Below are 70,602 nucleotides of genomic sequence, written 5' to 3'. Positions count from 1 at the left end.
CTTTTCTCATCAAAAATGGGGTCAAAGCTGGTCTGTTCTATTACTTTTAGAGAGAACTTTTATGTGTTATATTCTTCCCCAAACTGCTAGTGGCTTCATAGCCATAACCTCTTCAATTATTTCTGCACGCATTTCACCATGTTCAGAAATTATTTACAACCTAAAGGTATAAGGATCACAAATGTCTCTACCTCAGAGCTGCAGAAACTCGATACTTTTAAATGCCCTTGGATATGAACAGCGCTGTGCAGTGGGCACTGGATGTTATTATAGTAGCATTTACTCGGCTAGGGTGCCCTGCTGAACGCTGAGGGGCATGCTAAGAAATATTCTGGTCCCTTAGAAAAGGGAGTGGAAGGTGAGTCATGATGTGGCATGGTTTTCCAGGCCACAGGGAGGAAAGCTGCATGAACTCCATGTCTCTGTGAGCCTGGCTGAGGCTGTTTGCACTGGCAGTAAATTCAGAGTTTCCAGTGAGCGAAGAGCACACGTGCAAGGGAGCAGGGCGTCGAGGTGCCAAAGTTAGTGTCAGGTAATCTGGCTCTGGAGTCAGCAGCAATGTAGGCACCACACCCAAGCACTGTGCAGGAGGGAACAGCCTTGGCTGAATGTACATGGTCACAGCGGGATACAGTCCTTGTCCCTGGGGTCTGTGCTGCTGCACAGCAAGGGCACGAGGTGCAGGAATGTGTAAGGAAGGGACACACTCATCCTGAGCCACCCTGCACGGAGTGGGCACGTTCTGGGTGTCCTTGGGTACCTCTGGCCATGTACATGCTCCCGTGTGCCAGAGCCTCTCAAATAGCTCCTGAGAGCTGCACAGCCACCCCCGCGCTCCTGCACTAAGACAAGACAGCTGCAACTGATCTCTCTTCCCCTTTGCCACCTACTTCAGCCAGGCACGGCTGGCAAGGGTTTCGCTTTCCTTAAAATTCCCAAATGTCTTCTGCCCTGAATGAACACGACCCATGCAGAGCCTGATTAGACCGTCTACCGCCCGCAGCATTTCAATGTGATTGACTTAGACCCTGAGGGCTTTAAACCTGCTCTTCCTGACCTGGATTAGAGCTGCTAAAATATGGGCACAACAGATGTCTCTCCTGTCCCACAGGTGCCAATCTGCCCCTTAGGTGCCCCTAAATGCATAGCCCTTGCTGCTGCTTAGCAGGGCACTCTGCAAGGTCCCTGCAGACACTGGCCCCATCCAGGAGAATGCCAGGTGTTTGCTTGTTTAAAACGTGGTTGCCTCACGCAGTATTGCAATAATTTGCCTCTAAGAGGCAAACATCTAAACTGAACATAAGCCATAAATTGCAGCTGGGAGACAGAAATCCACAGCAATGTGAATTTTTCTGGGACTTTCTGTGAGACTGTCGCATCAGCTTGAAAAAGTTCAAATAAAGCAAGTTCCCATCTGTACCCTGCAAAAGCAAAAGCAGCTCAGCTTTGCCTCATTCTAGGCAAAAGTAATCAAGCATTTTGGGCAGAGGTCACTTCTAATCCCTCAGTGGGAAACTGTGCCTCCTGTCTCTTTGTACCATTTGGAATGTTTTAACACAACAGGGACTGTAATTTAGGCCCAGCACAGCGGAAGGATAGTGACCACCTGATGAAGGCTACTGAAGCCTCACTGGGACCTTCTGGACAGAAACTTTTCATTGCCTCTCCTCTGGGCCACTGCACAAGCAGAGCATGCAAAGGACCCAAGCACAGCCTTGTCTGGGCTGCCTTGGAGTGCAGGAGGTGAATTTTATCAGGATGCTGGTGAAGTTGGCCGCTTCTGTCTCAGAGCTCTGTGAATGTCTGATGAAGGTCAGAGTATTCTCCCTGATGGTTATCCATGCTGCTCGTCAGATGTAACAAGAGATGTGTGAAAGCACAGGCTCTGTTCTGCTCAACAGGCTAAAGTGAGAGCAGGGAAGGTATTGTGGCAGATATTTCCTCCCATCTGGAAGCTCTGAGAGTGCACTCTGTATGGAGAGCTCACTTTCCATATGGAAAGGTCAAACGAACTTCACACTTACTAAATTTTATTAGCCAATTTTTGATGTCCTTCCTGATGGCTCTACCACATGGTTAGCTTGAGCTCTTCATCCTTCATTAACAGTGATAATGATGATCATTTTTACGCCTAGCTCCCAGTGCCTATAAAAAAGCCTTGACCATGTGGGTGACTGAGGGCTGCTCAGCCTGCACTACCTATGCTTTTGTGCAGACATGGTGCCTTTATTACCCTGCAGGATAAAGCACTCTGAAATAACTCACTGCTTAGACAGCTCACCCTGCAAATTTGGCAAGAATATTTAGCACTAAACAAGTCTGGGTAAAATAAACCCAAAGAGAAAGAGGTTTTCCAAGAGAAAACCAATAATTATGCATTTGTACTGACTTAGCTGAAACTTGCCTTGGGAGCATTCTGCAATCAGTCTGTCACCAAAATGTGCTGTATTTTGAAAGGGATATTTTGTACTTACTGTATGATTTTAGCAAAATCCCATAGCTGCACTGCAACTTTGCCATGGCAAGGTGAAATTTGTGCTGTGTTCTGGTATTTAGTTTGGTTTTCAGCATCAGCTCTCATTAAAAACTTACCTGTGATTTAATAGTAGAATTTGACCATGACCAATGGATGCTCCAGACCAGTATGTCTATCTACACTGTTTTTAACAAATCTGATTAATTGTCAATTTTAAATATTTGGGATTGGCCACAAAATTAACTTCTAATCAAGAGCCGAGAATTTAACATGTACATTGTCTGAGGTGGTGCTGTGATTATTGACAGCATCACAAACTTTGGCTTGCTTTTTCCACACTTCCATATTGTTTTATGGAATAAAACTTTGGCCTGCTTTTCCACACTTTCCCCTTTAATATTATTTTAAACCAATATTGATCAAAATGGAAGTAGCCCCAACAGTCGGACTACAAGAGCAATTAGCTAACAACTCGTGCATCCTCTAGAAAACATCAATAATTCAGGGCTTTTATTGTGACTTTCTGAATTAAGGTTTTTTCTAATGCCCTGACTTTGCTAGTAACCTTTGAAGTTCAGGGCTATGCTGAAAACATCTGTTGATCTTTATACAGTGCCTCTATAAATAGCTAGTGCAGCTATTGCATCCCCGCCTCAACACTTGGGTGACAAAACCACATTAACGTGACCAAACAAAATTGTCTGTGGACAATACCAGATTCTTAAGGCAAAAAAGTTTCGTATGTCTCACTTATTATTACTATTATTATTCGTGTCTTCTACTGAGATATATTTTGGTCCTGTCCAGCACAAAGGAGATAATGGGGATTCTTGCTATGGTACACTGCATTTAAAATTAGACTGAGCAGAGCTGCTAAAATGCTGCCTTATCAATACAAATCAAACACAGTACAGTGCCCTGCTCTTTTGTTTAGAAACTTAGGCCAGGTAATGTCCAGCTGGGTGGAAATCTCCATCTGGTGCCTGGTGAAAGTGCTGGAGCAGCCAGTGCTGCAGGTTATTCAGCAGGTGGAGCGAGCACTCAGCTGTGATTTCATGCTGGTGTAAATCTGGAGATGGGCTGTAAAACCAAGAGAACAGCTGTTCCTCTGGTCAAAATGAGAGAAGGTTCACATTCAGGGGCACCTGATCAATGGAAAGTACCCAGATACGAGCCCAGGATATAGTTTTATTTCTCTAGTTTGTAAATACAAAAAAATCACATAACCTTTTTTGTTAAAAGGACGTTGCGTTTTACTTCTGTAAATTATACTAATTTGCCAGGAAACATTCTGTGCAAAAAGAACAGCAAGGTTATACAATTCCAGAAAACTTTGGGCTCAATGATCATTGTGGGTTCCTTGCAATTCAGAATTTTCCATGAATCTGTGAATCAGAGCATTATAAAGAATAGTTCTGCTGACTTTTCTGATTGCTAATGGAGGAGGGGGATGGTGTCCTCCCAAAATTAAGCCACAGTTTTGGCTTCAGTCACAGGTTTTATCACCTTCTGACAAGCACGATAGGAAAAGCTATTTTTTGAACTTTTAATTATTTCCTTTTTGAGATATTCTTTTAACACAGGTACATTTTTAATATGTTCTTACTAAGTATTGTTTTTACCACTTCTAGTACTTGACTTTATAAGCATGATATATGAAAGTAAGATCTGGGCAGAATGCGATAAAGGACATGCATATCTTCGCCTCTTGCAGCAGCATACTGTGGCAGTACTGAATATTCAGCTTCCCAACCATTTCCTGAGTAACCAACCTTAGGAACCAAACTACTTCATTAAAAACAAGAATGTCATGACTCTCTTCCACACTGGTACCCAGAGAGCTCTCTGTGAAGGCCCAGTGTGGCTCATCTTCAGCGGGCATTAATGCATGTGGGGGCAGAAAGGTTTTGTACATGTGCCTCTGCCTTGTCTGTTTGGCTTTTTGCCAGCTGCAAATCCGTGTGCTGTGGGGTGGCAAAGCTGCCTAACAGACGAAGGCAGCTGCCAGGAGAGCTGCTGCTGATCTCCCAGCTCCTTCTCCCGTAACCTTGGATGACCATCATTTCTGGGTAAAGGGAGAGAACATGAACCTGTGGATTAGGAGCTGATAAGTCGTGCCTTTGCCCCAAACATACGTGATCAGTCCTGTCACGCCCGGTAAGCAATGGCCTCGGCCGCGTAACTTGAGAGTCTGGCCACGTACAGTAGAGATCAGCTTGGGTCTGCTCGGCTCAGTCCACGGGCTGTGCTCTCTCCATCGCTGCACAGCTCTTCTCAGGTTGCCATCATATCCCTGCAACTGCTTTTGGCTGTATCTGGTGGCTAAAACAACTGTACAGCCGCAACAGGATATGTGTTAAGTAAGGCTTTGTTGTCAAGTGATGCTGGATTTTTGCCCAACCGCTTTAAGTGCCCATCCTCTTCAACATATCTACAGGAGGATAGGCATGGAGGTTTCAGCAGAGAGCAGTGATTTGTCCAAAAAGATCAACATGTGCTTCCTTTCATCAGTCAGGGATAAAAAAAACATTAGACTGTGTTCTCTGCTTGCTTTATATACTCAATTCATGTGACCTACTGCATGGAAAGTTGGGTGGCTTGAACTGCTGCTGCACCAGAATAAGACCTTAAAGGACTCCTCTTTTTCCAGCATGGAGAGGAGCATGCCCTAGTTGAATGCATTTCAACCAGGGCTCAGGAGTTCATTCAAGCTAAAAATATCCCTGCAGTGCAGTCAAGGTATCAGGCATGAAGCTTATATTTAACTACATTTTTTCCATACAGACCCACTCGTATGGGTTTATACCATTCAATAAAACAGCACAAGACACAAAGTAGATTTCATTTGCTTTCTCTTTAACCACATAGGCTCAGCCAGATCACAGATCCCAGCTTGGATAGAGCTATCCATCTGGCAGATCTTTTCATTGAGACCCACAGTACACATAATTTTGTATACAATACATGCCTTTATACACCAAAGTGTCTCATGTGAAGTAAAAAGCTAATTACTGCCTGCTAATGAGAGACCAGTTGGGACTTTAGGTGGGTTGAACTCTCCCTTTGCCGGTTGTTCTTAAAGTTTTGGTGAAAAGTTATACTCTGGAAGCCTTTTCTCCTTTCTGGGCTAAGTCTTGGCAGGACATAGGAATAGAAATATGTAAAGGGATAAAACTCAGCTAAAGTTGTAGTCTTCCTGTCTTCTAAAGTACAGAGTAGCAGGTGTAAAATAGCTTTTGTGGGAAAAAATAAATCTAGGCTCACTCTTCTTTTAAAATTATTTTTAATCTCTTTCCCACCACAAATGCTAAAGCAAACAAAATCTCTCTGACAAGGAGCACATTCTCAGATTTGGCCCTTGAAGGGTCTTCCCTGTTGAGAAGGGACTGTGTTGTGATGATGAGGGGAAAATGTTCACATAAAGATATGCAGAGATGAGATGCTCCAACTTAAGTGCTCTGCTTTTGCGGGTGACCAAATGGCCAGCACCCCAGCTAGCCAATTTAAAGCATCTCAAGAATCTCTGTGCTGGTGCTGCCCTGCTAGTTGTTACTTGTGTCACTGCCTAGCAACCTTTTGTGCCATCTAGGCTTGTACTGGTAGTAAGAGATAACAATTACCAGAGTGTGGCCAAATACAATTTCCCACTTCACTAACTGAACACTTCAGACCTGTCTGATACTTTGGGTTAAGTTCAGCAAATGGTTCATAAGAGGAGAAAAAGTTGTTAAGTGTTCAAATTTTCTGAAACAGGGAGGGTTTTTTTGCTTTCTTTTCGCAAACTCGATGCACAGAGAAGTTTGGAAACCATTCAGAGACAGGAAGGGGAAGGCTTTCTTTCTTATTTCCCTCAGCCTCGAGAGTTATCCAAAGCAGAATCCGATCCATGCTCAGCTCCATGATCCCCCAGCCATGATGTGCTGGTGCAGGGGGAGGGATAAGAAGCCACTTGGCAACTGCAAGAGCCTCTGAGCAGAAGAGGCTTCTTTGGAGGAGGAATGCTGCCCCATGGGGGTTGGTTTGGCTCTGGGCTCTGGGGCTGAGGGGAGAGGGGTGACCTGCAGCATCCAGCTGGGCTCTACGGGGAGCCCATCGCCCCAGAGGGTCTGCACACCAGCCCTCATTGCTGAGCAGCTACAGACTTGAGTCACAAAGGGGACAAATACTTCAGTATTTTGGCAGAATGAACTCCACAGCAGCCAGTATTTGCCCAAAATTCACCCTTCCTCATTACCAGGATGATCAATTTATTAATGGAGAGGCTCCCCAAAGGCGACACTTGAGGAGGAGGTTGGTGCATGCTGCAGAGAGGAGGATTCCCAGGAGGGCGTCGGGGGAGATGTGGTCAGTGTCTGCCCAGCCTGGGGATGTAAGTCACAGGGATTTCAGAGGGCTCATCGCTTCCTGGGAAGCACTCAACACCTCCCAGGATCAGGCCTGTGCAGAGCACCCTACTAAACCCCACACCCCTGGGTGCCGAGGCACCATCTGTGCTCTCAAAATGCTGTGGCAAAGGTAAGTAGCAGACCTGGCGAGAGAGCCTCAGCCTCCTTGTAGAAAAGAGAATACACCATTTTTGTGCTTAAAGTATTCTTATTTTTCTCATTTTTTAAAAAATATTCCTATTTTTCACTGTTGATTAAAGGAATTGTGGGAAACACTGAAGGGTGCACTGTGTGCAAATATCTAGCACAGCTATAGACAGCTAATGTATGTTTTGTGTACTTTTAGATAATATGCTATACCATATCTACAGCTACATTTTGATTGAGAGATATTGTATATTTTGAGGCCAAACTTGAAACTGCAGTTTAATGAAAATTGCATTAAGCTTCAACATGACAAGGACTGCTCAGGTGATGAAGGATGTGTCCAGGTGCTCACAGTGTTCTAGAGGGTGAATTAGCTCATCGCACAAGGTAAAAAAAATAAGCCAACAAATCCAGACTTGGTGTTGATCCTGCTTTTTGGAGAAACAGTATTAAGATGAGAGAGATTTTTATATTGCAAATTAAAAAGTACTTTTGCTCTGGTTAGATACTTAGTAAGTAAGGCTTACTCTCTTAGGGTGCACATGCACCTCTGTCAAATGTATATATTTGACTACAAGCTCTTCTGGACAGACTGTCCTCCTGTTCTATGGAGAAATGCAGTTTCTCTAAGTTAAAACTGTGTTAAAGTTCCTGTAGAAACTCCTACTATTTCTGTTTCTGAGGCTAGCTATTAAGAGTTGATGTTTTATGTATTTTTTGCATTGGACAAGCATGGGCATTAAAGTTTTTGTAACTTTCAGTAACATATTCTGCAGAAAAATATGTAAAACCTTTGGAGGGTAAAATTACAGAATAATACCTCACATAAATAACCTTTTCTTACCTCACTTGTCAGCTGAATGTGGGGAGCTACTTACATATTTTCATCCCTGTGAGATCTGGAAGGATCAAGGACAAAATAAAAAAAAAAAAATTAAAAAAGTAGTCCAATTTAAATAAATCCCTAGCTCTAGTATTACTTAGCTTCTGCCAAGCTATCATTTTCCAGCCTCATAAAACTGTCATGTCATTAGCATTTTGGGATGGTCTCCTTATAAACCTGACCTTTACAATGGATTTTACACGTGGATTTAAAAATCTTATTCTTGCTCTGCTCTGCAGTTGCCTCACGTACTGACTAAAAGGTTTTGTCAGATGGAAGCTGGCTGGGTTTATAACTCCCCATTACGCAGCCAGCCCCTCACCTGCAGTTCTTTAATTTGTAAGCCAAGGCAGCCGGTGGAGAAGCACACACAAAAGCGTGGACGTGACCTTAATTCCCGGCAGGCTCGCTGCATGCGGATCATAATGGTGTTTATTGAGCTGCCCTATATTTAGCCCCTCCATCCCAAGGGAGCTTCGCTCCAGGGGCTGCTTGATCCCCCTTGTCCCTGCCAGGGGTGGGAGGCACTTGAGCTGCCTTCTGCTGTAAGCCCAGTGAGAAATGCCTGGGCACGGCCGCGCGCTCCCAGCTCCGTGACCAAACATAGCCCCGTGGCAGGAGCGCTGCACAACCCGCGGGGATCGCCTTCCACGGGGCCCTCCCGACATTATTTATTGAACACTGGGAGCAAATTAATCCAAATCCCTCGCTGGCTGCTCTCCAAAGCATGGCAATTTCATCTTACATTCTCGGAGCAGATTTGCAATTCACTGCTGGAGCGCACATTCATCTGTAGGAGCTCTTCTTTGTCAACAAATTGTTTCCAGAGTTCAGAACCTCTGTGCCAAGCAGTTAATTGCATCAAGTAATGGTATTATCCCATACAAAATCCAGATGGACTGCTTGCATTTTTAATTCTAAAGTAAGTGGGGAAAAAAATTGGTACCACTTTATGTTTTCATATGATGGCCCCTGGCCAGTTAAAAGACAGATTTTTTTTTTAAGATTAAAATAGTAAAACTAGAATAATAAATTTAACAAAATCTAGTCATAAAAATAAGAAATTAACAAACCATGAAAAAATTAAGAAAGACACCTAGAGTATAAATAAGATGTATTTTAAAATATAAACCAAAACATCATAAAAATATAATCCACATTGCTTCAAGAGATAATGCCTTGTTTTCTCATGTCCAAATGCCCTGAACTTTGCAGGCAGGTTTTTAGCCTGAACTTTTCAGCTGAAATCTATCTCTATAATCAGTTTTGTGTAGTTTTAATGAATAGTCATAAATCATCTCTCTTTCCCCCACCAGCTTGGCTGATAACAACTCAAGGAAAGGTCACGGTTTCGGGTTTTTTGGCAATCATCTCCACAGTTCCAATAATCAGATACATCTGCAGTTCTCTGGTTACCCAATAATACTGTACAAAGAATAGGGTCACTGAGGAAAGGTCATTTCCAAAGCAGGTCCATGATTGGAGATTTGAACAGACCCAGCCACCTGGGAGAGTTGCTCCTATGGAAAGGAACTTTGAGAGACCTGGGGGAAGGAGCAGCAAAGTTGAAATCAGTCAGTGTCACTTCAGTTCCTGGAGATATGTGGGCTTAAACTTGCACTCTGTCGGCAAAGAGAGAGAAACATAAAGAACAGATAAATAACAATGTGATGTTGATGGGATTTGTTCTTGGCGAGGTCTTCTAAAATGGGGCAATGGGCTTTGCAGAGAGAGCGGAAATGGTGTTTGCCTTTCCCAGGGAGGGATTCTCTTCTGTTAGCCAGGTAGAGAAGCACTGTGATGGTGAAATTATAGGTGAAAAAAGCTTGCTTGGATTGTGCTTGAAGGTCAGTTACAAATACTGCATCGTTTGTGTTAGCAGTGAACTTATGGGGGTCAACACCATTGTGTTTGTTCAGTATTTTCATTAGTATCTGGCAGAAGAATGGAAAGCAGGCTCAGGATAGGGCCCAAGCTGAAGGACACAGTCATGCCAACACAAAAACAGTGGATGTTACTCTGGGATGCATGAGCAAGACACAAAATTATTCTTCTCACTGTGGGGGAGGCTCCACCTGGTATCTGGTAGGCACCACTTCTCACTGAACCTACAGATGGGCTGAAGGACATCCGAAGAGCAGTGATGGGAGATGCAGCTGGTATGTCCCATGGGTAAAGATAAAGTGACCCTAGGCCTAGTGAAAGGTGGAGATTGAAAGAAGCACACTGATCACCCTTAGTTATGAAAAAACCCCTTAGCACAGAGTGAGAGTCATCTTCTTCCTCCACCTGTGGCAGAAAGAATGGATAGACAGCAAGGAGAAGCCAGATAGACCTGAGGACCATTTTTCTGATGGTATATGGATAATCAGGTACCAGAGAATTGGCCTGGGGAAGCCATGAAGCCTCTGCAAGCAGAAGTTTGTCAGTGCAGGCTGGACAGGCACCTGCCAGGATGTTTGTGAAAGCAATAAAGTGTTTATAATTAGTCTTATTCAACAGATTCCCACAGTTTGCATGTGCTATTGCTGTCTGCATGTAATAGCCACCAGAACATTCTCATGTCACTGACATTGTAGACACAGTTTAATCTGTCATGCACAAAATTCAGCAAGTATTTGATTTATTTTGTCTGAGGAGCAGACACCCCATATAAATACATGAACACATGTTTAGACTTTATTTGCAGCACAACTGAAAAGCAAGGCTGAAATCTAAACTCGTTCTGGGATTATGTTCCTGCCTGTTTGTTTTGGCATAAGATTTTGGGGTCTGGAAGAGAAGGATGGGTAGCAAGGGGGAGGATCTGTTTTAAAAACATATGTAAGGCACCCAGCAGGAGCTGCTGGTAGCAAGGCCAGAGGGAGCTGTGGGAGGATGGGGGTTGATGTTCCACCAGCCCTTCAGCCCCTGCTGCTGGCAGGGGCTCACTTACATGGGAATGCACTGCACAGCCTAAGGCAGTGGCCAGAACTCAGTCCTCTCTCATCCTAGGAGGAAAAGCAGCCTCCCATTTGGAGAGCCACACCAAGGTCCTGGAATCATGCAAGCTCAAGCACTCAGGTTAGGTCTTGAAATCCACCCAGCTCTGGGGTTTCTTTGGAAAGGTCTGACACTGAGAGGGAGAGGTCTGCCAGGAAGGAGTGCACATTTGGTTTCCATTTGCAGGTTGAGTGTTAAGAAAAGCCCCTCAATCTCTTCAACAGGCTCGGATGGAAAAGGAAAGAAAGATCCCCTTGACTAGCATAGTCTCTGTGAGAGAAAGGATTGAGCCATCCAGGTGTTGGTTTTCACTTAGTGTTTTGCTTAGTACTTTTTCAGTCAGATCCTTGCTAAATGCTGTAAGAAACACCATTTTAGTGCAAGCTACAAAAATCTCATTTTATTTTCACTTGGTTTTGCTAATAATCTTCCATACCAACACGCATGTGTGGGTATTGTATTTCCTTTCAGTATATCTGGTAGCACTTGGAGATCTATAATGTGTGCTGGCCTTCACTGTTTATTGCTAAGCCACAATTCCACCTCTTCCATTCCAAAGTGGAGTTTGCTCCCTCCGTGGGTACTAGTCCTGAGAGAAAATCAGGGTGCTGTTTTCAGTTTTCCCTTCTCCACACACACACACAGAAATACATCTAAATTCCAGTAATGTATTTTTTTTTTGCTTTGATTTCAAAGATTACCACAGACCTCACTTTGATAATGTGCAATGTTACCAGAAAACAACCGAGAAAAAAATTCAATCCAGCAGTATGCAAATACTACTCAAGAGAATAATCAGCCAAAAATGAAAGCTTCTCCCTATGACTCTATCATTCTTCATCTCTCTCTGAACCTATAGTGAGTGTCTTTTGCTGTGTGTACACAATTCAACAGAACCCTTGTGCTTGTTCCTTATTGTTTTGTGAAAGACATCACTTTCCGTGCAAGAAGCATAACCTCTTCTGCAGATCATCTTAATTACTGGAACAGTGTTTGTCTTCTCCATGAAAATAACAATTTGATTTTTCTTCTGTATGAATCTGATTTTTATAATTCCCTTGTGATCACTTAACATTGTAATAACTAAAATATGTAAAGTGGTATTAACGTTTCCTAAGGTTAAATTAACAGATTAATATTTTACCTTTCCCTAGTCAGAGAAATCTCAGCTAAATACTCCCCCACCAGTTGTTCACTTCCCTGTCTGTCTCAGTTAAAGGGAAAAAAAACCCTATGCCTTCTTCTGTATGGTCTCCTATGTAACTGCATAGTTAAGAGTCTCCCTCATTCTTCATCTCTTGATTCTGCTTTTAAGTGCCTCTTCTCAATTCCCTTTTAAATCCTACTTCCCTGCTACTTCCATGAGTAATGCATTTTAAGGTGCAGAGCTAATTCAGCCTATCTACATTTTCCCTATCACCTTTACCTCTATGAGCAAAGGACAGAATGTGGTTAAAGAGTGTATGTTGTTATTTTTACCAGAAAGAGTGTAAAAGTGGAGTACCTACTGTGTTACAAAAGGCATTAAACACACAGGTTTTCTGTGATTGTCAGGACAGGTCCAGTAACACTTCATGACAAATTTGGATGCAGAAATCTTAGACTTTGATACCTTTAGTGAGCGAGAGAGATTTAAAGGTGGAAACCACAAGAGAGTAATTGATGCTAATGCGTGCCTCAGCTGAGTATTGCTAGAATCATATGGATGACATGTTAGTTACTTATATCCCACATTATCAACAAAATCACATTGATCTGATTATTAATCAGTGGAGATGTCATGCCAGCACAGAGCAAGAAATGCTATTTGCAAGAAGATGTGATGGAGCTGCAGTTTTCCTGTGTACTTTTGACTGTGACCAAGCAGTCTAACACTTTTCTTGCTGTAGAGTTTTTCTGGCAACTGTAATAGATACAGAAAAAAGCATAACCCCCAAATCATCTACCCCTTTGCAAAGCTGTTGAAGCACTCTGATCCTTTGTGAGGCAGTCCTGGGGAGCCAGCACCCAGTCCAAGCTGTGCACCCAAGCTTTGGATGCGATGCATGGAGGCTATTAGACACCTCCAAAACAGGCTTTACAAAAGCTGACACTATGGTAGCTAAGAGGAAAGGCTGGAGAGAAGGCATTAAGCCTAAACCCCATGGAATTTACGCTTTGCTCGAGGCCAGACTCGCAGCAAAGCATCTCTGAGGAGCTGGCACAGCATCAGAGCAGAAATCTGTGCTACAAAAAAGAGAGGAGGAAATCCTTCTCATTTTCCCCCACTCTTCTAACACCATGCAATGATTAGGGCACTTAAGCTGGGTGTCAGAGTCTCACTTTTTACAAATGACATTAGGATTTTGTGGCTCCATACCCTGTGGCAATGTCTTAGTGCCATGGGAAATACCCTGATCTGACAGCCTAAGGCATGCAGGCCTCCAGGACCAGCCCTGACTGAAAGTGGAGAGGAACAGGTGTGGATTTTATGTATGTATTTTTGTCACCAGGGCATAAATTCCCTGTGCTGGAGACATAAGTATGTTATAAACATACATGTAGGAGTGCTCCATTGTGGTTTCTGCCTCAGCTGGGAGAGTCATTGTCCGGGTTTGTAAGATTGAGTAGATTAAGTTCAAGATACCGCCAAAGGAAAAGGGCAGAAAAAAAACATCTCAGGACCATAGCTAGGAGCTGGACTGTGAAAATAGATAAATAAAGAGTCAAGTTTCGATGCTCATTGTGGTGGGGATCTTGTCTGAGGATCTTGGCAGGAATACACGAACAACTGTTACTCAAAAAAATAACACCACTTTCAATTGTGCAGGTTTGGGGAGCAAAGATCTGATTAATTGTGTACTCTTAATGCAGGAAAACCAAACAGTAGAGGGGAGAGTTAAGTGTGAGACCCTGGTAACCTGAGACCCTGGTTAAGGAGATCACAGTGTGGGGCACTGAGAACTTGGGGTGGAGACCTTGCTTGAGAGGAGGCATCTGGTAGAAGGCAGAGCAGAAGGCCAGGCTGCTACAGCTGCCAGCAGCCACCCAAGTACAATGAATGATCAGGGTTTAAAATGCATTCCTTGGCATCCCAGGCATTTGGAAAGGACTGTATTTAAGGATCTACTCTTAGCCCATCATCAACTAAAACTAAGATGTGTCTTAATAATGTGCTAAAATATTGTCTTTCTCTGGTTATGTCATGATTTTATTGTGCTGCTTGGGACAGGGGAGGCAAGCTGTAAAATGTGTGGATGGGACACAAAACCCAGTGAAGTTGTTTGGGGATGAGGATGCCTCTTACCACAGCTCTGTGGAGAACTGCAGTCGCTGTGTGCACCAGGGGAGTTGAAGCTACTTAAACCAGGGCTAAGACAGGTGAGGAAGCCTAGTACCCATAAAACCTGGTGCCCGTCTTTTCATTAACAGCACACTGGAGGCAGGACAGACTCACTAAGGATGGAAATCAGTTATCCCTGCTGCCTGGGGAGAGCCTCACTGCACGTGACCTGACTTACTCCAAACCCTCCAGGTTTGGAGGATGTGTCTTTCTGTTAAAATATCACGTGGTGCTTCAGTAATATTTTCTATCCTGTCAATCTACAGCCTAAGAAACAGCCATGTATCTATGTAGAGGACTAAAAGCTGGAGTCACCTCACTTGTTTTCCTCCAGGCAGCAGAGACCCTTATCTGAAACAGGCTATGAACCTGCCCTTGCTGCAGGGAGCCTCACAAGAGTCCACTTGGGTTCAGTGAAAAAGGCAGGTCATTTTTCTTGAGGCAGTAGGAAGAGTGGGAGGATGGCAGCAGAGCCACCTGGCTACAAGGTGGGATGAGGAGCTGGGAGCACTGAAAAATCCTTGTTTTGACATGGACAGTGCTGGGAAGACTTCTGGGATGGTTCAGTTTTGCATCTTGGCTCCTCTGGTCCTGTGGCATCCCTGGCATGGCTGCACACCATGCCAGTGCATGTGGCTGTAAGGTCCTGGATCCTGGTGATCACTTCGGTGATTTCCACAACTTTCCTGCACCTCAGTTCAGTGTTACCAGCCCAATGCCAGCTTGCTCACCTTAGTGTTCTCTAAATTTGGGATGTTGTTTTTTTAAGCTGGGAATTTAGGATGTTACCTGCATTCTGTACCTGTGGGCTGCTTCTCAACATTGCTCTCTTTCCTTTGTTTCTCCTTCTCAGTGTTTAACAGCTTGCCTTTTCAAAACTTCCATGGTGCTGGACTGATTTTTGGTTTGTCATCTTGGGGTCCGCTCAGTGAAGCTCTCAGCCACCAAAGGTCAGGCACGCCACAGAAATGCCTATTAATAGGTCTCAGGTGCTGGTTGTGTCTAAACCGGCATTTCTTGGAAAGAGAAAGATTTCTTGGAGACCGGTGGCTCTCTGAACTACTGTAAAGGCGCAGTGCCAGGCTGCCATCCATAGGGTGTCCCTATGCAACCACACCTCCTGCAAATGGGGCCACGGGGTGCAGGGGGACAGTTTAGGGAAGAAGATAGCTGCTTGGCCGCTGCTGCGTGCAGAACGACGGCGCACTCGCTGTTGACACGCTGCGCGCTCCGCCGGTGCCCTGGCACTCGTCTCCTGCAGCCGGTGCCGCCGGCTCCCTGGGGAGCTGGGCAGTGCCAGCATCTTTGTAGGCTCTCCCCTTCCAAGGGGTGTCCGGGGGCCTTTATTCCGGCAAACACAGATGTTTAAAATAGGATTTCAGCCGGCCTAAGTGACGCCGGCTCTATGTATAGTCCGCGCCTGGAGCCGTGCAAGTGAAGACTATCTCGGAAAATCCGTAGGACCTGGGCCCGTCCCGGGATGTGCAGGGCCAGCTCCCCCGCGGTGGCCGGACCGGCTGCCCTGTGCCGCGGGGGCTGCGGGGGGAGCCGAGCCCGGCCCGACCCCTCCGCCCCCCGGCGGCGATGCCCGCCCGGGCCGGGAGCCGGCGCGCCTGGCGGAGGAGGGGACGAGAGAGGAGGGGAGGGCAAGGAGGGGAGGGAGGGCAGGGCGTGGGCGGCCGCTGTCCCCCCGTCCCCGCCGGCACGTGCCTGCCCGCCCCCGCGGGCCACTGCCGCGCCCCGACGGCCCCGGCATGGACGCGCCCGGCCAGCGGCCCGCCGGCCCCCGAGCCGGCCCGGAGGGCGCGGATGCGGAGCGGGACCCGAGCACAAACCCGAGCCCGAACCCCGGCCCGGAGGCGCCCATCGAGGAGGAGAGGGAGGCGGCGTACGTGGAGATCCGCGGCTCGCCGCAGGGGCCGGAGGAGAGCCGCCAGAAGCCCGAGCTGGCCCCGGCCGGCGGCGCGGAGGGAGCGTCCGGTCCCGCACCGGACAGCGGAGCCTGTGGGACCGGGGATGGCGACTCGGCGAACGGTGGACCCCCGGGAGAAAAAGCGGAGCCAGCATCCTTGGACCACGGGCGGGATCGCCCTCCTTCCCCGGCGGCGGCGGAATGCGGCGCTGACACCGGCCCCGGCTCCGTGGGAGCGGCGCGGAGCGGCGGGACGCCGGAGGCGGGGGGCTGCCCGGAGTCCTCCTCCTCCTCCTGCCCTTCGCCCGTGATCAAGGCGGACGACTTTCCCGCAATGGGCGACCCGGTGTCGACGGAGGGCAAAACCTCCTCGTCGTCCTTCGGCTACGAGAGCGAAGTGGAGGATGAGGTCGCGGGGCGCAAGGCGACTCCCCCCGGCGCCCCCCCGGGCACCCCTCCCGGCGGCGGCCGCGACGAGGCGCACTATATCAGCACGCAGGAGATCCAGCTCAGCGAGGTGGACCACGACATGGACTTCGACGCGGGGCTGGCCGCCCGCTGGGACTTCGAGGATAACAACGTGATCTACTCCTTCGTTGACTACGCCTCCTTCGGGAGCGACGAGACCCCGGGAGACACGCTGACGGAGGAGGAGGAGAATAGCTGCTACCTTAGCACGACCACCAGCGACCCCAACAACCAGACGGACAGCATCGACAACACCAGCAGCACCGAGATCGTCAGCCTTACCTCCGAACACGACACCCCCGGCGGGGACAAGCGCGCCAGCTCGGGGGAAAGCCGGTCCAAGCAGCCCGGCCGCCCCGGCGGGAGCCCGGGCGCCCAGCTTCTCCTATCAATCAAAGCCGCTTCCCGGGCTATAAATGAGTCTAGCAACGTGCACGGAAAGCAAAACACTGTTTACGCTGCCAAGCATGAAGGCGACATGAGTCTCCGTGTCGCCGCGGCTCCCGACCGCAGTGCGAGTTTAAAACAGGATGCGGTCCGCGACCACGCGAAAAAGTTCATCGCGGTGCCGGCGCGGCTGCAGACGCGGTGCGGGGCCGCCAGGGCAGGGGAGCACTCGAGCGGCGCCTCCAGCGCCGTCAGCGAGCTGGACGATGCCGACAAAGAGGTGCGAAACCTTACGGCCAGGGCTTTCCGCAGCCTGGCGTACCCCTATTTCGACACCCTGCGCCCCGGCTCCCGCGCCTCCTCCGCCTCCCTGTCCGACAATGCCCTGGGCATCAACCGCTGGTCCACCTACCTGGACCTCAAGTGCGGCAGCCTGGGGCCGAGAGCCGAGCCCAGCCTGCTGCACTCCGGCCGCTCGCAGACCAAAGCCCTCGAGTTCGTGGTCAGCAAGCTCGACGGGGAGATCGCCCACGTGGAAACGCCGCGGCGGCTGCGGGCGGGCTCCCGGGTGGTGACCCTGCTGGACCTCGGCGATGCCGCCGAGGCCGGGGAGCCGCCGGCGGCGGAGGGCGGCGGGAAGGGGTCCAGCAAGAAGTCCAGGTTCGCCTCCAGCCTCCTCAAAAACGTCATCTCCAAGAAGATGCAGTTGGAGCACGAGTTCAAGATGGAGCGGGGCGAGATCACCGACACCTCCTACACCGGGCCGGGCGCGGGCCGGGAGCCTGAACCCACCGGCGGCAGCGCCGGCCGGGAGCGGCATCGGGAGGCTGGCGTGCAGCGGCAGAACTCCCGGCACTCGGAGGGCGGCTCGGACTGCACCGCGGCGCCGGCGGAGGATGCGGGCGAGGGCGGCGGGGGCCGCTCCCCGGCCTCCAAGGCGTCGACGCCCCGCGAGGGGAACCGCAGCCTGGACCGGGCGGTGTCGGAGGAGCTGTGCGAAGTGAAGCGCAGCGCCTCGGAGGCCATCAAGGCCACCTTCCTCCGCAGCCAGAACAGCGCCTTCAGGTCCTGGAAGGAGCGGGAGGCGGAAAAGAAGGAGGAGAGGGCGCCCGTCGGTAAGCTGAAACTTTCTCCCAAGAACGACTGGCGAGCCGACCTGGGCGAGATCTCTGCCGGCAAGTCTACCAAGATGTCCCGCCTGTTCGTCCCCGCCATTCAGCACACCCCTCGGGAGAAGGATCCCGGCAAAAGGGCGACCAAGTGCTCCGCCGCGGCCGCCGCCGTGTCCTCGGCCGCCGCCGCCTCCTCGCCCCCCGCCGCCAAGCCCAAAGCCCCCGAGATCAAGATCAGCCTGGGCAGCCTGCAGCAGCCCCGGGACGCCGCTTTCAGCATCGCCCAGCTGCTGACGCCGCAGATCGCAGGCCGACCGCCGGAGGAGGGCAGGGGGCAGCCGCTCAAGCCTCTCAAGGCCGGCGACGGCCCCGACAAAGTGCCACAGTTCCTGGTGCGCGACGTGAGGGACAGCAAGTACAGAGCCCAGGGAATCCTCCACCAGGTGCGGGACGTGCGGAAGCTCATCAAAAGCTCCTACAGCGCTGACTCGGGAGATAACAGCAGCGACAAGGGCAGCGGCGCCTCCGAGCAAGGCGGCCCGGAGCAGAAGCCCCGGCAGCAGCTGGTCATCGCCGGTGTCCCCCGGTCGCTCTCCCCCGTGGTCATCACCTGCCAGGCGGTCGGTCACACCGGCACCAAGCCCACCGAGGCGGGGGCCAAGGCGGCGGGCAGGGCGCCCGCCTGCCCCCCGGAGGGCACGGTGCTGGTGCACCGCACCTCGGGCAGGCTGCCAGTAGCCACCATCGCCCCCAACAAGAGCGATGCTCGCCAGCCGGCTGTGCTCAAGATCGTTTCCAAATCCTCCGCGCCCTGGCGGCACCAGCCGCCGCCGCCGCCGCCCCCCGAGAGGGGCCGGGGACCGGAGGAGGACCCGAGGGAGGAGAGCAAGGCAGCGCCGGTGCAGAACGCGCTGGAGAAGCTGACGGCGGCGGTGCGGAGCATGGAGGAGCTCTACAGCTTCAACAAGCGCGAGTGGAAGCGCAAGAGCGACCCTCTGCCCATCACCGACAGCCACGTCCTCTCCCTTATCGCCAGCCAGGAGCGGGGCGCCGGCTCCCGACCCGCCGCCGCCGCCGCTGCCGCTCCGCCCCCGCCGCCGGACAAGGCGGAGGAGCCGTCGGGCAAGGGCCCGAGCAGCGAGCGGCTGCCCCGCCGCCCCTCCAACAGCGCCGCCGACAAGGTCTCGGCCAAGGCGGCCGCCTTCGAGAGCCTGGCCCGGCAGCGGCAGCGCGGCCCGCCGCCGCCCCGCGCCGCGCCCCGCCGCCCGCCGAGGGTCCGCCCGCCGCCCTGTACCGCCCGCCGCTGCCCTTCGCCGCCCTGCCCGGCGCCGCGCCGCCGCCGCTGCTCTGCTTCTCGCCCTCCGTGCCCGCCGCGGCCACAGCGACCGAGCCCTTCCCGCAGACGCAGCGCAAGGTGCTGCTGGACGTGAGCACCGGGCAGTACTACCTGGTGGACACGCCTGTGCAGCAGCCCCTCAAGCGGCGCCTCTTCGACCCCGAGACCGGGCAGTACGTGGAGGTGCCGGTGCCCCAGCAGCCGGCCGTGGCTCCCGTCCCGCTGCCTCTCTCGCCCCTTGCTCTCAACGCCGGTGCCTATGGCACCACGTACATGCTCTACCCCGGGCTCCTGCCCGCCGCCACCGTGCTGCCCGCCGGCGCCCTGCAGCGCCCGCTGTCCCACTCGGGCAGCGACGGCAGCGCCCCGGCAGAGCCGGGCAGCCCCGCCGCGCCAGAGGCAGCTTTTGCCGAGAGCCCCTACTACGTGGCTACCAGCAAGGGCCCGCCGCCGCCGCGGCACGGGGCAGCCGAGGCCAAGCCGGTCATCAGCATCACGGCGCCGGCCACCGGCCCGCGGATCGTCGCGCCGCCCTCCTTCGACGGCACCACCATGCGCTTCGTGGTGGAGCACCGGTGAAGAGCGCGGGTGAGTGCGTGTGTGCTGCCTGTGGGGCCCGGCAGTCACCCGTGATGGGTCAGGGCAGAGCGGGTTAATGCGCAAATGACGGCAGCGCCGCGGCTTCTCCTCAGGGGAGAAAGGGTCCACGGGGGCCCTCACTAGGGTGTAAAATACAGAAAGGTTAGGCACACCCCTCCGTGCAGTTCAGTAGTCCTTGGAGCTTCTTTTTTTGGCAGTTTCAGAGAAGCACACCGTAGCCACTCATCACACAACCTGTATTTGTGCAACCCCATGGCTGGGGCACCTCCCATTGCTCCCGGGAATGGCAGTGTGGTTGGGCATCTCTAGATTCATATCTGGACTCATCTTGCAAGCCATGAAAGAGCCCCTTCACCTTGGCATCACATCTTCCTCTTGTCTCACCTCTCACCTCTTCCTCCCAAGGGGAGGTGAGCACCTCTCTCTTTCCCCTGTACCTGTTTCTCCCCAACCTCAAGAAGAGCGGGAGAGGGGTCTGATGGAAGCAAACCCTTATTTTGGGTCCTTCTTGTTAGTGGGGTGAGGGAGCAGGATGCATGGAGCAGTCCCAGGTGCGCTCTCTGGGAGCCGTGGGGCTGCTGGCAGGGGCAGAGGTGCCCACAGCTGCCTGTGCTGTGCTGTGCTGCAGGAGGGCTCCCCGGGGCTCTGCTGCAAAGCACAGTTTTACACTGCACCTCTGAGCTTGTAGTGCCAGAGTCCTGACAGTGTCCAGCTACCTGGGGCTGTACCCAGGGCCAGCCTCCAAACTCAGGGGTGTGCATGCAGGGACACTGAGCTGTCCTTTCAGCGTGCACTGAAACTGGTGTGGTGCAGTATGTCCTGTGCAAAATAACCAAGGAACATTTCATGTTAAAAGACCTAAAATATTGCAGAAGTGCCTTCAGGACTGATGTCACTGCTCCTTCTGCCTCTTGCATTAGAATGCATGGCTCATCTTTATCACGTGCAGTATTAGGTAGAGCTGCCAAATCTTTTGTGGCTTACCAAGAATTCACAGAGTTGGTTTTTTGGTGTGTATGAAAAGGCAGAGAGAAAGAGTGGAAGAGTGGCAACAGCCAGAAGTTTGGGTTTGTCACCAGTTTGTGCTGAGCTTTGCCCCGTTGCATGCTTGAGGGTAAATTTTGTCTTCCAGCACTTGCGTTATTTATTTTGCTTTAATTTTTTTTGTTTGCATCACCTACTACACAGTAGATTATTTGTGGAATGAAACCTTATCAATGTGATTTATACACTTACTTCTCTGTTTGTAATTATTTTATCTTGAAAGTTCCTTTCTTTTATCCTGGCTGTGGATGAAGTTGTTTTCATGGCCCTTATGGGTCACTCAGGACAGGCAACGTGCCAGTTTAACTTGAGCTCTGCTGTGCTGCTTGAGTTCATCTTGCCAGTAAAGTCAGAGAACCTAGATGAAATGGCAGAAAGTAGTTAATTATTTTCCCTTTGGTCTGGAGGCTGAATTGAAATGGCTTGCAGAAGGGATTTGTTAGATTTCAGATGAGAGATTTGACATTTTTTTAAAGGTGGGGTATATAGTAGATGCATTTGTAACACTAAACAAAAACCTCCAGCTTTTCTTGTGTCTTTTTCACTCTTTAAAAGTGAAAAACATATTTCCTGGTGTGCCCTGTCCCTCAGTTCCCAAAGGATTGTCCTGTTATCATGTACTTAGCTTGCCTTCAGTGCCTGGTGAGGCAGGTGATGCTCTCACCAAATTGCTCTTTCTCACAGGTGGAGTTAAAACAGCAGCCCTGCTTTGTTGTGCTGTGTCAGAGCTCTACCATGGCAGAGCTGTGTGAAAGCTGCCCCAAAAGACTGGTGGTGCATGCTCAGTGCAGAAGGTCATTCAGCAGGGTGCAGACTTGAGTTTCATTTGCCATCCTTTCAGCCTTGGATCATGCCAAGGCATTTGCTGTCTCATACAGACAGGGATGTCTGGGCTGTCCCAGACCTGCTGAGGGAGGTGTCCTGCTGCTGGACAATGGATGCACTTTTTTCCCTCGACCTGTTCTGACAGTCTTAAAAGAAATAATTTTAACTGCATGGTGCAGGATGTGTTTAACTTGTCATTAGACTTTAGTTATTCCTGTATCTTATCTCTCTGTGGAAAATGAGTTATATGCCAGAAGGGCATCACATCTGTAGCCTTCTTCTTCCTGTTATTTTCATTCACCTACATGACTTTCGTGTCCCTGTGGATAATTTTTCCTCTTCTTCTCTCTTTTATTATCTGTTTTATCTTTTGTTTTCCATTCTTTTCCACTATCTGTTGGCATTCCATTCCTGATGAAAAGCATTTGTTTCCTCAGTGTTTTTCCCCTAACAAGAACAGCAGTAAAATTTCATGTGAATCTCAGGGTGAACTGTTGCGGACATTTTTTAATTCCAGTTAATTGCTTTCACACCAGACCAGGGTTTTTTGATTGCAGCAATGCTGTGCAGATGCTAAAATGGATTTTAAAGCAGCCAGATTTCATCCTTTGAGTGTGAGAGTTGGATAACGTACTGTCCTTTCAGGTCCCTTTTTTTGCTAGGCAAAATGAGCTGAATGGATGCTCTTTTTCTCCACTCCTGAATTCCTTTCTGCACTGCACATACTCTCTTCTTCATTTCTTTGCCCAATTTCTTTCACATCTTCATTCACAAACTGTATCACTGTGTAAAGGACTGCTCCATCTTGGTCTCTGTCACCTGTGGGGGGTCAGTGTGACTTGAAGTTTTGCTGATGGTGTGATGCCTGTGGTGGATTGACACCGAATCCCCTGCACATCTGCTGCTCTTCCACCTCTTCCCTTTGTATCTTGTGCTCTTTTCTGCATAATCATTGGGATGAAATGGATCCCATCAGTTTGTGTTCCGACAAAATCCAAGCCGCCATTTCTGAACTATTCTTAAGTTTTTGATATGCAGAAAATAGTGGAAAATAGGTGCATATTTCTGAGCAATATCTTATGGTTGCTTCTCTCCCTCCTCTTCTTCACTCCCAGTAAATGGGGAGCTTTAGCAACATCATCCTTGGCTGCTGCACTTCTTCCTTGAAGCTAATTTTCAGTTCAAATAAACTTGCATCCAAGCCTAGACAGAAGCAGCCTGTAGAGAGTGAACTGCCTGACAGGAGCTCATTCCCAGTAGGAGTGAATGAAAATGTGTCTTTAACTTTTGTTTCTCTTCCCATATTTTACTCTCTGGAGTTTCTGCCTCTTGTTAGGTAAATAAATGAGAAAAGAAAAGGTAGCAAAGTAGAAAGCAACTGTAGTAAACTGTACTGCCAATATTGGAAAGGTATTTTTTTATTGTTCTGTTTAAACCATGAGCATAAACACCTTACAGGTACAGGAATACATAAGCAAATATACTTATCAGTTGTGTTTTCTTCTTAACTGCTATCACATAATCTATGCTTTCCTTTGAAAATTAATTTTGTGTGGATAGTATATAAAAATAGTTTTAAAGCCTCATAAATTGGTATTTTTACACTTTGTTTTAGTTGTTCCCTGTTCATGAGGATGTATGTTCCTCATTACTAAGTCAAGAAGTCAGCTTACAGCATAATATGCAGCACATAGGACTTACTTATGCTGATGCCTTTGCTGAGAATTTAGTAAAGAATTTATCCAGTTTTAGTGGGAAGTACTGGAATATTCCAAGAACCAAACAGGCTCTAACACTTGATCTAGTAAATCAGTCTACAAATGGATATAGGTGTGGCCTTGTGCTCGAAACTGTGGCTACTTAGGAAACATTTCAGTCATGCTGAGCCTTGGTACCAGTAAAAGTTCCTGGTGGCCTTAATGACTCCTCCTGCCCAGAGTGATTTCCTGAGCCAGTATTTAAGAGTTAACTGCACAAATCTTAGAGCACGTGGGTGTGGGTTGTTTCCCTTTTCCTGATGTGTTCCATGCTGGATGCTGTACTGGTGAGGAGAGCGCCCAGGTCTTGAACAGCGCGGGTGGATCGCTGAGATCCCGCATAGGTCACGTTGGCCTCTCTCCACCTGTGTCCCTGGGGCTCCCCAGGACCTGTCTGCTGGGAGCCTGGGGTTGGGAGGCACAGCACATTCCACACCTTGAGCAGCAAGGATGGGATCTGCTCTAAACACCAGGGCTGCCCAGCAACTGGCTCGGTTTGCAAACCTGGGTGCCCTTGGCTGATGGCTGGCAGTAGCGTAGGAAATGAGGAGCAGGAACAGTGTGACGACAAAGGAGGTATTTATGAACTTCTCCAGAGGAGTAAACATTGTTCAGATTCTTGTGGCAGTGCTCTAACAATCTATATTAATGATGCTTTTCTGGTTTTGTTTTTTTTTCCACAGGGATAAGGAAGAAGAATTGTGCTTCTTTAATTTGAAATACACTTGGTAACTCTTCAACATTAATCCTAAAAACTGCTTCTACAGTTTTCTCAATTTTTTTGCTTCATCATACAAAACAAGCATGTAAGTTTCTTGTTTTCTCCTAAATGCCCCCCTGTTTTGGAGTATGCCTACATTTAATTATGTGAGCAGCACTAAATTACTGCATTATTCTGTGCAAAGTTCTTTTTGTACTGAAGCCGATCTGCAGGCTTTAGGCATTGCCTCTGTGCTGGTAGCTAATGGTAGTGATGCCACTACAGCTGTTTGTAAAATGCAGGGTGTAAATGCAGCAGTGTTTCAGTGTGGATCACCACACAGCTTCATTCAGGTCCCTGGAATGTGTTGTGATGATCCAGTGCAGCCCTGCAGCTCTTCAAAAATGAAATTAAGCCCTCAGTTCTCTCCTATTGCAGTAAATGAGGGTCTTCCATACAGGTTTTAGTCACAATTTGCAATCAGATGGGTTTTTGTACTCTCTGCTTCTCACTTGGAATTGCAAAGGAAGAGAGCTGTAGTGTTAAATTTATCCTTAGTGTTTATTTTTGCTATGGTTCAAAACAAACTGTGTAAGTGTCAGAAAACACATTTGATTGCTTTCATTTTTTGTTTGCTCCTCTGTACTGTGTTGAATATCACAAGTTGCCTTAATTAGGACAGAGTTTAAATACTGGGAAACCAGAAATTGAATGTAATATTTTAAAATCCTGGTTCTAAAGGTGAGAAAAGCATTTTTTTTCTTTTAAGACCGCAGTCTGTTCTTCCTTAAATTGCAACATTGTTGAAAACATAATCCTAGTCACTGCCCTGTGAGATTCATTTTTAAATGTTACAGCCTCAATACTAAGGAGTTGTTTCTTTAGCTGTTTGACAGGTTCATCTGAGGGCTAAAATTACAATTTTCTAAGAAAATACTTACCTTTTGAACAAAAAATATGCAATACGATTACTGACAGTGCAGTGATTTATATGTCCAACTCTGCTCAAACTGATTGTTTTGTTACCAGCAACTAGTTTGTCTCAGCCAAAGAGAATTGTTATTATGACAGTAAAACTGAAGTTCAATAGTCTGTTCCCTGCCCAAAATTTTGGTTTTGGGAAGCAAAGAAATGTGAGACCAAACCTAAATGATATAACATAAAGCTATCTTGAGGTAACAGATTAGAATTTTGAAGTCTAAATGCAAACCCCAAAAGTCTTTATTTAAGCATTTGCCCACAGGCAGGATTTTTCTCCACCTGTTCTCAAGGCTTCCTGCAGTTAGGAAAGTTTCCCATTTTTAAAATAAGCCCTGGGTTTTCATTTTCCTGAGTAACTCACGAGGTACAGAAAACTCAGGTAGAACTGTCTTTAAGCAAGTGTGTGAGATTGTATCTCAATGCAATTTATTTGTTTACAGGCACAAATTGTAATTGCCCTCAGGATGAAATGCACTGCAAGTGTGCAGATAGCGAGTGATTTCTCATGTACCTTCTCACTCATTTTCACCCTTGTGGAAATCCAGTGACTATTCCAGCCCTTTCTGAAGAGCTTGGTGTGCCCAGCTAGAGCACAGCTCGTGTGAGGCTCATCCCTGTGCTCCTCAGCGGTACAGCCTGCATCACAAGCTCTAACTGCCCCCTGGGATGGGGCTGACTGCCTCTTAGAGGAGAGGAATGCTTCTCCACCTTTCTCCTGACTGATAGGTGTTGTGATTAGAGCATCCGTGTTAGACAGAACCGTACTTGGGACTGCAGGACAGTGCAGGTACCAGAGTGGATGGCTCCCTGTGACATACACGTTCAGTATAATACTAGCATCCCTGTTCCACAGTGTTCCTGTCCTACCTTTTCCTATATCGGTGCTCGGAGCGGAGTTTCCCGTTGCAGTTTACAAGATATAGGTTTGCACACACAACCTCAGGTTTACAGTTTCACCCGGTGTACTTGAAAGGAAAAAAAAAAAAAGCATAGAAAACAACTGCCCAGGATTTGAACATGTGTTTGTTGGAGGTAAATTTTGCAGGGTTTTATTTTTCACTGCCTGTGGAGATGAAAGCAATGAAATGAGGGAATACCAACAGCTATTTATTTTCTCAGGGGCGTTTACTTCAGTGAAATGTGTCAATCCTAATGTCAAACAGTGTTTACTTGATTTTGTCTCTTACTAAAAAGACTTCTTGTTTGCATCAAGGGGTCAGTTTTGCAAGGTGCTTCGCTTCGCTAACCCAGCAAAGCCTTCACATGCATCTCCAACTTCAGACACTTAAGCAGACTCCTGGGGACTTCAGTGGAAGGATTTTTTCCTCCACCCATCTATGCAAAGCTTTGCTGAACTCATCCCAGAGTGCCGAATGCCTTGCAGACCTGAGCACCAGGTTCTTCTCTTTGCAGAACCCGATCTCTGGGCTTGAGTCAAGCCGGACCCAGCAGATAATGCCACAAAAGGTCACCAGAAAAAAGCTCTGGTAATATGGTGCTCCTCCCTGTATACCCAGCGGTGAATTTCTCCAGTGCATGGGGTGATGTGTAACCACATATCTTGGATTAGAGTCAAACCCTCCATGTCAGGGCTCACAAGCTGCTAGTATTATATGTTTCACGGTGCAGTCATAGTATGTTACAGCTGAAATTCACCCCATGTGCAAAGCAGGGCAAAATCCTGTGCACCACTCAAGTTCCCTCCCGCTCCTGCTCTCAGGCTTTTGAGGGCTGCACCAGCCTACTGTCCATGCATTTTAGGTCAGGATTCAGTTAAAAGTTTGAGGGAGACTGGAGTGATGCACCAGAATGTTGTTCTGGTCTTTTGCAACAGGGTTGGTTTCACTCAGTATCAAATTCAGCTCTTGGTGAATCAACTGGTGAATGATTTGAAATGTATTTATGGGTTGTGTGGGGTGTTTTCCCCCCTTGTCTGTACTCAGTGCTACCTTGATTCTTTAGTGTTGATGGCCAAAGTGTCATTCCTTATGCTTATATATTGCCATTAACTTGTGGCTACCTGAGAACACATACTTCAAAAATGCTTGTGCTTTTTTTCACCTATTTCTTTTTTTTTTTGTATTTCTTCTTTTTTCCCCCCTCCCCGCCCCTTTATTTTTCCTCTCATTTTTAAAGGGGTGGTCAGTTTTCAGTGTAAAGCTATTTAAAAGTGCAAATGTGAAGTAAGGATAATGATTGTTAAGAGGATGTGGGTGGTATGTCTGATGAGAGAGGGGTGGGCTGTAAGGCAAGGGGAAAACGCCGTGAACGCATCGTGTTGATGACTGTTGCCTGTGGAGGAAGAATTAAGAAACAGAAGATGTCTAACTGGAGAGAAATGGACTCTTTGAGCTGCTCTCAATGGAGACAACACTGTGGCAAGTGTGTAGCTGAAACCCAGAGTGATCCCACTGCAGGGTGCCGCGGGCCTGGGATTGAAGGACGCGGCGTCGCTCTGGGAATTGCAGTGGGAGCACTTCGGGGCGTCACAGCCACGTGAGAACAGAGCGTCTGGAACTGCCAAGTACCAAAGTTTGTAACTGAATGAGTTGGCATTTGTATTATGTTGGGGTTTGTTTTTGTTTTTGTTTTTTCTCTTGAATGTTATGATAAATAAAATGTATTTTTCAGTAAAAGACACACTGCAAGTAAGCCTGCAGTCCTGCTTGGTTGTATATTTGCAAAGTTACCTTGGCTGTTGTGCAGAACAAGTGAAAACAGAGGCACTACTTGGTTTAACATGTAAACAGCAACAGGAGAAAGGATTACACCAGAGAGCACATCAAAAACCCTGCACTCAGAGTCTCCCTGAGTTTGTCCCCACACTGAAAATCTCTTTCTGGCCTGATCTCTCTTTATTCTTTCCTCTTATGACAAAGGGAAGTTGGCATTGCTTATTTTCTTACCCAAGTATAATTTAAGAAAGAACTCCCCAGTTTCATTGAACTGTCTTTGACTGGTGAATGGGTTTGGGTATCCAAAGAACTGCATCTTTGTCTGTTGTAATGTGTTCAGAGAGAGCAGTTGGTGGGGTGAATAACTTTTTTATGCCCACTCTCTATGTTATCTTCACTGCCTAACATTGCAATACAAGCAAAGATAAGATGAGTTTATTAGTGGATAGCATTGTTGCTTGAACAATTACTGGGAAAAAGTCTTTTGCTGCTTTAGTGTGTTTCTTCTGTCTTCATGGAGATTGAAAAGGTTTCTGTTGTTAAGTCCAAGTGTTTAAAAAAGCATGAGTTAAACACCAAAAAAATCCCCAAACAGACTTGAAAACAAAAGTATTACTTTTGCAGTTTAAAAGAACACTTTTGCTTAAAGGAAAACTGAAGCAAGTTGGGTTACCAGGAGATAAAGGGTGACCAAAACAGACAAAAAATAATAGTGGGTGTGTAGAGCAGAGAGAAAGACCTTGGATCACTTTATTAAAATCAGAGAGGTCTGAAATTGCAAAGGGACCTGCAGCTGTGAACTGGAAAATTTGGGAACTCTTCTTTTCTTGAAGGAGAACTCCTGGAGCCTGATTTCAGTGGAGCTCTGTTGTAAGATTTTCACAGCACTGCTGGTTTCTCACAATAGATGGAAAATTGAAGCTGAAACCTCCACAAAAGAGAGGTGAAAAGCAAATAAATTGAGAGACATGAACTTGAACCTTTCCTTAAGAAGCCCAGTAATGCAATCAGTGTTTGTCCAGCCACAAAGTGCCTCACACCACACAAATCCACTGAAATTAAAGTATGAGGATTTTTTATGATACTTTAAATAAACTGAAAAGTGGAATATGTCTGGGATTTTCAAGGATTGTTGGAGAAAATCTTGTAAGTTTCTACATAGCCGTTAAAATATCACTGGTAGGAGTGATGGTAAAAGTGCAACTGTATTGTGAAAAGGAGTAGGAACAAAGTAAAAATGAGAAGCAGATAATTCCCTGATTAAAACTTAGTCAGATCTAAACAAGCGATCCAAACATAGAACATAATTAAAAAAAAAAAAAAAAAAAAAAAAAAACCAAAAAAACACCACCCCAACCAAAAAAAAGGCACCTAGGCCTTTATTATTAAAATTGCTGACCCCTAGGCTTGTTGCTATTGAGAACTTGTAATCTTCCTGCCAAACCCAAACTCTATCCCTATATATATGAATATTTTTTAAGAGTAGATGAAAAACACTAAAAATTAGCAATCCTGGAAACCTGTAGGGGAAAGTTTCCAAGTCTCTATTGCTCTATTGCAAGTGGCTTGATTTTTGGATTTACCTGGATTATCATTGCACTATTCCTTCTGTGGTTTCCAATTAGAAAGGACCAAGCATTTGTTTGCTTCTCTGAACTTCATGTTTTAATTATTGTTTAATTGCTACTGCTGCTGGTTACTTAAAAGTAGATGTAATACCATTATTAAATACATATTTTACATCTTGATTAACCCCCACTGATTGGATTAACAGAGCATTTGCTTTGTTTGTAACCCTAAATGTGTTTTCCCTTCAAATGCAGGCTTGAGCAATGTATTAATTTCACCTTATTTTTAGAAGTTTGTTACTTTTGTTGTTTCTGTAGCTATGGAGCCCAAGTAAGGAAGCCATGGCCTTCCATTACCCAGCTGCTGGACTAAACCTCTCCTGGAATCCCCATTATGTCCAGCTGTTGGGGTCAGATGGCTTCAGAAGCATCTGCTGCCATGCCAGGGGGTATCCATGAAGACATGTATCCCTCCTGAAGGAGCAGTGTGGGTCTCAGGGGCTTGTTAAAGGGTTTAAGCTGTGGGAGGTCCAACTGCCCTTACAGGCTGGTTCTTCCATTTGACACAACTGAGAAGGGGTAAGCCTTGCTGGTAAGGTGTAAGGATTGCTGGCACCAGACAAAGATGTTACAGATATAAATTGCATTATCTAGAACCTTTTTATTCTGATTTTGGGTTGTAAATTGATAGGCAAGCCTGGCAGAGTGGGGCTGAGGTGTCGTCTGTTGATATCTTGACTCTTTCCAAGTAAATGAGTGTTGGCAGATATTTCATTATCCACCTTCTGTGTTTAGGGTGTCAGGTCACCTCAGGAGGAAACTGCCTCTTGCTGGCATGTGAGTAAGTATCTCTACTTTTATTTTTGTTTTGTGTGACACAAAGAGCAAGTATTAATAACAAATGAAAAGCTTGTCTTCAGCTTGTTCCTGAAGCAGCAGTGGAGGCATCAGAGTGTCTGCAGCAGGGAGCAGACTGTGAGTGGATGCTGAGGGCAGTACTGACCCTGAGGAGCAGTGCCTGGGTCTTTCCTCTGGGCAGAGGGCTGGGGCAGGCACCTCCAGCCCACGGTGCATCCTCATCTGAGCAGGAGGTCTCCTGATTAGAGGGAGCCTGGGATGTGAGTGCCAGTTTAAGTTATTGCTTCATATTGTGAAGGTGAGTAAAATGGTTCCTCTTACCCCAATCAACAGCATTCCTTCCCCAATGAGACGCTTTCCCTACCCAGAAATAACAGACAATAAGACTGGAAACAATTTCTTCACACTGTATTTTTAACCTGTTTTATTTAGGCTTTGACTAGAAATGTGCCAGCATTTTCAGGAAAGACAACAAGTAGACCATTTCATCCCACTGACAGTTTGATTTTTGCAGATTTCTGCACTCTTGGTTTTTTACAACACAAAAGAGTTTGGATTTTTTTCTTAATCTTGTAATCAATTTTTTTCATGACAATTTATGAGTTTTTCCTGCCTGCTTTTAGGTTTGGGTTTTTTTAAAATAATCAATTCTTCTTGGCTTTTTATTTTGCTTTTTTTTTTTTTTTAAAAAAAAAATTTTTTTTTTTTTTTGTCAACAGCATTTGCCCACCTTGTTCTATAAGAATTAAATCAGATGGATCAGAGGTCAGCTGAGCTGGGATGGGGTATATTCTTTTTTAATCTGTAATGCTGATGTAAAACTTTTTTTTTTTTTTTTCCCACAGATCCTATGAAGACACTGCTTGAAGTGTCTAAGTAATTTTAATCAGAGGACTTCTCTGAGTAGTGATTATAATTTGCATTGAAATACAAGCCTACCTTACCTAGAAGAAAATGTTCTGGCCCAGCACAAGCTTTGCCAGACTGTGCATGCAAAATCTATTTCTTTCAAGATCCTTTCCTTCTTCATAGTTCAGAATTGCCTTACTGCATTCTCATTTTTTGAAATGCCCCTGCCTTGATTACACACAGGGACACAAATTTTTAGGAGGCAGCCTTGATGAGCTGCCAGTATTGGCTTAACTCTGCTCCTGCTTCTGGTAGCTACAGAAATTACACCATTGATTTCAATGAGAACAGAATTAAGGCAACTGTAAGTTCTTTCTGGAAACATAACCCCACACTGTTAATCAATTGTATTTAACTACAGCAGTTAATAAAAAAAAACTCCAAAAGATAAATAATAATAATCAAGTTCTGCCTGCTTAAAAAAAAACCCACAAAATCCTTTAAAATCATGTCAAATAACACCTGCTTTTTTGTAAACAGGCAATACTGAGTAAGCAGGAATTCATGGTCCTATCTGGATGTTAATTGTACTTGGATATTTGAATGGGGTTAGGTCATAGGCCTAAAACACCCAAATACTTTAAAATACCTTTATAAATAATCATTCTTTATACATCATAATTGTTCTTCCCACACATCAAAAACACAGACTTCTGTATTCCCCAAGAAAAAAAAAATGAAGGGTTACTTTTGCTTTTGGCCACAAGAATGTGAAAATGAAGAACAAGCACCACCCTTACGGGAGTGCACGAAATGCTACCAAATTGGTCTTTATTTGCCTTAGGGCTTTTTTTTTACAAAAGTTTTAAATATAGTTTGATATGTAAACACTGTGCACGCACTGAGAGCTTGATCCCGGCCCGTTGAAATCAATGGCAAATTTCCCATTAAGTGCAGCAGTGCAAGGTCAAGCTCCACGTTGGTAAGGTGTGTGCAGGCCTAAGTCATTGAGGGACTCAGGAAAGCAGGAGCCCAGGTGCTGCTTTCAAAACCAGCTGCCAGCAGAGTCAGACTTTGAGCCGAACACCTTCTTGCACATGTTGGAGTTTTCCTGGTGGAGAGGGTATTCATTCCCTGCCAGCGTGGCTGCCTTCTCCCTCCTGGCGGTGTAGCGCCTGCCGGAGGGCAGGCTCTCGTACCTGGTCATGTGAGTCCTGCAAAGACACCGCAGCGCGCTCTGGCATCAGCAGCTCTGCGCAGAGCTTGCACCCCGTTACAAACACCTTGCGCACAGCCTGGCGGCCCTTCCCCAGTGAGCAGATGTTCTAGTAGCTGCAGAATAGCAGACATTGTTTTCGTAGGATTTCCTGAAGGTTCTCAAAGTCCTTAAATCCTCTCAGGTTTTTAACCATCTCTTGGAAGAGAAAATCCTGGATGGAAATCTGGCACAGGCTCTACAAATGTTATCTTCCTTAGGTCTTAGCAAATAGGGATTAGGAGAGAGCAGTATGCCCAATGAAGCCAATTTAATTACTATTATTTGGCTACTGGAGAGCATCTTTTAAACCTTACTACACAGTTGCTTAGTTTTCAGGAAAACCGGTGCCTTAATAAAGTATGATGGAACACAATGGCTGCAGGAGTACCAGACCAGGTACTTTTGTTGACATGAGTAAATAGCAGATGATGAAGAGAACTTTCCACTTCAGCTCATGTATGGCTTTGCACTTCCTTTCTCCAAAGTATAATAGAGAACTACTGCTGGCAAAGCCTGAGATCACCATCAATCAATACTGATTGCACACGAGGGCACTACTGTCCTGCCACTTAAGTTAGCTCACTTGCAAAATCAAATTAAAAAATTGAACTGAAGTGCACATTCAGGGCTGATCAGTTGTGATCTTCAGAAAGGTTATTTCTGAATCTGAGGGGTGAGGGACGGGGAGGAATGGGTTAGCAGAGAGGTCAGTGTGTGTAACAGCCTGCACTGCACCTCATCGTGTTAGGCTGGAATTTGGCCTCAGTGGTTAATCTCGTGTCTGTGAAAACCAAAAGTTCCAGCACCTGGCTGGAAAGACACTTCAGAAAGTGTGTGCTCTTAGTTCTTACCTGAATGGAGAGTCCACTCTATCCATCTGCATGCAGACCAAAAATGGGTACTGTGAAAACTGCACCGTGGAGATGAAGTCTAAAGCTGTTTCTGTTTCCAAAGTGGTATCCATACCAGTTTTTACAAAGAAGGAATCCACCTCGGTGTTACCAGCTATAAACATGGCTACCCTACCAAAAAAAAAAAAAAAATAGGCATTACAATTGTTTCAAAACACATTAAAAAAAGAGGAAATTGAATTACAAACAGTCCTAGCATACATGCATAAAAACTGCCCTCAAATGAGCCTGTTCTTCACGTAAAGGTACATAAATTCACAGGAGACCAGTGGGAACTGGTATTATCCAGGTGGAAAGGAAAAGAGAAGTACAGACATTCTCCCATGCACATAACTATTTAATTATACTTATTTAATTGCTAAATTCTAACTCATCTACTAGGTCTTTTATATTTAAATTTGTCTCATTGGTGCTACCTTGGCTCAGAAGCCTGAGCTGTCTAAGCTCCAGCGTGTGCTGGGGGTATCTCACCGGTTCTTGACGTTGGTTTTGGATTCCCGGTACCACAGGCTGAACTCCATCCCTCCAGAGATGTCGATGGCCAGTCCACCCATGAACTCTGCACTGGCTGTGGGCCCAGACTGCAGCTGGACTTCCTGGAGACACAGGAAAGCACAGGTTACTGACTGCAGACCTCAGAGGTCTCCTCATTCCCTTTGGTCCTGCACTCACAGCACTTGCCATTTTGCAGGAACAAAAAGGAATAGAGGGATTTTCCGAAAGGATGGACAAAACATCCTGGTGCACCTCCCTCCCTCAAAAATGGGATGAAGCTACAGCAAGGCATCTTGCACCCTTCCCCTCTCCCTTGTGTGCCAGCTGGCATGATTTCTGCATGGAGTGTCACTGCAGGGAATATCATGTCTCCAAGAGGTACCACGCAAGCCCCACGGAGGCTGTGACGGCACTCCTGCTCAATCAGATTGAAGTCCTTGCTGGAAGCCCAGCACAGTGCAGTGCAGTGTGCCCAGCACCCCTGAGCAGACCTGCCCTGGCACAGTAGGATGCTGCCGCTTGTGCAGTGGCTCCAAACCCACCATATGACAGGAATTATGTCTTCAGGGGCTGGGTGGCCAAACACATCAGCTAAAGCGCCTTAATTCGCATTAAATGCATTTCCTGTCAAATATCAAATGTGCTCATGGCTTCAGGAAACCTGTAAGGCTGGACTGGAAACACATCCATAAAGTCAATTTCGGAAGTGGTAATACAGCTCAGGGTCATGGCAGTTCATTCCTTTTAAGGTTTGACACACAGCCAAGATTTCAAGGTTCACCCAGCTTGGCAATTTAGCTCTCTTTATATAGCTGTCCTGCTTCCCTAAGAACTAGTGGATTAATTCACCATTTAAAAAAAAAATATTCATTTGGGAAAAGTTTATTTTGGTCATGTGCCTCACATACAGGACACCTTCTCCAGTCTCACAGATGGTTTTCTTTCTCCTCTCAGGTTTCTGTGCCTGTGGTACCCTCAGCACCTGTAATGTTGCAGGCCTTTATAAGACACATGGGAATGTGAATTTCCTGCCCATTTTTGATGTCCAGGCACCCTAGAAGTCTCTATTCTCCTCTTAGCTATTCAGTAGTCCAGTGGCTCCAACTAATGCTGTCCCAAGATTTCAGAAAGAAGCAAGCAGAGAGTCAGTCTAGCTTCCTAATCCCTATAGCAAGGAGCAACATCAGGGAAGGTTTTTGTTCAGAATATTAAAGTTATCTGGCTGTAATAGAAGACTCGGATAATTATGGTAGCTGTACATGGTTACTTCACCTTTTAAGGTAAGTTAATTATCCTTGAAATTATTTCCTTGACAGAACCAGCTTGGTAGAGCCACCTTGGCAGTCAGTTGCTGCTAAAGTGGGCTTGAGATTTAAAGAATGCAGTGGGCTGGCTGTGGCTTATAAATCCAATGTGACCCCAGCAAGTGTGGTCATATGATGCTCTGATTTCTTATTTTCATCCAAGTTAAAATCATGGATTGAAATAAAAATCTTTCTGAAATCAAAGGGAGTTTTTATACTGACTGCAATGGGGCATAAAATACTTCCCTTGTTGGTCTGTTTAGGTGTGGACATAAAGCTTGTTTTACTTTATTTTACTTTGCTTTTAATTGGGACTGGATTGGTGGGCAGCTGCTAATGAGTGAGGAGGTAACAGTATACATGCTGGCAGAGATATGTACACACAACCAGAGGAGCAGATATTTTTAGGTGTATTGTCAAATAGCACCCAAGAATATTAAAGTAGGCTGGGTTTACAAAGGCTGCATGGTTCAAGACTTAAATGCTACCTAGAATTAAGCTGTATTTGTCACTGCAACCAGCAGAGACGTTAAGGGGCACTGGTCTTGTGTTTTAGTAGCTCATCTATTTCCTTATTTATAGCTCAGCCCTGTCCCTCGTCTCATGTGCAAATCCAATCCAGGCTGATGGGAGGTGTAAATCACAGGGACCCAGCCTCCTAAGGAGAAGTATTTTCCTTTGCTTTCCTATTTTAAGCTTTGTGTCTCATATGCAGAGGAAAACGTGACCCAAAAGATCAGAATCAGTCATTTGTTACTGTTTAAAATGCTGAAGTGTGCCATGTTTCAATAAGAAAGTGTCTTTATGTACTGCACTGCAATGCAACCTTATTGTAATGCAATGCAGAGATGGCTGCAACAAGCACTTCTCTGGGAACTGGCTACCTTCCACTGGGGTCTGGCTTTCAAGAGGCTTCTCTGACCTATCAATACAGTATTTAATTTCTCTGAGCTTCTGGCAGGTGTGTTGCCTAGGAGAACTATTAACACTGCTGAACTTTACTGCAGGTGACTTAGGAGTCTCGAAAACAGTTTTATGAGAGCTGTTTATTTTATAGCAGGAATACAACTTCTGGTTATTCTTAGCCCTCAAACAACACTGTGGCCACATGGAAGTGCCAAAACCATGTTGATGTGCTGTTGAGGTGGAGTGTAGCTATAAGACCACTCTGAGACAGATGGGCTGTGCTTAAAAGGCAGCCCAGCCTGAAGCCGTGTTCTACAGTGCTTTAAACCATTCCTGCCCTTGTGGGGTGTGGAGGTAAGACACTGCTGCCAAGGCTTCCAAAAAGGCAGTGACTGACTGAAATCACTGCACCCTGATATTGTTAAAAATGGCACACAGTCCCAGCCCTGGCTGCCCCAGACTTTTGAGAGGTTCTCCAAAGGAGAATTTGCTGGCGGACAGAGCTCTAGGGGTGCCCAGCCAGCTGATTCAGCCAGAGTATGTCTGGAGCTTCGTGCATGCACAGCAGTTGGAAATATTTAGTTCTCTAAATGCTCCCTATGCTCAGGACTAGACATGATTATCTTTCTCACCTCTGCGGTCTGTTTGTTAAATAGGTCACCGTAAAGTTTTTGCCCATAATCTGCGTGTGAACTGTAAAGCACTGTTGGAATGAGCTTTAGTTAGCCAATTTGGGCACTACTTGGGAAGCCCTCTGGACTTAAAATACCATTAGAAGGAGCTGAGCTGGGTTCTGGATGGGGAAACCTGTTATGTGCAGAGGGTGTTTCTGTGTAATTTTGAGCACAGTGGATTGTCTCATCATATACTTGTGGCATTTTCTTTTGCCAAGAATTAAGTGGGAAAAGCCAAAAGTAAAGTTTGAGACTGCAGATGTTTTGTGAGCTGAGTACAGCTGTTAAATCCACAGGTTCTAAGGAGATCCCAGCTTGGGAAGAGCAAAAATATCAAACCAAGTGCTGACCCTGCACTTTGAGAGAGATGTCTAGATTCTTAGTCCTCCATTAACACATTATGTAGCCAGCTATATTTATATGTGAATCTATTTAAGCACAAAATTAGCAAATCATTTGGGGTGACAGTTGCATAAAAACTGTGTAATCCTCATTTTAATTTCTTGTTTTGCCTAGAAACAAACAGTTGAAATTTGGACCTCTTATCATTGTTCTTCGAAGGATAGTTATCTGATTCATTCACCTGACAATTATTACCTAACTGGACACAAGGTCCCTGGACAACTTGTGAAGAGGAAAACTTAGGTGGTCACATGGGACAATACTGTATTACAAGAAACTGTGGGAGGGGAGGTCATAGCTGAGTGCAATATGAGTTTTCAACAGGAAACTCAGCTGGATTTGCTTTTGTTAAGTTTCTGCTTTATTTTCTAAAATATCTGTTCTCACCTTTGTCCTAGGTTGCTTTTCATGTAATTTCATTCCGGTTTTTAATAACCATGACTTTTCTATTGCTCTCCAAGTAAAGGTAACCTTTGTGACACTGGTCAGGCTTATCAGCATTGAGAATAAAGAAAATAAGCTGTCCTACAATAGCAGTGTGGGGGGGGAACCATCTGTGCTTAAGAGACAGAAAAAGAAGCAAATAGTGTGCTGTTAGTACCTGTAAGAAATCTGTGAGGAGGACAAGTCCTTTCACCACATTCATGGGATCTCCAGTTGCTGAGAGCATTTTAGACATTAAATCACCATACCCTTGGAAAAATGTCACTGGCCTGAGCTGGAAATCGAACAGAATGGCTGACATGCCAGCAAAGGAGTCCAGGTTTTCCTCGCCTTCATCAGGAGTTGCAGCTATTATGGACTCCAGACCCTGAGCTTCGAGAACCACCTACGAAGGAACAGTGATAAAGAATCAATGAAAAAATCCTGCCTGACTCAGACTATTAACAACACCACATATTTTCTTAATGTCTAAATAACTAATTCTAATTTGTTAGTTGTCGTGGAAAAGGTATGAGGTTAAGACTTAATGGAACTAGGAAGTGCATCTGGAAAAATGGAAAATAAAATAATCTCCCGCCATGTTTTTGCCCTTTGGGTGCTGAGCAGAATTTATCCACATGCAGATCACAATCCTGAGACTAGTTTCCTTTCAAACACATTTTCCTTTATTTCTTATATAACTATATAGGAAATATATATTCCTATATATAACTTTACTTCTTATATTTCCTATATAACTATTTTTCAGGGAGAGCTGGGAGGAAAAGCCAGAGATGTTCCACTGTACAATTTTTTGTCCTGCATAAATTTAGGAGAATTACAATACTGAAGGTTCTTGCCAATGTTAAGAAAAGTGTAAAACACAGACATGAAAATCTCTTTGATTGGTACATTTGACCTGCCCCTTGAAATTCCATTTTGTGACAACCTTAACTGGCACCTGATTTTACAAACTCACAAAGCTTTCATTGATTACATCAGATAAACAGTATAGGCTTTATACAGACACAGACCACAATGTATGATGAAGGACAAAACACTTGTTTTGTTGTTTTCTTTATGGCAAACATATGCCACATTGTGGGATTTTCCCCTGTTATTGGTTTTCCCCTGTTACTGGCTTCTTCTCTGCCCAGTGCAGCAAACCTTATGGTCTTAAGCATTAGCTGAATTCACTTAGAAGCTGTAAGAAAAGGACCACATACTGGCTAAGTTATTATGCACACTGTGGCAGTTACCTGGATGGCATGAAGATCAGTGCTTCTGTCAAAAACACGGATGTTCATGTTACTTCTCCGTAAAATGCCAGAGCCAGAGTAGAGGATGTCAAGGCTGTATGTGGACGACACATCAGGACCACCTTAATTAAAAAAGAAAGAAGGTACCTGTGACTACACTAGTGGATTAATGAAATGTTTGGGAATACACAGAGGGTTCAAAGGCAGTTTCATGGTTACATACGTGTGATATATCCAGTGTAGGCAGAGGAAGAGCCCATCTTGGAGAAACGATCGTAGTTATGGGAACGCATGTCCTTCAGAACTTGCCGAACTGTTTTGCTGTGGGATTTCAAAACAAACAAACAAAACCACTGAGATACAAAAATGTTACAGTACTACATGTATTACTTTTTGGTAGAAAGATAAAATTTGAGAGAGGGTGAATTTCCCAGTAGGAAAGAGGGTCTTCAAAACCTTTACCTTTTCCCACTAAAAATCTGCCCTAACCCAGAGTTTTTCAATTTTAGGTACTCCCTGCAGGCATAACAAGAAAGGCGAAGGTCTTACTTGAAAATTAATGGTTTTAAGAAGAAGATATATATTGATTACTTTCATTCTCACACTGTGATGTTTGAAATTTTTACACATCACTAGTTCTGAAAATATAAAAGCAAGGGACCAACTGAGAGAAGTAAGATCAACAGAAGACATTTTTCACAGTAATGCAAGCCCAATTATTTTTTGTACTTGTGAAAATGTGAATACCTATTAAAATAATTACATTGAAATTAAGGGATTTATTCTGAAATAACAAGTCAAGGGACATAAAAATAAGTTATCCCTTTATACTCTCTTTAAGTTTTAGTAATTAATGAGAACCTGTGTGTTCTTTGTAAGGAAGAGCTGTGTTTATTTACACTGAACTTAATGTACCTTGAAGGCATTTCAAAGCGCAGTATATCTTGGATCATGGAGAGCATGTACTTGTTCATTTCCATAGGCAGTTCCCCAATGGAGAGCAGGATGTTTTTCACTTCCATGTAGGATGGGTTACTGTTTAAGATGATGGCAGCTGCTGTGGTTCTCACTGTCTTTTCGTGGATTTTGCGAGTCTGGTGGTATATCCTGTTCATTGTTTCCTTCACCTGGTCAGGAAACACATTATTCACACAGTGCTCATGCAGATGACTGGGCAAAGTACAGGTTGGAATCTCGTTTATAATATCAGCTTAAGTTAGCTTAGTTAGCTCCATAGCTAAGGCTAATACATAAGGATATATTTTCAGCATCATGTTTTTCATGGTCCTTTTGGAATGTTGAGACATGTATAGCTCAGTGACCACAAGGACAAGTGGGACATCTGTTATGCTCTCTCAGCCACAGACCAAATACAGCCTTACACACTGGTTTTCAAAGCAGGGCTGTAAATAAGTAGCAGCACTAAGAACAAATGTGGCAGTGGTACGACAGAGATTTTCTTGACTGTTAAGGAAAAATGTACTTTAAAAACCAAGAATTATTTTAATTTCCTAGTAGTGCCTGTGGTGGTGTGTCCCTGAGAAGATTGTGACACATCTTTTTTACAGGGGAGTCTGTGGAAAGCCATGTAGACCCACTGAATGGTTCCAACATGCTCATTGCAGAGCAGCACCCTGACAGCCTCAATCCTGATGGCCAGCAGCAGGTGAAATTGCATGAAATTAAATGCAAGGTAATGCAACAGAGGCAGGACCTCTTGTCCCACTATTTTCTATGTCTTTTCCTATTCTTAGAGGCTGCAGGGTAAAATGCAGCTATTTTACCCTTCTCTTACTTTGTGTGCTCTCCCTACGTGAAAGCACAAGAAAGAAGAGGGGCTGCACAGGTGCCCAAGTGCTCCCTCTGGAGAGCAGAGCCCCGTTTTTCCTGCATTCCACCTTTGGTGGCTGTGTGTGACCCTGGAGCCGAGGGCTGACTAGCACGTGTCCACCAGTCCATTCCTTGCTTTCAGCATGGTGACTGCACCACACAGCTTGGTGGCATCGGCAAACTTACTGAGATTGTACTCAACCTCACTGTCCATGTTGGTGATGACAAGAAATGAACTCTGTTAATTTACCCTCTGTCTTTAATACAGTCTCCTGCACCTCTTTTCTTGGGCAGTATATTGTCTTACCTCTTTGGTGAGAAAAGAAGGATCGTATCTCTGCAAGGCAGTGGCAGCAAGGCTGCTGATGGGCCCTTCTCCTGACTCAGCGTACTTCAGGAGCACTGGAATTGCCTCGGGAAGGAGCGCGTTCTTCAGTGCCAGCAGGTACATCTGCACATTGTCGTCTTTACTGGCCTTCTCCAGCCTATTTAGAATCAACCTTTTGGCCTCCACAACAGCCTAAGAAAATCAACGGCACATTAAATGGTGATCATAAAACTGCCTTTTTCCCCTCGCAGGAGTAGAAGGGGCTGGGTTCTGGCATGTTTTTGTGGCACAGGGTTAGCAAAGGTTTAATTTGTACATTGGTGGCTCCCTTCAAGCATAACCAAAGTGACTGCAGCCACAGTGACACCTGATCCAGAGTTTTATCACTTGCCAGCTGCTCCTGACCTGATTCAGGGACTTCAGAAGTCTTCCTCGTGGGGCCAACAAGTCCCCACAAAAAAAGGCAAGGGAAGTGTTCTTCAGTGCCTCACAACATAATGTTATAAAACTACTTGGCAATTAACAAGGGAGATTAAAAGGGCCTGTTCAGGTAATTAAAAGGGCTCTCTATCTTTTCAGCAGTGTGCTGCAGTGCTGAACAACACAGATCCAGCAGCCTTGTCTGATCGTTCTCATCCTCTAACACCAGCATCTACTCAGCTCATGCTCACAGTAAAAGTCTTCCTCCTTCTCTGCATGTTTAGGGCATAGCTGAGTACTTGAATCAATGAATTTTCTTCACAGAGGTGAAACAACCTAAGGTTATTGCAAATAATAAACAGATCCTGAGTTTGCCAGTGTTTCTCTGAGGATATGCAAAGCTTTTGGACAAGGCAGCACAAGCACTGCTTCTGCTGACAGGTTCAGCCACAGAAATGGAAAGAGACAAGATTAAAGCCTAAATCTGAAGTAGAAGTCACTATTAAAAAAAAAATACAATCCTCTATCAAACATAGGAGTTCATGGTCTTATTTTAAGTGGGAGAATCTGCTTCCCATGTCTGTCATGCTCCCCCAGTAATGTCACCAGGTTTCAGCACTGCGTGTTGCAGACCAGAATGTGGGCAGCAGTGACCATCAGATACTCACTGGCAGCTTGCAGCCTTCCCTGTCACACAGCTTTCTAATGAGTGCTCCCATGACAATGACAAGAGTTTCTCTGATTTCTTGACTGGCGACATCCCCCTTGAACTTCTCCTGTCATGCAAAAGCAAAGCTGTTTAGTGTCTCAGTAAACATGACAAGCCCACACTGCTGTGGGTTCAACAGGCTCCCTCATTTTCTGTGAAAATTAATGCAAGTGATTACCATGATGGCCTGGGCTCAGGTAAGCACAGCACAGCTCTATCATTACATATATATTACATGTAATAACTCAGTGCCATTTTCACCTTGAGTTACATTCAGTGTCTCAAGTAGATTCATTTGGGGAAAAAAAGAAAAAGGGATTTACAGTTCTGATTGCAGGACTTTCATAAGGCAACAATCAAACAATCCTCAAATTATTTTCCTAACATTCAGTATTATGTTTCTTTTTCAAGTAATGGATTTTGGTAATATTTCACAAAGTAAACAGACTTTTAGTCTGGGTCTAGGAATGTTTGTTGTTTGCAGGCTCTACGTTAATAGCACACTTATAGGAAACCCTGGAAGGCATAAAGAAAGGAACATTAGAAACAACAGCAGTTGTTTCTTCTTCTCTTCCCCTTTGACTGGGACAAGGCATAGGAGAATTAGCTCTGTTGTATTTGGTCTGTCCTTGGACTTACAGTTAATGACTTCAGGAGTGTTTCACTGGGGCGAGAAGCAAATCCACAGGCATACAGGAACCGCTCCTGCAGGATAAAAGTGCTTGCATCCTTAAAGTCAAGAAACTCCAGCACGGCCTCCAGTGATTCTGGGGTCTGAGCTGAGGTTACAGCATCCACTACCTGTGGACTACAAAGAAGTGCAAATTAAATGAACATATCCTCGTAATGAGCCAGTCAATACTGAAAAGACTTGGTTGCATACTGACAGAAAGAAGCTAATGTACTGAAACAACTCTTCATTGCAAACAAGAGACTCTTTTACTCTTATTGGAAAAAGTGTCCCTGAACTTTCACCTCAAAATGGTACACAAACTCATATCCACGGATAGTATTTGAATTTAAGCAAATAGGGGACCAAAAGAAGTTTAAAAACCCAACTATCACAAGTGTATTAAAGTTTACAGGAAAAGGTTGCAAATATAAAGAAGTGTTATAGTATTGCATGCACAATAACACATAGAGAAAAGGCTTCTTTCTGTGCTACCCGAGTGACTCTCAGGTTTGTCCTCATTGCTAACAACTGCTACAATTTATTTGAAAGATCCTGACCATATGACTCAGAAGTGCTTTTCAACTCTCAAGTTTCAGTGTTCATGTTGCTCACAACCAAACTCTAATACTAGGACAATTCCCAGGCATCAATGTTCCCTTTTTTGTTATATTTCCTATTGAAGGAAACAAATGGAAGTCAATAACAACTTATAGTGTGTTTGAGAACAACCATTTGGTTTGAGAACCTTTGGCTAAACTACAAAGCATGTGAGCCTTGCACTGTAGATACAACCCTGGTGGCTGAAAGGTGTGCTGAAAACTTATTACATTACAAGAACAAACATAACTTAAAAAAAAATAAATCCTTTTCCTGTAGACAGTACTGAACATTGGGTTTGCATTGCTATGACATCACTAGTAGAACTCAATCTCTTTGTATGCAATTTACCCTTCTACATTATTCAGTAACTTAAATATTTTAAAAGCTTGTTCATGGTAACTTACAGAAATTCTTTATTTTCACTTTTAATAATTTTCAGTATCTCCTCCTTTGTAGCTTTTCTGATGTTCTGAATGAAGGACAAAAAGCTTTTTGCTGCTTCAGGTTTGGAAAGTTTGTCAGGATGCATTTGTTCTCTGATGTTCTGCCAGTGCTCAGAAAGCTGAAAAACAATTAATATTATGTCAAATCTCTCAGACTATGGTTTCAGTTCTCAAAATCAGACTATATAAATGCAGATATGTAGGCCAGCTGTTGCTCAAAGCAGCTGAAATCCAACAGATTGATGATCCTTTAGCTCAGTATTAGGTAATTTATGATATCTCAGCACAAATATCTTAGAAATCTTTCTATAGCTGTCTCTCTTCCAACTCCTTAGTATTTTCCTCATGTCATACATGACCTTAACTGCAATCTCTTTTGAAACAATAAAATTTATTTATACTGTAACTGGAATAAAGTGAATTCTCTTCTCTTGCAAATTTCCTCTGCTTTCTGATGAATACAGTGCTTGGCTTATGTTCCCAATTTTTCCTAAGTAGGGTTTTTTGTAGTTTTTTTTTTTTTTTAAAGGGAGATGCACAATCCCTGGATCACCAATTAATCATGTTTTATGAGAAGATGCTAATTTTGGGTTAGTATAGAACATGATTAAATGTCCAAGAAGTTATTCCCATTTTTTATTCATAAACTTTCATAAAAAGGGATTTGTAGCTATTGCACAAAATGAAAGGTAAGATGGTGGTTGCTGTATTTATTCCCACATCACATTTTTTACCTGAAGGAGCCAACGTGGTAGCAAAGCACCCATATCTGTCCTTCTAGATACACTCCCATAAGAAACTGGTGCCCGTATTTTGACCTTTCTTCTCTCCCTTGCCTTTGCCTCTGTTATCTCAAGTTATCGAGAACATTCCTTGGTGAAAACTCAGCTGTTCTTTGCAGCAGTCTTTACTGCAGTTTTCCTGAGTGGGAAATAACAGTAGCACCCATCTGACCTTCACTAAAATAGTTCCCCTCTGTGGATTTTGTGTTGGGCAATAGCACTTGAACCTGCTGGCAATTAGAAGTATCATTCATCAGTACAGAGTGCAACTTCTATTGACTGTAACAAACAATAATTAGGCAACAATGATTGAGACATAGGATATTTCCTGAGGATTAATGACCAGCTGGGAGGAGCTCATGTTCTGAGGCACAGATGGATCTTTTAACCTCAACTGGTAATTAGTTCTTAGCACCAAGGTCAATGTTGCTATTATTAACTGAAATCAGATAAATATATAGGTCACTTTTTATTCCCCCTGTTGAAGTTGCATCCAGAAAAAAAAAACCCAACCTCTAACCTCATTACTCCTATATTTTCTCCTGTGCAGAGCCCAGCTGTGTGGGCTGCTCTTAGTCAGTTTGGCCCATACCCTACAGACAAGCAAAGTGGGAGATGCAAGCTGGACCCGTCTCAAGAAAAAGAGAGTGGAGACCAAGCCTTCCTTTTGGGGGGTGCTCAGAAGCAGCTGCCATCTCCTGCAGTGACCGTGGCATTGAAAACACCATTCACAGTTGACTTTTCTGAGTGCCCTCATTCTCCTGATGTGCATGTCGGGCAGTTTGGATTTAATAACTCAAACATTCAGGCACAAGATGCACACACTTCCACATGGTAGCTCAGCATGGACATGGACCTGTGTTTCTCTGACAGAGAGATCAGAACATCAGAACAGAGGTCTTATGGGCAAACTAGGAAAACTCCAGCCAAACCAAGAGGTTCTAAACTGAGCAGGAGTTGGTTTTGAATGTCAGTGCATGACAGTTTACCAGTGTACAAAGGGTGGCTGCACAAGACAGAACAAACCCACCTCACCTTCAGAAGGGGCAAGAACCCTTCCCCATAGGAACCATGAGCATAAAAGAGTGTAAGATGCATGAGCTCTTCTGAAAAGAGCATGCTTTGTGTTGTCTAAACACAGAAATCTAGACCTGATTTTAAGTGCAAACATTTGCCATAACCTCAGAGAAGCTAGTGCTGCCTTCTGGGAAAGGAGGGTAGTAATGGTTATTTTACCAAATTCATAAAGATAGAGATAAGACCTGTTACAATTTAAAAAGGGCTTTGAGAATGTAAAACTCTAAGGCATAGCATGTCAGCAGGGCATTAATGTATACTATGAAATATAAGTACCATATGCTATGTTGCTGCTTTGGATACAGTGTTCTATTTATAGAACCCATCTTTTCATAGCAGTTACTGAAAAATACAGTGAGAAAGCAGAACTTCATTCTCATCGTGCCACTAGGTTTATAATGACATAGCTCAGTCCCCAGGCAGTGCTCTGGAATGATACCCTCTGTTTGTTATCTTGGTCTGAAAATTGTAACTGTTATGACAAACTCAGTCCCAAGTGACAAACTGGTCAACACAAACCCCGACAGGCAGAGTCAGGGAAAAACCTGTCCCTATTCTGTTTAGGATGCCTCGATATTCCCTGCTCAGGACTGCTCCAGCACACATGCAGCATCATTTCTATATTCCCCAAATATGTGGCTTTGGTCTTCCCTGTGGCTCAACAAGCATTAGACAAGAAAAATTATTACAGTGTAATGCTACTTCCAAATAACTAACAAAAGTTCCAATACAGGAACAGATTTGTGCTCATAAGGAGTATCTCTGGAGGACTAAAATTATGTGTGCTGAATAGAAGCTATATCTTGCTTATCAACCCCAGAGAATAACGAGCCTTAAATTAATGTTCCCATTGATTCCTCAGTGGTAAGAGCATTAATATTGTTTGCTAACAGTCGCTGTAGTAATCTAGTTTATGATGAACATCATTAGTAAAAGAAAAGATAATGCATTTACAGTGCCCTGCTCTTAAACTTCAGATGTCTTAAATATAAAAAAACAAGGCAATTTTTTTCCCAGGGAAAAATGAGAACATTATTGGACTCCCCAAGAATACTAAAGCCCCATTTTATACTTGTAAAATACCTATAAAATTCTTTAAACAAAAGTCTTCCTTGGGGTCAGGTAGTAAGAAGAGGCTAAATATACTACCAGCAAATGCTTAGCCTGCCTGAGGAATGGCTAATGAACTTGAATTCCTAGGAACAGTTCAGCTCCTCCATGACAAAACTGTTTACAAACACCAGTCAGCCACCTTAAAATTAATTTTCCACCCAGAGGAAATAAGGTGAACCCAGCTTAAGGCTGGCAAAAGTGAGATAAAACAACAAGGAGTTGTATTTTCTAGTGATCTGGAGAAATATTGCAGTCTTTATAAGAGAGCAAAAAGGTTGGTACTTTTAGTGGTAGATGTTACGACACTCTAGTGGGGTGAGCACCATTGCAACACTTCCGTATTCCCTACTCCAGGGTGTATTTTTTATTGCTATGCTGGACCTGTCCTAGTTCTGCTTAGGCAGAAAATTTGCTTTCACACTTGTCCTGCTCAGCTAAGCAACCCAATGTCCAATGAACCTGTGTTTACTTACTGAAGGGCACTTTTTGCATTCGGATTTCACTGGCTCTGCTTCCAGAGGAATGGCAACATAATTGGGGTCCAAGGTCTTGATCACACCAGCGACTTGCTTTGCAGCGATCAGCCCCATCCCAGCTTGGACTGACTTCAGTTCCAGCCTCTGCCTGTACATCCACACAGTGAGGACACCATTAGAGCCCAACCAGCGATGCACACATCACACCAAGAGGAAACAAAAAACCTCTCCACAGACAAAAAATACAGAATACAGACTGACTGAAGTCTTATTTTAAAATCTTCAGAACATGGCAAGTCTGTGTGGTTTTTAAGGTAACAGAAATAGCTGATACCAGTAAAATTACTGCTATAGAGTTATGTGCAATAAAATAGCTGTATGAGATACTTTCTAAAGCATAGATTTATAACACATGATAAGCAGCCTTCAGTATTCACATACATTCTGAAATGTTTCATATATTTGTTCTTAAAAAATCTGGAAAGTGAAATTTTTGAATGTACTTTTTCTTTTAAATATCTACTATTACTGAGATGCCTGAATAATTTATCTTGTATGAGTATCTCCACACTTTCAGTGCTTTGGAGTCTGGAGTCTAACACAGATCTAGGTTTCACAGTTGTTTCCTTTCTATGCAGTAGATTTTATTTTCTATACTTCCAAACTCTCACATGCTAGAAATGGAAATCCATCAGAAGTATTTCTTGAGAAATGAGAAGACAGAACACCTATAGCACTAATGGGTAGATTAAAAGGGTTTGGCCAATTCCTGCTGTTTCCTGTTAACTTCTTATGAATGCCATTATTTATTATTTGCAGTGTGGTAGAATCTTTAATCAAAGTTGGACCTGGTACCTGGCACAGCTGGAGCTGTATATGGATAAAAAAGAGACCTAAATCCTTACTTGGAGAGTTCACAGCCTTAGATCTCAATTCTGTAAGACCTCCACATGTAACCTGACTTGAACCACTACTCCTTCTACCATCAATGACAGTCCAATTGTCCGACTTACTTTGAAACTATTTTGGCACCTGTTTTTCGTCGGTAATTCAGAACAAAAACGAAATTTTCTTCTGCCTTAATGGATTTGATGAAACTGTCTTCCAGCACATAAACTGTAGCAGATGTAGCTTTTGTACTGACATCCAAGATCTGAAAATAATTTAAAAATAAAACAGAAAGAGGGTTATTCAACAAACAACAAAATAGGAAAAGAGGTCACTGTTCCAAATGAGGGCAAGACTTGTAATGAAGTAGAGCCATATGAGGAAGGTGCATACAAGCTGGGATCTCAAATTAAGCCTATGAACCAGGTTTTCAAGTATTCCCTCTGCAGTAAGTAGTCACTCACTTCTACACCATGTGCTCCAAATTCAGTATATACCAGGGTAAAAGACAGTAGGAGCAGGGCAGGAAGTTATGGAGCAGGCTGCAACTGAGAAAACACCCAGTACATTTAGTTTAAGATATGCTTTAAATAAGACAAGAATGTTTTCCAGAGAAATGCCTTGTAAATGAGTTCACACTTAGATCAAACAAGGTGGCTGGCTTTGCTTCTTGTTTTGTAAACAAGATGATGTCTTTGTGGTAAGTGTGAAAACTGAAAACCCAGTCATAGTATTAAGGCAGTTTATTAAGAGAGTGTGTGCTGTCTTTGTACTTCTCTGAGCTGAGAAAGCTTCTGATGTGGAGAATCCCAGTGCCTTCAGCAGGTGTCCAGCCTGCCCTCAGCAGGGGCTACTTAGAAAGACATTTGCTAACAGAGGAAGACACTAGGGCTGTAGTAGGGCTTCAGCTACCTTTACAACATATCTCCTCTATTACACCTGTGCATTAGGGAAGCCTTTGACCTTCCAGGCAAGCCTGACCAGGCTCCATTCAGGAGTCAGCATCTTGCCTGGCATTTACAGCAGATGGGGAAAAGGTTAGTATTATCACTATGACTGCATCTGTATCAACTGGGCCAAAATGTTTTACACCACAGGAGAATCCATTTCCTGTTCTCTCCATGGGAAGAGACATATGACATTTGGGCTAGTAAAACTGCAAAATTTACTTATAGAATTTGCTTCCTCTAATACTAGAAGGACTTCTAAGAAGATGAGTAGTAGCTGCTAAGAATATATTTTATATAGGAGGAAAAGATTTTATTTTGTTAAAGAAATCATCCTACCCGGTTCTGGCTGGTAAATCTTTTCCTTTCTATTTCACAGGAGTCCAAGTCTTTTACTTTAGTCACTTGATCTTGCCGCACATGGTAAGTAGTATCGCATTTCCCAGAAATGTCCACCTTGGAAAAGAGAGTTAGATTAGGACAATTTCTTTAATTTATCTTTGGAACCCCCCAACACCTTCCAAAGATGAAGCATTTTCTCCATTGCTGGAATCCTGTATCTGAGACACTGCACTGCTTGGGTTTATTTAACAGTTTTGAGGATGTCAGTGGTTCTAACTATCTGCTTTGGATTGGCAGGGGTACTGTTCATTAGACGGCTAAGAAGAAAAGTAACAATGGCTGTTTAAACAAAATAATTAGGAAATACCAAGCAGCTCACACTATACTCACAAATTTGAGTTAAATTTGAGCTTTGTTCAAGGGGACAGGTTTAGAAATTTAACAATGGAAGGCAACTTAAATGGATGCAGTTAAATCAGTGCTGGCTTTGTGTGGGTACTCAGATTTAGAATGGGACTCCACTGAATTGAACTTAGGAATCAACCAACTTTAATCAGCAGTATAATCACTTTTATAGTGACCTGGTTTAAGGCGGTTTATTACCAAATTGTGCTAAATTCATAAAGACATTTTAAATCAAATGGATTGCACTACTTCTTTATGCTAATTGCAGCGATTTGATTTGTGTCACCAAATATGCAGAAGACTGTCTTTATGTCCCTAACCTCACATGTTATCAAAGGACTGATTTCTATCATAGTTTACTTTCTGAAGTCAGCAGGAGCCACAGGTCTGCCTTCCAGAGCAGATCAGGCTCTGCCTGTTCCTCAGGTGATGATAATCTTGCCTGAGAGGACACCATACCTCACGGGAAGAGCCAGAGTGCAGCTGTAGCTGGAAAAGGCTAGCCAGACCTCTCTTAATGTTCTGAGTAAAACCAGGTTCATTTTGATATGAGTAGAAGGTTTTGACCTGTAGGAATGAAAAGAAAAGTATATAAAAACCATTCAAAAGTGTATAAGAAATCTGGTTAAATGAGAAAGGAATAGTGAGGAACCACTCTAGCAAAACTCCCTTTACTTTTTTTCTCATTAGGAAGTTGAATTTGTATCTGTTATTTGCTTATTTTGAGCAAACTACAGAGGCTACAGGAACTGACAATAACAGTACAAACACGTTTTGGCCTTCAGCTGAACCTAAGTACAGTTTCAGTGCAGTGAGCATCTCTCCTCCTGGAATTATAGAGAATTTAGATGGGAAATGGGAAAGTTTTCATACTTTCACAGGTGACTCATTTTTCTGCATAATCCTCAGGTAATTGCTCCCCACAAGGGCATAATATCTGCTGCACTTTAATCACAGGTTACAAAAACTCAGGATGAATCATAGATAAATCACCGATAGAACGAACAATGACGTGTCAAACATATCACAACCTTTGCACTTCATGGGTCAACTATTGTGCTTGAGCCTCCCCTCTGGTAAAACGACTTTGTACCTCCACTTTGCATTCAGTGCTTTAAAAGTGCCCCTTTATCTGGAACCATAAGTACAATCAGTCTGTTATCTTGGGGTAACCCTGAAAAGTGAAATTACTGTGCCAGGGATGAAATTGTCATACCACGAAGAAATCATAAAAGGAGCATATAGACCCTACTACCTGAGAAAAAGGCCAAGTTTCTCATACTACATCTTAGCCTTAGCATGTGAAAGTGTGCAATGTATGAGGAGCAGATGCATGCTGACTGTGTTCTTCTGGTACCTCTTCTGGTTCTCAAGTAGGGATGTGTACAGTTCACAGCCAGCGCTGTCCTGTTTCTTTTTATGTTGTGTAAAACTGATGACAAGGCTGAGTCTGAAAGTTACTGATAGCAGCTGCAATTCAGCAGGCTGAGCTGGCGGCCAGGGTATGTGCTCAGTGCCTATTTACAGCAGGAGGTAAAGATCCTGCTGGGATAGAGTGTCACAGCCCTCACTGTGCTCTGCAAACGGGAAAAGGGAGTGTGACCTTCAACCTTCCTCCTTTCTCACAGCCCCTCCTGCCCCACCTGCCGAGCATTGCTCGGGCTGCAGAGGGGAAAATGGGGCTCTTGGCCTAATGCCACAAGCAACAGGAGGGTGAAGGAGCAGGGGCAGGAGGCAGGAACAGCCACGGCTCGAGCCTCACCACTCCCTGGCAGAAGAGTAGGCTGAGTACAAGGGCAGCTCTCATAAGCAGCTCTGCAGAGGAAAAGAGAGTGGGATGGATGTACTTGAATCCCCTTCTCAGAGAAAGTGTGTCAGAGAAAGGGGGACACTGAGAGCTACAAATGGACACGGGTGCTCCTGTGCTGGGACAGCGCTTTGGTGTTCTCTCAGGGCAGGATATAAAACCCAGGCATGTCTTGAGACATATCTGCTCTCTGACCCTTCTCTTCTGATTTTTGGAGACAGTCTCCCAGTGGGGGAAAAACATGTAAGGCTGTAGCTTTTTCAGCATCAAGCTCATTAACTTGGCATCACTGAAACTGCAGGTGACACAGAAGTAAATAAGAAAACCAAAGAGCTGGGAAAAGCCATCCTGGTAAAATACTTGATAAGGGTGTAAAGTGATTAACAATGTTCTTCACAGACTCGGTAGAACATCCCTCATAACAAATCGTATCTCCTTTTCTGCCTTTAGATCTTGGACAAAATCCTGCCCTCGCTGAAGTCAATAGCACAAATCCCACACAGCAACTGTGCATATATCCACACGTGTACCTATCTTTGGGGACAATCTGCTCTTTGCTTCCTCATTGTGAGTTGTTCTCAACATACAATAGGCTTGGGCTAGAAGGAAAATTACAGTCTGTTCTAAACTACTGCATTTCACACAGAATGATAGGACACAATGTCTTATTAAAATCACTGAGTGAACAGTGAACTGGTAAATTCTTCAAGTCTGTTACAAAAGATATGTGTCATGTCTCCTCAGGGACTGAATTTTAAAAGACAGGCTCTTACTTTTCCACGGACTAGCTCAACTATTATGGGCCTCTGTAAAGCCTCCAGATACTCTTTCCCGATGATCTTCTCTGTGCTTTTTCCTTTGAAGATGTTTTTAGCAGCTGGACGTTCATTCACATTTTCAACTTGAACATCTTTCATCTAGCAAAGTAAAAGCAGAGAAAATTAATGTAGACAGCAGTGTAGAATTGACCTGGAGTAGACTAGATAGAGTAAATCACATAATAAATGTTCTTTATTTCTGCATTTCTGCTTCTGATTATTAATCTTCCATGATTACTATGTCAAAGTTTACAAAAGAAGCCAGTGCTCTCCCCTGGGGAAATAAGTCCCAGAAAATCTCAGCAGAAAGCTGAGTATCAAACCCAGTTTCCACTTAGAAATATTTGCAGCTGCAACTGAGAACAACATATTCCCCCTCAGGTAAGGGCTTGTACACCAGTTCTTTGAAGCTATAGATGCTGTATGAAGCAATTTCTAAATACAGGAGATATTCTGAAATTTTGGCTAATAATGTTAGATAGACACTTGTGAAACCTTATTCTATAGGAATTAGATCATCAGCTGGGTTTAGTTGATGAGACTGGAGAATAAAAGGTTTACCTCATGTTCTGTAAGTGAGTTCTCTGAGATTAGATTAGCAGCTAGATAGGTGCAGAAAAGATTATGTATGTTTTAAGTTGTCTGATGGAAATAATTACCGCAATTTTGACCAGCTGGTCATCATCATTGTCAGGATTTCTCCATAAGAGGTTGACATCCACACCAGAAGAAATCCGATATCCTGCACTTTTCTGCAGTGATGCTTTCACCTGATCAACATAGACTTCAGCTGAGTAAGCAAACTTATATAGCTTGTCATTATTTAGGCTTGGCCCAGTAGTGTGCCCTGTTTGGAAAGCAAAAACAAACAGCATTTTGGAATTTACTAACTCTCACAATCTACCATTTTCTCTAAGAAACCTTTAAAAAATTGAAAATTTAATTACAAGCAAAAGATTTATGAGACTGATCCTGCTACTTTTGATTACAGAGGCTGTCTCACTGAAGCGGCTGGGGGTTTTTTGTGATTAAATTGGCACTGATCATACATATTTAAGAATGGCAACAAAATCCTTTGTTCCTGCTCTTCACTTTAAGACTGCTTTGCTTCACCTATATTAGCATTACAAATTAATTCAAAATTATTTGCAACTCAAAATACTGTTAATAATCACGCAATCTGTGTGCTTAGCAATGCGCACTGATGTGATTTGTTGGACCCAAATAATTCTCTGCATCTCTTGCACGTTTATTGGAAATCTTTCCATTGAGAGTCTTGCCCAAGAGTGACATGAATGTGATGAAAACATTAAGAATGTATGTTTTAGATAAAACAATTAAGCTCTTGTTCTTTCAACTAAATAATTGTCCTCATAGCTGTGTCTCTGCTGTTAATTTCTATATTTTAAGAATGTAAAAGGGAAGAGAAGGGAAAATAAGCTGGCTGTACACTAAGTGGTCTTAACATTCTCAAAGCAAACACACACAGAGTGACCTTAGGTGCTATCTGTAAGCAGCACAGCACCAGCCTCACACCCCCAAATGCACTGGAAATTTCTTCATGGAGTTCAGGAGGTACAAAGCAGAAACAAGTTCACAACAGAGTTAATCTAAGAAACACAAAGTGCTGTCCTCAGGGAGATGCATCTCAGTCTTATGACAAGTGCAGGGAAGGGCAGGGGAAAGAAGAAAAATCTCTTACAACATCTCAGAAAAATTCTTAAGCATGCTGTAATGGAATCAGTGTCTTCAAAGTCCCCTGTAGAGATTCATCAGGCTATCCTCATTTATGTTATAGCCCTCTGTTTTATCTGACTCACTTAAATAAACTTCAAATCTCTGCATTGATAGAAAGGAAAATCAGTCTTATTTCACTTTAATATTTTAAAGCCCATTTAGGTGGGTGCACAGGGTAGTTCCATCATGGCTGGGTGGATACATCCTGCAGTTCTTAAAGAGTCCAAAACCCCTGCTTCATTAAGACTTTTCTCACATTGTTTCCCTGTTCCCTCAGATACCATGGCAGTGGATTAAGGTCAGCTTCAAAGAACTTTTCCCTGAGCAAAATGGACACTCCAGCAAGTTTAATCTGCAAATTGTGTAAACTGGCAAAGTTACAGAACTAAACAGACTTTATGGCAGCTGGGGATGTGGTGGCAGCAAGTCTGGTGATCCCAGTGGACTCAGCCTGGTTACATCTGAGAGGCCAAACCTGTAACTACTGATTTTTTCCCAGAGAGGTTGAAGGATTCATGTTGGCACAAAGGGGCTTGTCTGGTTTTGCATGTCTTGTGTGCCTGTTTCAAAACAAAGTCACCAAGAGGCATGCAACCCTTCCTGGAGGTTTACTGTGAATTTCCTAGCCAATTTCCTTCCCCAGTTCCCTGCTTTGAAGCTACCTTACCCTTGAGAGCAGAGGGTGCTCAGTGCCAGCTCAGAGGTGGCTATGCCTTTCAGGGACACCCCAGGCTCCCTGCAGTCCCTTGGAGCCAGTTGCTTCCTGGTTCAAAATGTCCTTCATTTGCAGCAGAAACTGCAGTGCAAGGACATAGTATTGGCTGAGATTTTAGGAATACCACCCACTAGGTGCATTCTAAACACAGTCCCATCTTAAGAAAAAAAGTAGGGGAATAGCACATCCAAGAGAAATTACCTGGGTGCTCAGAGACAAGTCTCTTATTAGTTAAGGTGCATGTCATGGTGTTGCTCCCTCCCTATTTTCAGTTTAAATCACCTTTCACCTACCCTCTTTCCTTTCCCCACAGCCGAACACATACATGGTTTTATTCTTCTTTTGTAAGAGTTTCTTCCCTCCTCCTCCCTTTTAGCATTTGCTTGTCCCCACATACAACAGAGATGTTCCATCCCAAAGGAAACAGATGAGCATAAGATGCAGGAGCTTCTTGCAAGTGTCATGGAAGAAACTAAGAATTGCAAAGTATTCCTGGGAGCTAGAAGAACATGAGGTTTTGAAAACTTTCACCAATTCACACACAGAAAACACTGCAGGAGCCAGGGCAGAAGACACCTTTGGTTGCCAGACTGGGAAAGGGTAGGTCAAGGAGTGGATCATGATAAGAGAAGCAGCAGGAATGAGGCAGTATTGAAAGCAGTCCCAAAGAGTTAGCACTTATCCCTGAAGAAATGGGGATCCCAAGAGACAACTGAATAGCGTGGTCAGGCTGAGAGGCAAGGGGGATCTTGACAGATGACAGCAGAGGCACAGGGTCACTGACCAGAACCAGTACTCAAAACAACACAACTAAATTGTCATGCCAACTTCCATGAAGAAAACACCAGTACTATTTTGAAAGGAATATTGCAACACCTTTCTGATAGAAACTTTTCCTAATAGCAAGTCACCCTTTTAGAAGCTCCTTCCTTTGTATTAAGCACAGCACTGGAATCCTTGCTGCCTGTGCAGCCATTGACATTTCAGATGATGGCAAGTGTCCCACCACCTGAGAAGGGAGGAGAGACGGACACACAGACTGCCACCAGCCCAGCCAAGCTCTCTGGGGGTCAGAAGTGCTGCTTCCAAGGTGGAGTGCATAACACACAGTTTGACTAGTAATGTTAAGTGTCTGTCATTAAGGGTAACATGCCAAGTCTATAATTAAATCATGATACTGTATAATACAGAAGGTTACACTGCATGAGTAGAGACAGCTGTCAAGTCCTGTGCCTTTTATTAATACATATGGCATGCACAGCATGTGTGTCTCTAACTACTTGCTAGCTCTACCTTCATAAATCATATTTGCCACTATCTCTGACACCAGATAGCTTTAAAAAGCAAACCCCATCCGCCTATTTGAAAACATTTTTCAAGTGGAACTGCAGTAGGAAAGTTTTACTTGTGCTGACCTACCTGAATTGAACAGAATAATGTTTCAGTATTTCCAAAAGGCCATGTGACCTGATGAAAAGGTAAAACACTAATCCTAATCCCAGCTCTCGCACTGAGGCCCTAAGTGGCTTTTGGGCCAAGAACTTAGCTCTCAATCTCTCGGCACAAGAGAAAGAAGAAACATGGCAGAGCTGAAGGGATGACTAATTAAAGAGAAAATGCTTGCTCAGTATCCTGGGGAATGTGACAAGCAAATATTACTTCACATCAAGAAGCTTTGTTTAATTGATATTAAGGGGAAGCTGGGAAGATCAGACACCAGAAATGTGGCACATTGGTACCTAGCCATAAACTGAATGTGGCAGTCTCATGAAATAAACTCACAGGTAAAGGCACTGCTTGCAAATTTCTCTCCTTTATAACTCCAGTCATGAGGGTGTATAGAGGCAGGGGAGAAGGAAGGTTGCTGCTCTGTGCTTTTACATAGTGTCCTGGATTCCCTGCAGGAAGCAGGAGGTGGCACCCATGAGAGCATCTCTACAGCCTTTTTAACAGCTGAACCCAGGATGGCATGCTCCCCCTGCTTCCCCTCATGATGAAGACATCCTCATTAAACTAAAAACTCAGCTTATGTTATAAGGTCGCTGCTCCTCTAAATTTAATGTGAAGTTGTACATGAAGAGTCACTACTATAACTTTAATGTGAAGTCGTACATGAAGAGTAACTACTATAGGCACCTTTTCTTGCTTCACACATTGGCACTGCTGAAGCAGACAGTCTCCAAGATTTCATACCCTTGACTTTGTCAGGACCCCAGAGTAAAGCTCTGCTCACAGGATTTCTGCAGACATCCATATTTTCAAGACTTACTACAGAGCAACGTTCTCATGAAATTAACAGGATGCTTCTTACTGACTTCAGTGGTAGCTGAGTCAACTGCTCAGAAGCTGAAACCTGGACAGCCCTGAGCACTTCCTGGCTCTGCTCCACAGAGCACTCCATGTGTTTAACTTCTGAGCGTCTCTTTGAAGTCAGTGCCCCCACAGTATGTCCTGATTAAGCAAGTTCAAGATCTCTGATCTCCTGGTCACACCACTGGCCCTGTGTACTTGAAAACATCATCTCCTCCATCACCTCTGCTGAGACGAATGCCACAAGCACTTAAACCTAGCTAGTAAATGCATCTTGTATTACTCAAGCATGTCTGAGTAAAGCTGATAATTTTTGAGGCAAAACAGAGATCTGCATAGACACACTGGTTTTGCCTCTGCTGAGGCAGAAGCTGAACCAAGCCCAGTACAGACCTACCTTTCACAGAGGCTGAGTAGGTGGAAATGATGCAAAGGAACAGCACGGTAAGAAGAATCATGCTGGACTCTGCCGAGCTCCTGACTGCAGCATGAAGTGCGAGAACCTCCAAGAAGTGAGCTGAGACTGGAGCTTGCAGAGAGAGCCACAGGCTTGGCCACACTGTTTATCTAGATGTAGTAAAGGTCAGATTCCAAATTCCACACTCAGGTACTAAGTTCATTAAAGGACTTCCAGTTAATTATTAAGAACTAAGGTAACTGGCAGCTTCTGCCCCATTTTATCAATCGCCTCGGCTTTCATTTTTTAATACTGAGCCCACACATCTCCATTTCTGAGCAGCAGAGCCCACCTCCAGTGCTGGAAGAACCAGGAGATCCTGCCACCACTCCTCTCTCTGAACAAAAGGACCATCAGGTCTGTTTCTGCAGGGGCCAGATCCTGACCACTGTTTCCGCTGTCTTGCATCATCTGTCATCATCTCTGAGCAACCAGAGAAGCAGAGGTTTTTTAAGGGTCTTCCTGGAAGCAGAAGTACATGGGATTTATCAGTGCTATCCCAAAATCTGATCCTACTTCATTACAGACTCAGATGTGATGTCAGTGCCTGCTACATTTAGTACCATACTAAACCAACGTTCTTTCTTTCAGCATCCCCAGCCCCCATCTCACATCATTGCAGTGGCAGAGGTTAGAGCCTGAAAGATGAGATAAAACAAGACATTTTGTCCCACCTCTGTGAAGGGTACCTGCTTGGCAAGGTCTGGGAGCAGGGCAAACCAAGCCCTTCTCCCTTTCCTTGTGCTTACTTCACCACCTCCCTTGGAAAGGCCCTGGCTGCCTAAGCCACATGCTTCCCTTTTCCTCTGACAGTAAATCCCAGGCCCTCTCCCACTAACCTCGTGGCCACAGGGCTGGTTAAAGGATGTCCTTCAGCTGTCCCTCAGGTGTCAGTGGGGCAGCAGGCCAACCCCCCGTGTTTCTTGGCACGCCCTGGCACACAGCCTGCGAGGCTGCCTGCCTCTCCCCCAGCACACAAAGCCCTCCCAGCTCTGTGAGGAGGCAGGATCTGCTCTGCCAGTAAAGGAAACACACAAGTGAGCCATCAACACAGTCATCCACTTCACTTCCACAGGTTGCTTTCATGTGACTGTGATCTACGAACACCCCAACCCAGCAAGGGCCAGCCCAGGCTGCAATTGCACGATCCCAGAGGGCCCCATCCTCTGTAAGTGATGGTAAAGTGAGAGCAGCCTTCACCTTGAGTGGTATAAATGCCTCCTCTGGTTTTTTTTTGTGGTAAAGAGAAGTCAAGCAAACACTGTGGATGTCAATCATTTCCCAGCAGTGGGAAAGAACAGGTCCATGCCACTGCTTCTCCCCCATGCTCATCTGCACCTTGTGGAAGTTCTCCTGGGCCTCTTCCCGTATTTTGTTTGTGTGCGCACACGTGGGAGGGAGGAGATTAGGAAACCCCAGGGGTCTGCTATTGCTTCTTCCCCATTTGTGGATGGTCATGCTGCTTTCTCAGCACAGGTTGTGACATGCTCCCGAATTCACGGGGCTGAGGCGGACGACTCCTTTTGCTGCATTTAGTAAACAAGGAGCTTGCCAGGCTTTCTGTGCTGTTTTGAAAAAAATAAGGACACTATCTTGGTGCAAAACCAACTCCATTTAGAGAAAGACCAGAGATGTGGATCCTGCTTTAGAAAAGCAGCATTGACATTTTACTCAGAAGGGGGAGATGATGTTGGTCTAAAATCTGTAGAAAAGCAATTGTCCCCTTTCTGTGCTCTTGAGACACAAGAAATTTATTTCTTCTTTCATATAAAATAATTTTTTTTAAAGGCCTCTGTTAGAATATCCCTGGCCAGATCCCTGCTGATGTAAATCCACATCTCTCTTTGGACACCACTGCAGCTGTGCCAATTACAGAGCTAAGGACGTAACTGCCACGTAGAGAAATTTTGTACATCCATTTCCACGTGCACACACATTTATACACCCACAGGCATACCTATAACACAGAGCTGGCGTGCTCTTCAGACATCTTAGTCTGGCCATAACTGAGCCTCACCTCAGTTATGGCCAGAGTTAATCAGCAGTGACTTCCTTTCAGATTACACCGGTGAAAACGGCGCTGTGCCCACCAAAGTCCGCACCACGTACAGGTTGTGGGCTCAGCCCCTCATGGATGCTTCACGCCATGCTGGCATATGGACTGGGGTCAAAGTATTCGTGCTGCTGCACATTTTCCAGAGTCCAAACTATAGGGCTCATATCTTTATACAGCCTAATAAAACTAATGAGATTTCCTCCCATGTTCTGAGGTCAACAAAATGTTTCTTTCTGCCTTCTCTTCTCAAGCAAGAGCACAAAGATCTTGCTTTTCAACTCAAAACCTTCAGGTGTGAGCACCAAAGTACCCCAGCGCATCTTTGCCCTTCAGCTGCTGTCCGTGTGCCCCCAGCTCCCAGGCTTTGGGTGAATAAGACCCCCTGTTTCTGCCACAGGGGGCAAGGGGTCAGAGATACCCATCCAAGCCCCTGGCCAAAGCCAGTTTGCACCCTAAGCCTTCCTCAATAGTGCTGCGGTCAGACCCAGCCCACAGGGAGTAATGTCACTGCCCACACCTGAGCCTGCCCTGAGTATCTGTTTTCTTCTCCATAGTCTGCCTCTTGAGCTGCAGCTTTAAGCTGTGGAATATTTAGTTCTTTCTGTGGCTGGGGGGGAGGGTGACTCACCACTGGGATCAGCATCTTGAAAAGATCACGTTAAGGCCCTATAAAAATAATGAAATTTAGACAGCTCTTTCTCAATATTTGCAACCACTCAGTTCTTCATTTCACTTTGTCACCACTTGGCACTTGGCAGACTTCAGAAAACATTGCATTACGCTCTGTTGGTGTCTGAGGACACGGGGCTGGATGAGCAATACTGACGCTTTGCAGAGGGCACGGTAAGAAAAACAAACTGCGTAAGCAGTTTCTTCACTCTAGGAAAAAGCACGACTGAGTATTACATGACTTTGTCAGATGTCTTTTGCTTTTTTCAAAAAAAGGGCTTCTATCGGTAACTCATCTGCTGCCTTTCAGTGACCAAAAAACACCAAAGGATTCTCCACAGAGAGACTGGAGCATTTGGGCTTTTATGATGCTGGCCTGTCAAGATATTAATAGTAACGTGAGTGAGGTTTTAAATAGACCCCAGCAAATGCAAATCTAGCTATTTTTAAAGTAATGCACTGAATAGGAATCACAAATTAGATCAAATACTACAGCAAATATTAAATTCCATTAGCAGTTGAAAGGTCGGTGTCTCACTATAGTGACACCGCACAGTTTTGTGAGTGCAACACAGCTGCGGCGAACCTGAAACCAGCACTAAAACTGTACGAGTGTGTATATCTGGCACCAGTGAAACCCGAGATAAACACTGGCGCACACGGAAAGGGGATTATGGTAGCGCACGCTCGTGTGTTTGCTAACTTTGTGTGCCTCGTTAACCAGGGGCAAACAGACATCCACATAGGCTGCCCAAAACACATTGTTCCCATGGAATATCATCCCAGTCTCCAGAACCGACTCCTGTAACAGGGCAGCATTCTTTCATGGAGTTATCTGGCGGCGAAAGAACGCGGCCCTTCGCTGGGCATTGACACGGCAGTTCAAAAAGCTAATTGTCGGTGGCCTTTAAAAATAGGAAGCACGAAGGCGCGTCCCTCTCCCGCGGGGGCGGAGGGAGCACGGCACTGCCGGGACCTCTGCAGATACAAATCTGCCCTGAGGAATGCCACCAGCTAAAAATACTTCGCTGGCCCCTGCCTGAACTCAGCGGGGCCATCAAACCACCAGATAAAAATAAGCTTTTCTCTTCCTTTTCTCTGCCCTTTATCCCCGCGGAGCCCCCACAGCCACGGCCGGGGGTGGAGGAGCTCACGCGCGCCCTCACACCACCCGCCGCTGGGGGGCGCCATGCGCGGCGGCCTCACGTGACCGCCCCTCTGCGCTTCCCCCGCCCGCCTGCGCGTGCGCGGCTCCGCCCCTTCCCCACGCCGGGCGGGCGCGCGCGGGGCGGCTCGCGGGTACGTTGCGGCCCCTGGGGGGCGGGGGGGAACATGGCGGCCCCCAGGGGCCCTCAGCGCGGGCCCGCACCGCGCCCGGCACTGCCGCCGGGAGGGACACGGCCCTCCGGGGGCCCGCCCCGGCCTTCTGCAGTCATGAGGGGCGTATGGCGTGTCCCTGTACAGATACACGTGTGCTTGCGTGCGTGTGTGTATATATATGTGGGTGTCTGTGTCTGTCTGTGCGCCTGTATACGCGCACGCAGGGCTCGGTGTGGTGTGAACGCCCTCAGACAGGGAAAGCGGGATGTGCCAGCAAAACCTGCGCTGGATTTGTGGTGTCCTGTGAGTTTCCTGTCTCTGGTGCCGCTGCAGGAAGCCAGGGGGTTGCTGTTTCCTGCCTGCTGGAGATGCAGTGCTCTCCGGTGAAGTTGTCCTTGGGGAATTGTGTAGGTGTCGAGCACAAAGGAGCTGCTAGGGCGGAAAAATCGTGCTTGCCATTGGAAAGGAGTGGTTATAATTGTACTTGACTTGAACCGAGAGTGTTTTGCTGAATAACAATTGTTCATCCTTTTACTTGTTGTGTTTGTCTACTGACAGTGGCCACTGTCTGTTACTGTCCAGTGTCTTCTGTTTCCAGGAGAAATAAAAATAAATTTTGAAGGCATACAGCTCGTTCACACTGCTTTTTTCCCCCCCAAATGGCTTTAGTCACTTTAAAATTACATTTCTGTAATATGCTGCTGTAGTTATATTGCAAGATACGTCTTGAATTTTTTGTGTTTGTGTACACATACTGCTAGTGCTTTTTTTTCTATTACATTTGATTCAGTATGATTCTCTAATTTTATGCTTTTTTTGTTCTTTTGCAAAGTTTTTAATCGGAAACTATTCACTACCTGTAGATCTAGCCGGCAGAATTTTAGGTTATAATACAGGTTATAACCTTTAGGTTATATATAATACAGGTTATAACCTTTCTAGAATGTTCTGTTACTATTTGCAGAGGCTTTAAACAAACAAAAAAGGCCTTCTCTTATTGTTTATTCAGGCTTATAGTAAGTGTTGAGTGGTGTTTGTTCTAGTTGAGCATCTTGTTAATGACACTCATATTACTTTGTTTCCTAGAGAATTGGTGAGCAGAAGACTTGCTTTTAATGAAATATCCAGCATGTGTTGAGAAACACATCAGAAAATCCAGCCAAAAGCCAATGTCATCTGAATCACCCACAGACAGTCCAGAGGTGCCAATGGAAAATACCCCTGAAGTTCCTGATGTGGAAGGAAAGGCGAAATCAAATGACAATCCAGTAGAGAGACTGGAGGCAGGCCCAGGCAAGGAAGAATGCCTTGAGTCCATGTCCAAGAGGCAAAGGAAGAAGCTGTTGAAGCAGAAGCAGTGGGAAGAACAGAAAGATCTACGGAGGTATGGTTTGCAAAGCAGCTTCCCGAGGTTCCCTTGTAATGTTTAGTGCTAATAATAACGACGTGCCGGCAGAATGTGCTTGTGAATTGCTTCATCAAATCAAGGCAGTTGAACCAGTTTTCTCCCACACCAGGTTTAAAGCAGTAGCCCCAGGCTACTTCACCTGCACTTGAGGAGGCTGTAGAGGTAAGCATCCCCTCCTTGTACTGGAATTGTTCCTCAGCTTCAGGAGGGATTCAAACGTGCATGTTGTTCATTTGTCAGGAAGGAGACAGAACATGTGGCCTTGTTCCTCTTTTCCTGGTGCTGTCAGACTTGAGATTCCTACAAAGACACTCAATAAAAGCAGCTACATTTGACACATGAAGTGCTGTGCTACAAGTGACGCTGACTTATATAGAGCTTCTGTTTTGTTGTGTTGAGAGAAAGTGCATCTGCAAATGCACTGATGGTGGTTTATTCTTATCCCTCTGACTGCCAGGTGCTCCTTCACAAGACAGTGGTTGTTGCTGTCTCTGAAATTTGATCTGCCAAGTGCCTGCTCCTATCAGGAGGACAGGAGGATGGAACGATTTCTTCAGAAGCCTTTTGAAAAACTGTTCAGTGAAACAGGATGTGAATTGTCTTCCTCATTCTGATCCTGATACTGTGATTGCTGTTCATGTGTAAACTAACCACTTTTTGGCTAGTTCTGTTGCAAGACTTGACTCAGAGCACCTTTAAATCCACGAGACTCTCAGTGTTGAGTTAGTTGAGTGAATTTGTGTCAGATGTCTGTCTTTGTAGGTATTTACATAACTTCACAAAGGTGGGTTGTTTTTTGTGCTGGCCTCAGTGTGGCACAAATGCAGCAACAGGCTGAGTTTAAACTATCACAGTCACAGGACAACTGCTTTGGTCCTAGAAGTCTGCATTTGTGTGCGTAGCACAGTACCTCAGCAGACTTGGCAGCACTTTTTGAGGATTGATTTGTTTGTTTACTTAGGCAGAAACGAAAAGAAAAACGCCAGAAGAGAAAACTAGAACGTCAGTCGAAATTGGATTCCAGTAGTGAGGGGAATGACAGGAAGTGCATGCGCAGGGAAGTTGTTCCTAGCACACTTCGCCTCATCGTGGACTGCAGCTTTGATGACCTGATGGTGTTAAAGGTAAAAGGAACTTCAGATTAACTAGGTATATTTAATTTTCTTAAATATAGACTGTATGTTCGCAGGATTTTCCCATGGGTTCAGACCGAGTGTTGTCACCTGTTTGATTCCTCAGATTAATTTTGTATGTTAATTAACTCCCTGTGATTTTTTTCCCTAGAATAATGTAAATCATGCACATGCATAGAGGTGTCTAAGTACACCTGTGTGGAAGATGTGTGTGTCTCCCAGTCAGCAAAATCCCTTCACAATGGGCGTTTTTTCTCTGCCCATACTCTCTGAGTAGTCTCTTTTGCCAGTTAAAAGCTTCCCTTTTCTCTCTTTAGCTTCTGACTGGCTCATGATAAAGCGTTTTGTGATGGTCTGTATGAAGGACTAAATAAAAACAAACTGTGTTGTGTACAGGATGTTAAGAAGCTTCACAAGCAGATTCAGAGATGTTACGCAGAAAACCGCAAGGCATGTCATCCTGTGCAGGTAAGTCTGAACACACTGAACACTGACTGTTGCCAAGTACCAAACATGAGAACTGTAGTAGGAAAAGAAGACATTTAAGCTGCCTCTTCCATAAGAAAATTACTTCTATTGAAACACCCACGTTATAAATATACTCCTGTATATGGAACAGTATGTACATGCAGATGAAAAGGTCCAGGCGTACCAGTAAGAGGCTGTTGATACTCTTGGTTTTAGCTGTGGCAGATATTTAAAAAAGTCACTCTAAGTCCAAATTTGTCTTTTAAACGTATCACTAAGTGATATATCACATTCATATCACATATGAATATGGTCCTAGTACCACTTCCATCTAAAAAATATGAAGTGTTTTAGCTAATAGCTAAGGATGGAAAGAGAGGAAACAGATTGTGGCAAATTGACATTTCTGTATTTTGTACCTCTTGTTTGTTCTGTTTGAAGTTTTACTTGACCAGCCATGGGGGACAGTTGAAGACCAACATGAATGAAAATGACAAAGGATGGGTGAATTGGAAGGTGAATAATTGAGTATTTCTGTAAAAAGTTAAAGGCTTGATTGTAATTGTTAACTATATTGTTAGTTGTGAAGAACATGATTTTTTTCCACGTGTGTTTTTGTAATACATGTGAGCAATAGTATATTTGAAAAAGTGTAGCTTTTTGGTCCTTGTAATTGATTTAACTTTAATAAGCCAAAGACTGCTTCTCTTGAATCTAGATTTGAATTTTGCTTGAAAAACTACACACAGATCCATTTTCACTTATTTTTATTGAACAAATTCTATTCTTGATAGACTAAGCAGGACTCCTTGATTTAGGCAGTTCCAGCAGTCTGTCTTGACAGTGCTCCTTTATCCATGTCCAAGATAAGACTTACCAGTTGGGATGTGATTCTCTGGTGTGCACTTTCATCACGTTGCCTCTCAGGTGTGAAGTGTGGTGTGCACTTTCACTTTCATCACGTTGCCTCTCAGGTGTGAAGTGTTCTGGAGAGAAGTAGCTTCTCTTATGGTTAAGCTCATGGTTTATGTTGGTTTTCCTTGTGGCTCCCTGTTAAGCCACTATTTCAACAACTGCAAAGGAAGAGCACTTAGAACAAATAAAAGCAGTCCTGTTTCCAGCAGTTCTTGTGCAATAGCTGCTTCATGAGAGCTTAGCATAAATTTCTCTTACTGAACAATTAATGTTAACTAAGTGTTTGCTTCTGGGTTCACTTTTCTTAATGGACTTGAAAATTACTTGAATCCATAGGAGAAACATGACAACGTTTGAAGGGAATCACAAGAGCTTAAGGATTTGTAAAGTTCTTTTGGGGTTTCAGAAAATTTCTTGCTGATTTTTACAAGTCAGTGCTCTAGGGACTGGATTGTTTACACAGAAAATCAATCTGCACTGTGCTATGTATTTGAACGTGAAGGGAGGAATGTGGAATGACCACATACTGTTGGATTTATTTTGCCAGTCCCATCTTGGTTCTGTAAAGCTTGGCCAGCAATTCATCAGTTGACTGTAACTTTTTTTAACTACCTTTTTTTGAGGATATCCAAATTAGAACAGAGCACTATAGTGAACTAATAAAGAAAGAAGACCTAGTATATCTTACCTCAGATTCCCCAGATGTTCTCAGAGAGCTTGATGAGAAGAAAGCCTATGTGATTGGAGGACTGGTGGATCACAATCACCACAAGGTAAACTGTGGGTCTGTTTCTTTGCAGCTTTTTTTGGCACCTTATTGAACATTATTGCTGTTCAGGTGTAAACTAACATAATAATGAGAAATCTTCTTCAAAAAAGAATTCAAAAATGTTGAAGAAATGTGAAAAACACTTGTAGTGGTAGCAGTGGCTTGTGTTCCAGAGTTTTCTTATTCTTTACTCTTCCTCTGAAAAAATACTGAGTGACTGCAACCTGAATAACTTTGTACTTTAACATAAGCTCCTTTAAAACAGGCAGCAGCTGATGGTTCTAGAGCTGCAGCTGCATGAACAGGTTTCATTTACAATCCTTTTGACCACAGGTCACAGTGTGACATATATAGAAAGTAGTGAGTTTTCTAGAGGTAGTAGCCCTTGAGGAAGGTGCTGTCCAATGGGGTTAAGTTTTTTTCTTTTGCAACCAACTTCTAAAGCAACATCATGGCAGCCTAGGCAAAACTCTTGCCAGAAAATGATACTTGTAGTGAATGTGTATGGGCTGATCTGAAACAGTAATTCTCAATCCACTTGTTTTGGTATCTTTTTCCCAGGGAATTACTTACAGAAAAGCTGTAGAGCAGGGAATTGGTCATGCACAGCTCCCACTTGGAAACTTTGTCAAAATGAACAGTCGGAAAGTGTTAGCTGTCAATCATGGTAAGTTCTGAATCATAAAATAATTATATTATTTTAGAATATACCTGTAATAGTCACCATTTGACCCTCTGCACTGTAGTGCAGATACCTAAACCTTGTTTTATTATGTTGATATTTCTTGAATTTAGTTGCCTTCAGAATACACTGACCTTTAAATATTATAGATATGGTTAAATGTAAATGACAGTGTCTTAGCCATTTAGAAGTGCACATTGTATCATGTTGGCTTCTCTGAGGATTACTTGTGGCTTTCTTACCATCCTGGTCTTGTTTCCAAGTTTACTGTATAAGTGAGTAAAATGCTGGAAACTATCCGACTTTGTATTTTATAGTAGGGTACACATTTTATGCCAAGGGAGGATGAATGTTTGTGATGTTTTCACCTCTTTCAACAGCTTTGTTCAGCAGTAACTGTCTCAGTACCTGTAGACTTTCCTCAGTTGGTATCAGCAGTGCTCCAACTACTGAACTTTCATAACTGTATTTTTACCTGATTTCCTGGTTCTGACTGAAGTATTTAATTGCTTAACCAAGCCTTGAATCCTGCTCCTTTAAAACTTTTAGCTTTATTATTAGATTGTCTTTCAGTGTCATTATACAAAAATACGTGCAAAATGGAGCCTACTCAGACCTTCATGGAAATTTTTGACATGGTGTCAAAGTCTTTGTTGTGTCCCACTGCACATTCTTTAGCTTATCTTACCTTGCTTTATTTCAAGTGTATTTTTTTATGTAACACATTGTTCAATGATAACTTTATTTTCTGAAAGTGCCATATTAATGAGGCTGGCATTTACATGATAATAAAGATTATTTAAGCATGGAGGAGAATATAGTATGGCACGGGACTTCACATTATCAAACACTATGTATTTGTAAGATGTTACATGTTCCTAAAATTTGATCTTTCACTGTTGCCTTATATAGAAAGGAAGAGCTAATTATAGCAGGGGTCAAAACCCTTATTAAAGTGCATTCACAGCAGGATTCCTGTCCAACATGTGAAAGCATTGGTGCCTACAGAAGGCACTGGTGAGACTGAAGTATTTGTCTCAGTCCCTGAGAGAAATGTTGTCATGCAGCTGGAAACTCGGGGTGTGCTTGACTTCAGGCTGCAGTAGTGGCAGAATTGCAGTGTCTGTTCCTGCCTGCAGTTCATCAGCTCTGCTCTGAAGGTGCCACAAGAGAATGCACATAAACCTCTGTAAAGATGGATTTGGGGGTGTGTTGCTATCAGCAATTCACTTACCTCCCTGTAAAAGAGCTGATGGGCTTTTCTGATGTTGCAGTGTTTGAGATCATCCTTGCATACCTGGAGAAGAGAGACTGGAAGGAGGCCTTTTTCAGTGTGCTGCCACAGAGGAAAGGGGCTGTTCCTTTGGGAGAAGCTAATGATTCATCCACACATGCTCTGTCTGGAAAAGAAGATGAAGACAATGACTCGGACAGCAACTAGGCTTCAGAATTGGATGATGGGAAGGACAAGACATGCAGTTCAGGGAATAAAACTGGGACATGAAGTAGTTTTACTTCAAAGACCACCTGTGGCCCTTGTAATGCTGAATTGTCTCGGTGCTTGGTAGTCCCAGAGCTGTTTCTGTGCATGAAGGGTTAAGTTAAAAGCAGGTTTTTTACCCTGAAACTTCAATATAATAGCTTTTTAAAAAGAAAAAAAAAAAAAAAAAGAAGAAATTAATGCAGCATTTATTTTTTCCGAGGGAAGCTGTTTAATTTAATTTTTTAAATGTTATTTTTTATACATATCAAGTTGGGTGTAAATGCCAAGAACATTAGTAGTTAATATTTTAATGTATACATTCTTGTCTCCATTTCTGTTCATAAGTTTTCTTAAAAGCAATGAATGACAAGTGTTCCTTTGGTTCCAAAACCTGTACCACTAGTGCCTGCTGCAAAGTTGTGCATGAACACTCAAAACAAAAATTCTGATTTTCCTGAGCATCTCAACAGACAATCACAAACAACTGAACTGCCTGATTTCTATATTGTGTTTAGTTAGCTGGGGTCAGTAGGTGAAGTATGAATGTGGGGTTAAGCCAGTGCTTTATACTTGAGCTTGAGAGGGATGGGTGTTAGCACAGGTGCAAATCATGTGCCTTGGTGGGCACATGGTGCACACTGAGGTGACTCAATCTCTTTTGATTATTTCTTTGTATTCTCAGCAAAATTTATCACACAGCCTCAGAACAACACCAGGAGAGAGGAACTCTTCCTTACAGGTCACTCAGATTCAGTATTACTGTGTAATCACAGGATCCTCTGTGTATTGCATTGTCTATCAAATATTTTTCCTTTAAAAAAAAAAAAGTCAGTCTTAGTCTTGGCTGGATGTTCTGATTCTGCTGTGGCAGAGTAGTGAAGTGGACATCTTGGAAGTGAGGCTTTGCTTCAGCCCTGTGAGCCTGCCTATCCCTTTCTTCTCCAGGGAATAGCCAGGTAGCTGCAGTGCCTGAATAAGTGCAGCTCTCACACAGGTTTCTCATGCCTGAAGAGCTTGAGGTCATGGCATCCTAAGTGTGCCTCTCTGCTGAGCTGCAGTCAGAGGGCTGATTCAAGTATGATTTGCCTTGTGCCCATTTTTCTTGTTCCCTTCGTTGTTACTGCTTTCAAGTGGAGACTGCAAGCGGGTCCCTATGGTCTGTAAAGGCTTGGCACCCAACTGGTCATGACTGACACACTTAGTGCACTTCTCTCTACACTTTCTAATAGAAAGGTTTCTTCTGTTAAAAGGATGGATTGTGGTTTGTTGCTGAAGTTCCACGGGGCTTTTCTTAGGCTTTACAAAACTGTGATTGCTTTGTTGCAGAAACTAGATCAACCGTTTCATAAAAACAGTGCTGGTTTTATTTCTGTAACAAAAAAGGCGGGTAAGTGTATCCAGCATGTATTACACTGATTCTCTAACTGAAATGTGTAAAATTTCAAGGAATTACACCATAACAGCTGAGAGGACCTCACGTTACTGCATGTAGCACCTATTAAACCTGATCTAAGACTCCTCAGTGTGTCCAAGGTTTCCTTAAGACCATTTCATTCATGTGCCTCATTTACTCAGGCTTGAGAGTATAGGAGCAGATGGCTCAGACAAACTGGGGACTTTTAGAGACGTGCTGAAAGGGTTCCAAAGCATCCTACAGAAGTGTTGTGCAACTTAAAACACAGCCTTACAACTTTACCAGTGAAATTAGATACACACACCCACACACATACAGGTGTTTTTAAATCCAGCTGTTTAAATCTGAAGCTTACCTGTCTATGGAGGAATAGAAGGAAAACATGGTCTGGGGTGTGTTGCTGTTCAAAGGCTGCTCTTGCCAACTGCACTGTGTCACAACAGCTCAGTGGCTGCTGCCTGTTCATCCATGTTGCTTGTCTCACCCACACACTGGGGTCTTCCTGTCCC

General features: G+C 44.5%; 3 protein-coding genes across 6 annotated transcripts; 2 read left to right on the top strand and 1 right to left on the bottom strand.

The window, feature by feature from the left end:
* Positions 1-14,634: 14,634 nt before the first annotated feature.
* Positions 14,635-27,963, top strand: CUNH4orf54 (chromosome unknown C4orf54 homolog). Its single transcript, XM_041424475.1, is given in 3 exon segments — positions 14,635-19,340; positions 19,343-19,998; positions 24,320-27,963. Coding segments are annotated over 2 exon segments (4,038 nt in total). The 5' UTR covers positions 14,635-15,949; the 3' UTR covers positions 19,990-19,998; positions 24,320-27,963.
* A 4,205-nt stretch (positions 27,964-32,168) lies between these two features.
* LOC121346572 (microsomal triglyceride transfer protein) lies at positions 32,169-58,083 on the bottom strand. Its single transcript, XM_041424488.1, has 18 exons — positions 57,717-58,083; positions 53,217-53,404; positions 52,513-52,656; positions 50,392-50,499; positions 49,525-49,641; positions 48,364-48,503; positions 47,348-47,498; positions 43,864-44,021; positions 42,826-42,994; positions 42,146-42,253; positions 41,037-41,249; positions 39,815-40,026; positions 39,123-39,220; positions 38,900-39,021; positions 37,819-38,046; positions 33,908-34,032; positions 33,377-33,547; positions 32,169-32,481 (listed from the first exon to the last, which is right to left on the bottom strand). The coding sequence occupies exons 1-18, from the start codon at positions 57,775-57,777 to the stop codon at positions 32,313-32,315; spliced, it is 2,682 nt and encodes an 893-aa protein (XP_041280422.1). The 5' UTR covers positions 57,778-58,083; the 3' UTR covers positions 32,169-32,312.
* Positions 58,084-61,755: 3,672 nt separating this feature from the next.
* TRMT10A (tRNA methyltransferase 10A) lies at positions 61,756-69,168 on the top strand. Of its 4 annotated transcripts, none has more exons than XM_041424469.1 (8): positions 61,756-61,800; positions 62,908-63,205; positions 64,191-64,353; positions 64,759-64,830; positions 65,272-65,346; positions 66,369-66,518; positions 67,076-67,181; positions 68,471-69,168. In XM_041424469.1, the coding sequence occupies exons 2-8, from the start codon at positions 62,937-62,939 to the stop codon at positions 68,635-68,637; spliced, it is 1,002 nt and encodes a 333-aa protein (XP_041280403.1). In that variant the 5' UTR covers positions 61,756-61,800; positions 62,908-62,936; the 3' UTR covers positions 68,638-69,168. The 4 variants fall into 4 exon arrangements, with proteins under 4 accessions (XP_041280403.1, XP_041280404.1, XP_041280402.1 ...); XM_041424470.1 differs by lacking the exon at positions 61,756-61,800 and adding an exon at positions 61,807-61,981; XM_041424468.1 differs by lacking the exon at positions 61,756-61,800 and adding an exon at positions 61,995-62,228.
* The last annotated feature ends 1,434 nt before the right edge of the window (positions 69,169-70,602 follow it).

The sequence above is a fragment of the Onychostruthus taczanowskii genome, unplaced genomic scaffold (assembly GCF_017590055.1).
Source record: "Onychostruthus taczanowskii isolate IOZ18803 unplaced genomic scaffold, ASM1759005v1 scaffold82, whole genome shotgun sequence".
Classification (NCBI taxonomy): Eukaryota; Metazoa; Chordata; class Aves; order Passeriformes; family Passeridae; genus Onychostruthus; species Onychostruthus taczanowskii.
The sequence above is the reverse complement of the archived record's forward strand: the minus strand, read 5'-3'. Positions and strand labels throughout refer to the sequence as shown.

What these genes read in the sequence shown, in the direction of transcription:
- LOC121346572 (XM_041424488.1), bottom strand. Translation starts at nt 57,777, where the DNA reads ATGATTCTTCTTACCGTGCTGTTCCTTTGCATCATTTCCACCTACTCA. An exon ending in AATGCAAAAAGTGCCCTTCA is followed by an intron (nt 44,022 to 47,347) that starts GTAAGTAAACAC and finishes ATTGTTTTTCAG; the next exon opens with CTTTCTGAGCACTGGCAGAA. An exon ending in AGAGTGGACTCTCCATTCAG is followed by an intron (nt 32,482 to 33,376) that starts GTAAGAACTAAG and finishes GTGTCTTTGCAG; the next exon opens with GACTCACATGACCAGGTACG.
- TRMT10A (XM_041424469.1), top strand. Translation starts at nt 62,937, where the DNA reads ATGAAATATCCAGCATGTGTTGAGAAACACATCAGAAAATCCAGCCAA. An exon ending in GAACAGAAAGATCTACGGAG is followed by an intron (nt 63,206 to 64,190) that starts GTATGGTTTGCA and finishes TTGTTTACTTAG; the next exon opens with GCAGAAACGAAAAGAAAAAC. An exon ending in AAGGATGGGTGAATTGGAAG is followed by an intron (nt 65,347 to 66,368) that starts GTGAATAATTGA and finishes CCTTTTTTTGAG; the next exon opens with GATATCCAAATTAGAACAGA.